Genomic DNA, 64,414 nt, shown 5'->3' with positions numbered 1-64,414 from the left:
AGAGTCAAACCCTTAACTTCCCACTATGCCTCCAGTAAATGATTCTCCTTTTGACCTCCCCATTTCTTCCTGCTTTCTTCCCACCACACATTATGTCATCCAAGGGCATCTTCTCATCCAGGCACTTCTCCAGCCAGCTCTTCTCCCACTCAGATTGCTGATGCAGTTCGTAATGGTTATTCCCTGAGTTCCTACAGTTGCTGTCTCCCTCTCCACTCTGCACCCTTTCCCTCTAAATGGTATGTCTGCTTTGTTATCCTGCAACACCCTTTCTTGTTCCTGGCAGTGTTCAATTCCATAAGTCCTGTCCACAAATCCACTTTCTTCATTTCTACCAGACTTCATCACCCTTATCTACCTCTACTGCTGTTTCTGTGCTGACTTTCACTACCTCCTTATAGGACTATCCCTCTGTGTGTGAGCTGCAGCAGCACCCAGGCAGAACATCGGTCTTTCCTGGACACCTCAGGGATTTCCACATTTAATGTGCTCTAGGCAGCATAATGTTCTGACTATACTCAAGTTACCAGATAAACAGATAGATAGATAGATAGATAGATAGATAGATAGATAGATAGTGATCTTCTGTGATACCTTTTTCAAATAAAGTTCAATAAATCCACCTGTTTCCTTCTCTGAGAGACAAAGAAGAATGGAAAAAGCTAAAGAATTTCCACAGTGCTTTTTTGTTGTTGTCATTGCTTTCCTTAGGTTCTTCTAGGTAGTGTTTTACACTGTCTTTGCTCAGCCTTGCTGTCTTCCTGAGGAAGGGACTGCAGCAGGGCACACTGCAACCCCAGAGCAGTACACTGAGCCAGACCTAAGCACTACCCTTTAAAGACAAAGGAGGAGAGGAAGCCAGGAGCATTCAATTGGCCTCATCATCACTGCTGTGGATGTGGCCCATGTGGTGTCTCTGGTTTAGGGTACTGTAGTGGTTTGGACCTTGTTTTCCCCCAGAGGCTAAGAAAAGTGGTAACCCCCAAGGGGTGGAAACCCCTGGAAGTTTTGAAGTCCTGTCCAATGGGCGCTCCTGCAGAAATGTAAACATACCACAAGCAAATGGAAGAGATGAGTTGTAGTTTGGTAGTAGAAGTGGTGGCCATGTTGTAGGAGCCACGAGGAGAGGGCAGGAGCCCTCTGGGGGGCGCCTCTGTCCCCCCCCCCAGCCCCAGTTGGGGGCTACAGAGACTTGGAACAGTGTTAAGCTGGACTATGTGTCTGTAGCTGTGAACTGGGAGATGTTTTTCCATCGTGAGTGAGCAGAGACAGAGCAGAAGCGACGACAGCATCCAGAGGTTATGGCTAAAAGCCAACTGATAAGACCTGAACCGGAGAAGCAGCATAAGCTAGCAGTAGAGTTACAGAGTTCTGGGGGTAAGAACTGATACCAGACCCCCCAAAACTCCTTTGATCCCCCTGAGAAAAAAGAGGGAGATGGACTCCTATTTTGGAGAGCAGTTTTGGACATGCAGCACCAGAGAGAGAGAGAGAGAGAGGAGCTGAGAAGCTCAGAGCATCCTGGGAAGCTGGACCAGGATGGAGAGGAATGTGGAGGAGGGCTTCGCCCCCCCCGCTGCCTTGAGACAGAGCACGGAGCTCTGCAAAGGGGAATTTGAATCCCCTGAGGAAGGGACTTTCACGAAGATGCCCCTGCATTTCGTGATATACCTGTGGTGACGTGAGTCTGGTCCCTGCTGGCAGTCCACAGGTGAGGCCTTCGCTTGGACCGAAGGAGAGCCGAGGGGCTTGGAGACCCCCTTGTGTGTATTGAACAGAGATCCAGCTACAACAATCCAGTTACTGCTACATGCATGAGATGAGGAGACCTGCTGCCTTAGAAGAGATTCCTGCTTTGAGACTGGAAGGGATCTGTCCTTCTTTCCCTCCTGGACTTTTATTTGGAGGGGAGAAGAGATCTGATCCATTGTAAATACTATATGTCATGGTAGAGACAGTTGTGATCGTGTGTATAAGGTATTATGATATTTATTTGTACAGTCATTGTAATATATTCCCTTTCCCCCATTCTGAGTCTGGTTGTGTTTTGTCTGGAAAAACCCATCTCACATTAGGTTGAGATGTGGGAGGGGGGGGGATGGAGCTAGGGAATCAGATTTTGGGGTATCTCAAACCATGACAGGTACACATCACATGGAGTCAGGTCTCCACATGGCAGTAAACCATACTCCCTCCAAATCCAACCATTTTCTGGAAATCATATGGTCCTCCAGGCAGGGAAACTAGGGCCCTGAGAGGAAAGGGCCCATGTGGAACAGGGTAAAATCATCAGGATTATCGCATATGGGACAGAGATGAAATACTGGGTGGACAGGGCTGTCAATGAGGGACTCAGATGCATGCAGGGAAGAGACCAGGCTCTGGGAGTGAGTGAGCAGCCCAAGAGCTCTACTGGGCACTGTCTACAGAGGTGATGCTGGGCTTAAAATCAGATCTGTCTCCAGAGAAGGCAAAGAAACAAGCTGAACAGCAAACAAGGAAAGTATTTAGCTGTGATGGGAGAAAATAATTATTACAATGTGATGAACACAATGCACAAGGGAACTGAGCCTTCGAGACTTTGAGGACTGGTTATGTGGCAGCTGAACTTTAATTTCCTGGAGCTAATTGCAATGACACAATTCACAAGCAGCTGCTTCTCACTGTAGTTCTGTGTGGCTCCAGGAATGACTGCAGAGATACCTAAACACAAGATGACATTTTAGCACAGCAGGGAGTTTGTGAGATTTTGAATGGCAGGTTGAAAAGAAATAGTTAAAAATCCAGAACCGTTGTTGCTATGAAAGCTGAAAAATGATGATGTCAGTAAAATATACTTGATTAAAAGAAAAAAAAAAAGTTACTAACATCAGGAAGAATTTTACAGATCATAGAATTTCCTTTACTGAGAGCTGAGACTCATTGGAAAAAGTGATAAAATTCCAGAAGTAAATGAAAAGAAGAAGCTGTGTCCTGAAAGGAAGGACCAGTATTATCGATTCCAAGGCAGAGCTGACAGAGTTCTCCAGATTGGAATGTTTGTGCTTTACTTTTGAACCTTTGAGGCACAGGCTCTGTCATGTAGAAACAATATATTTAACAAAGAATGTAAGTACTCATGAATAATTAGCATATAGTTGACATCTCTGGCTGTAGAAGGAGCCATTGTGTCTGGAAGGGTATGCTCTATGTGTACTAAAACATAAAGATTTATAGTATGTCTCATAGCAGATGACTGAGACTGAATAAACCTTATTTGTACCTATTGGATCATTATCACATTACATCTAATGGGAAAGCTCTGCTGAACCTCTTAAGCTATTATAGGCTTGAAATTCAATTTTGTTTGTTTGTTTGTTTTTGCTTTTTTTTGGTTTTTTGTCATGCAAGTTTTGATGGAAAGAAAAATCCTTGGCAAAGACAACTCCAAAGCTGTGGGAATCGGGTTTTGGAATGGGTTGTCTCTGATGACCTAAGCATTAATATGTCACCTTGTCTTACTTAATGGACTGACTCCGCAGAACCCAAACTTGACAGGACCGTGGGAGGATGGGCTCTCTCACCAAGAGGGAAGAACACAGACTCTCACCAGGCTTTCTCATAGGGCAGTGAAAATCTGGGAAACAATAAATTGATAAAGAGAAAAGGCCTCTTACTGGGTCCACACAAGCATTCCTGGGGGAATGTTGAAGTTTCCGTTGTCTGACAATTAGTCTATGTGCAAATTGGATAAGTAATTTACATAAAATGTCACTTGTAAACAAATACCAGTTTAGGTCAGTCTGTCTCCTCCACTTTTTTTGTCCAAGCAAGATCATATTTCTTGTTCTTTCTTCCAACTGTTTTTGTCTGTCCAGTTTGTGCACTTGTAGGATCCCTGGAGAGTCATCTGGCTTCTGTCACAGCCCAGGGACCCACTCCAGCTGGTTTTATCAGCTCCTTGGGCTGTACTATCCCTTCTGGGGCTCCATGAAGAATGGAAGGACGATCCCAGGAGGATACCTGGTTACAGACCTTCAGCTCCTCAGGAGGACAGTCAGCATTCCTATAGACTTTCCACAGATGTGACACTGACTGTACTAAACATATTTGATTTGTGGAGTTCCCTGCTGTCTTCTGGAAATGGTTTATTTAGAACTGAGGAGCTTGTAATAATTCTCTAAAAAGACCTCATGTGTGTGGCCATCTAGATTTAACAACTTCTATACTTTAATGGTATAATAAATAATGCTATAATCTTATGATGAAACTTACTGATTTATCTACTTAAAACATGCTTTCTGAAGGAATCCATGTGATGATTGTTTTTATCAGACCTCAGGCCTCCAGGGCCTGCTTATATAACAACAGTTGATTTTAATAAACTGAAAGAGGTAAAAAGCCCAAACACATAATAGAAAGGAAAAATCCAGATACAGGGACTGCTGTTGAGAGCACAGAAAACTGGTTTCTTGATCATCTGAAACACTTTACAATGCAATTAAAAAGTAAACTATTTCACTGAGGTGAAGTAAAACCTTATGGTTTTCACATATTTTTAAAACCCAAGTAAAACACATTCTAAACCAGTTCAAGCTCTTTAATATCTTAAACAACAGCTCTAGAAGAAATCCATCTATTTTAAATTGGGGAAGACATGACATATGTGTGGTGTCTGATGTTTCCAGTGGGTGCTGAAGAAATCCATTGCAGTAAAATGCTATATAAACAGAATGCACATTTAAATAAAAAGCGTTTTAAAACAGCAGATATATTTTTAAATGAATCAAATATTTACACTTTATTAATATATTACTGAAATATAAACTTTATATTGATTAACTAGATTGTTAAACACAGATAGAACAGTAAAAGAAATACTTTTTAAAGTGCCAGAAATGTGATAGCTCAAATATGTTCTTGACCTAGTGCTAGTCAATTAATTGGTCTGTTCTTTGCAACAAAACAGTGTATTGTAACTGCTAAAGTTTACGTGGCTAAACCTTTTTAGTCTGATAAATAATTTTAAAAGCGTTGGTAAGTTATATAAGCTGCATACAATCATACTACTCAAACAATACATTGAAGATATAAGCCCCCTGTCTTAAAAAAGTGTCCTTTGGGGTTGTGCAGCTAGAAGCAGGGATCAAAGCCTCCCCATAGAGAAGTGTAGGAGCAGGGAAAGCCAGAAGGGCAGGCACAGCATGGGCACCTGATGGGGACAAACCATGTGAATAGAACCCACAAGCAGCCCTTAAAAACGGTTATTTGATATATGGTGTTCTCACTGAAACACAGACTGGTTGAGGCGGGAAGGATCCTCTAGAGGTCTCTTGGTCGAACTTGGAGTCAGTTGCCAAGGTTATGGGTTTTTATACATTTGCAGGCATCTGTGTTGAAATAGAATGCTCGCCAGTAAAGTACAGGGAAAATGAATAACTGTGCTATGTAACTGGCTGCAGGCTAGAGAATGAACACGTGAGACCTAGGGCAGGCATTTATATTGCAGATAAATATTACCTGCTAACCTTTCTGCTGCCTTTTTTTTTTTCTTCTTTTCAGGATGCCAATTGGCTCATGTTCACCACTTTGGAAACTGGATCTTAACAAACAATTGAATTTCATAGGTCTCTGGATGAGTTGTATGTGAAAATTAAAATGCAAGCAGAAGTTTGGTTCAACTCAAGTTTGTTTTTTGGAATTTAATGTATATAAGTATCTCCTGTCATTTTGCTTAAACAAAATGTGTCTGGTTTGGTCTGAAATTGGGGTGGTTTTTTGAGATGGGGGATGATTTCAATCTGTAAAGAGTCTTCCACACACATATCTTTATTTATGAAACAATCCTATGAAAAAGAAAAATTAACGACTTCTTTATTATGTGAGTCAAAGGGCAGTCATGTATGGATGAAGCTGCTGGGACACAATGCGCATTCAGAGTCCACTTGTTTCCAGAGTACATCCTGCTTTCCTGTGATTATCATTCTCAGCATCAGTTACCTTCCAGACTGGTCAGCTCAGAGCATTTTTTGATTCAGACCTCTTCTACCCAGCCACACAGGTTAGCAACATGCAGATATGATTTTTCTCAGATTAAGAAAACTGGAACATCTGGGATATTAACTCCTTCCTCCTTGCATTGCACATCCCAGAATTCTGAACAATCTGGAGGTGAGAGAAGATCTTTCACAGCACTGGCTGTTGGCAGGTGCTGTCCAGTGGACAGCTTTCTAAATCTCACTTTCCTCAAAGACTTCCTCAGTTGTCTCTCCAGTGGTGACCTCTCCCTCGCTGCTTTCTGACATGCTTGTCCGTGGGTGGGATGGGAGTGCGGAGCAGGGCTCCAGGTTGAAGTCTGTCCTCTGCCTCACCAGCACCTGCTGCAGCTGCATGCCCCAGGGTTTGCTCCCCTCCAGGCACAAGCGGTGTTTGCTGCTGAAGTGCTGTTTTTTTCGCTTCTGTGAACATTTTCTGAGGTATTTTATGTTTTCCCCAAGAAAGCAGAGTTTGCAGCCAAAGGGATCTGCCAGTAGGAAACGGGACCACTGCTTCTGGAGCTCTGCTTTCACCTGGGTGGAGGAGAAAACAGTCTGGTCATAGTGATGGCTTGTGACCACCCTGTAGTTCACTAACACAAATACTAGATGTAAAATGAGAGGAACTGTGCAGTCCTGAGCTTCCTGACTCTTTGGGGCTTCACTTGCACCTGGTGGGGTCCTTGTAAGGTAGGAACAGACTTGTTGGCTAAGTCAACCTGAAAAGTCCAACCTCTGCACTCTAAGGAAAGTTTTTCCTCTGCAAATCTGATGCATGTGTGTGGGAGAGCTCAAGTGAGTTCCCAGTTTACAGCCTGATGGAGTGGAGGAAAGCCCAGGCACTGTGGAAATGAAGACCGTGCAATTTTGCCAGAATGTTGTGCTTGTGGAGCTGATTTGTTTTGTTAAAGCTGTTTATCTGGCAGCCTGACTGAAATCCTCAGCACTGGGTGTCCCACTGCCTGCACCCCCTGAGCCCATGCTGCAGCTGGAGGGCAGGTTCCAGCCCCATGTGGAGGACCAGGACTTCCCCTGGCTCTAACCAGCAGAACTTTGGCCTGAGAACTCAGCTGGACCAGATGGTAGAAGGCCAAAAGAGCAACTTTCAACTGCTGATGAGAGCTGATAGCAGTTCTGTGCCCTTCACAAGTGTCAGACAAGCACTCCTCTATTGCCGACAAGTGCCAGTTCTCTTTTTCATTTAAGTAGAAAGCCCATCCATTTGTTTCACTGATGCCTTTAGAAAGGTGTCCAATTCCTGTAGTCCTGTTTGTGTAGTGCGTCCCATGCCAACTGTCTGTGCCAGTGTTCTGACGCTGGATATGTGTCTGTTTATTCCAATAGTGGCGGTCTGCACCCAGGTCAAATACAAGGGAAGTACAGATAGCAAGATTCAACTTAGAAAACATTTAAAATTAAGTGAGATTAATTCCACAGCCTACACAGCATCATTTTCCAAGGTAGCTTGTAGCAAGTCAGGCTGAGAAAGCTGGGGTGTTCAGCCTGGAGAAGAGTAAGGCTCTGGGGAGACCTCAGAGCCCATTCCAGTGCCCAAACAGGACATAGAAAAAGAGGGAGAGCCACTTTTCACATGTGCAGATAGTGATTGGACGAGAGAGGAACAGTTTTAAACTACAAGAGGAGAGATTTAGATGAGATGTGGATGGAATGAGGTAAGCTTTAAAGTCCATTCCAACCCAAACCAGTCTGTGATTATATGATTCTGTGCAGTCAGAGTGATAAGGCAGAGGCAGCGTGCAGTTGTCACTGGACTGTATGGACAGGAGCAGAGCCAGTAGTAGTTCAAGAGAAGCAGTTGTTCTCCCTTACTCAGATCACCTTTGAATACTGTGACTAATTTTGGACCCCCAGTACAGGAACTGTGTTGATAAGCTTGAAGTTATCAGCAGAGATCAGCACTGGGGCACTTGCCCTATGAGGAGGTATATTTACACTTCAAAGCCCAGATACTTTCTATAAGGAGATCATGGAGGAGGTGGAGTCAGGCACTCTGCAGAGGGGTTTGGTAGGACACAAGAGACAGTGATTACAAACTGAAATATATACGGAAAGGAGCACCAGGAGCAGCTGAGGGAGCTGGGAGGGGTCATCCAGGAGAAAAGGAGGTTCAGGGGGGACCTTCTGCCTCTGCAACTCCCTGACAGGATGGGGGAACCAGGGGAAATCAGGGTCTGCTCCCAGTGAACAAGGGAGAGGACAAGAAAAAATGGCCTCCAGTTGCACCAGGGGAAGTTTATATTAGACATTAGCAAAATATTCTATATTGAACAGGCTGCCCAGGGGAGTGATTGAGTCACCATCCCTGGAGACATTTATGCGGTTGTGACACTTGGGGACATGGTCTAGTGTAGTGGTTTGAACCTTGTTTTCCCCCCAGAGGCTAAGAAAAGTGGTAACCCCCAGGGGTGGAAACCCCTGGAAGTTTTGAAGTTCTGTCCAATGAGCACTCCTGCAGAAATGTAAACATATCACAAGCACCGGAAGAGAAGAGTGGTAGTTTGGGTTGTTAGAAGAAGTAGCCATGTTGTAGGAGCCACGAGGAAAGGGGCCCGGAGCCCCTCAGGGCCTCTGGGGCCCCCCCAGCCCCAGCTGGGGGCTACAGAGACTTGGAACAGTGTTAAGTTGGACTATGTGTCTGTAGCTGTGAGCTACAGGGAGATGTTTTCCATCGTGAGTGAGCAGAGACAGAGCAGAAGCGGCGGCAGCGTCCAGAGGTTATGGCTAAAAGCCAACTGATAAGAGCTAAACCAGAGAAGCAGCAGGAACAACATGCAGCACCGCAGAGAAGACTCCTGGAAGGAGAGCCGAGGAAAGAGAGCCTGTGGCACAGTTACAGAGTTCTGGGGGTAAGAACTGATACCAGACCCCCCAAACTCCTTTGAGACCTCCTGGAAAGGAGGAAGATGATGGACTCTTACTTGAAAGAGCCTTGAAGTGCAACATGCACTGCAGAGAAGAGCTGAGAAGCTCAGAGCGTCCTGGGAAGCTGGACCGGGACGGAGAGGAATGCAGAGGGGGTGACCTTGGCTCCCCCCTTGCACTGCTGCCAAGGTGGCAGCCTGAGGCAGGGCACAGAGGCCCTGCAAGGAGCTTGAATCTCCTGGAGATACCAGACCGTCACGAAGACTCCCTGTGTCTTCGTGATATGACGTGGTGGAACGGCCTTGTCTGGGGTAACGAAATCCACGGAAGACCCCTCACTTGGTTGGCGACGGGGCCGAGGGAGCTTGGATACCTCCCTCGTGAGTGCTGGCAGAGATCCAGCAACAGCTGCATGCATGAGAGAGAGAGATAGACTGCTTTCTGCTACTCTGAAGAAGCTGCTGCCCTGAGAGACTGGAAGGGATCTGTCCTTCTTTCCCTCCTGGACTTTTATTTGGAGGGGAGAAGAGATCTGATCCATTGTAAATACTATATGTCATGGTAGAGATAGTTGTGATCGTGTATATAATGTGTTATAGTATTTATTTGTACAGTCATTGTAATATATTCCCTTTCCCCCATTCTGAGTCTGGTTGTGTTTTGTCTGGAAAAACCCATCTCACATTGGGTTGAGATGTGGGAGGGGGAATGGAGCTAGGGAATTGGATTTTGGGGCCATCTCAAACCATGACATCTAGTGACAGACTTGTAGTACTGGGTTAACAAGTGGACTCAATCTTTTTAAGGTGTTTTCCAACTTAAAAAAATTCCATGATTCTATGACAATATATGGAAAAAATATTCCCTCCTGAGTATGGAGAAGCACTGGAAGAGAGGACCAGAGAGGTGGTGGAACCTCTGTCCTTGGGCTAGGGGGTTCAGAGTTTAGCTGGACAAACTTCTGAGTAACCTGGTGTGATTTCAGTCTTCGCGCCATACTGGCAGGAGGTTAGCTTTCTCTGCTGTCATCCCTGCTCCGTCTAAATCCTGATGCAGAGCAAATTGAACCCCTAGCTGTCCCTTGAGGCACAGCAGGAGACAACTTCCAGAGAAGGAATCCCTTACAGCAAGTTTAGGGATGTGCACACATTAAAAAGTGTCTCTGACTATTGCAGGAGATTGGAAGATGATCTTTAAGGTCCCTTCCAACCCAAACCATTCTGTGATTCTATTAAACTATTTTTTCAGCATGTTACTGTCTAAGATATCACAGAACCCTAAATATGGTCACTTCACATGGAGTTCAGGGGTAAACTAAGGGGTTCAGCCTGGTCAACCATGAAGTCTGGGGTTTCAGCTGAATAAAGGAGTGGGGTTTAGGTGTGTGACTGACCATAAGCTTCTGGTGGTATCTCAGACACCACAGGCTAACCATACCTCCAGTATGGTTATCTCGTATCATGGTATCTCAGACACCACTCAGGCTTCAGTGGAAATACTTTGCATTTGAATCCTAAAGCTGTGAGAGTTCTTGCTGTCCTGTTCACAAAATTTTACCAGCTCGAAAGAATGCACACATGTTCTCAATAAGCAGAGCTGGTCAGTGCGTTCATCCTTTTGAGTGTCATTAATATACTTTACTAACAAACTAAAAACTTTTCTCATAAACTGTCTTACCTCTCCATTAGCAAAGCAATACAGAACTGCTACCAAAAAACCCTGTAAGAGAAAGAAAGTGAGAGGAAAAATGAGCGTGCAGGAAATATATGAAGCTTTAGTTTAAGGATGACATTATTATTAAAGCCATAAATATAAACAATGCTGCTTAATTTTCAAAAAGGCAACCAATTTACTTATTATTGTTATTGAAGTACCCAGTCAGTTGTTTTTGTGCAGTGCCTTGGCAAGTGCAGGGCACATTTTGTGCAGATACTGAGAAGAAGAGACTATATACAATCCAGTTTGAACTTCATTTCGCTAGCATATAATACTTTTTTCCCAAAACACTACTGTTATAACTGGTGCTATTTCTAAACATGCTAAGGCAAAAAAAGTGCTACTTGGTTTGTCATACTACCTATGTGTTTGTTGGGGTTTGCATATGAGACTACTGAGACAGATCTCATTTGGGTGCTTTTTACAAATTAGTTCTATATTAAGTGATTGGTGTTAATTCAAAGTACAGCTGTATTGAGTGTTACAGCTATTTTGAATTGCTATTGTTCCTTCAAAGTTGATATAAATAAACACCTTAAAAAAATCCTAGAGATTGAACTTGTTTTAAACCAATGCCAAAATTATTTTTTCCATTTGCCTTCTCTCTGTGTTTGACCTCAGACCAAAGCAGCTTCCAGGCTGCATCTCAACTCCACAGGCTGGCACAGACATGCAGATTTATTCCCAGTTCTTCAGGAAATGCCCTTCTTTTGGTATGTCTAAAGGCATCCGTGACACAAGTGCTGATTAAGAGAAAAATAATCTCAGTCTCAAGGCAATGTTTATATCACAACTACAAAAGTGCTATAACGGTATACAATGCAACTGACAGCATTCAATTGGTTTCACACTCATACTTTTCCAGAAATGTTTCTGCTTTTCTCAGACAAAAGCTTAAAAAGAAATTCACATACCCAGAATCTTCAATATTTTTCATTATACCTAGCGTTAACCAATAGCATTTTGAGGCCACTGTTAATTGTCTAGCAATCCTGAAAGGCTTGGAGTCATTAATTCCTTAAGCATATATACAGTAAGTATGAAAACAAACAGTTTATCTGCCACACCAGTGGAAACGGGGACAGGAGAAATACCAGTGACAATTGCTTTTTCCATGTATTTTATTTCTGTCATTTTTCGTGCTTCACCTGGGTTATGGTAGCAAGATATAGTTAATTTTGGCATGTCATTTATCAACGAAACTTTTAAATAATCTTTTGCATCTGAATTATTTCATGGAAATATGCAAAAAAAATCACAAAATACTGTGGTCATTGGAGTTAATAATAGATGATATTAAATACCAATTATAATACATTATAATAATTATATCTTATAACTATTATAATTACAATATATTCTCACATATGATATTAAGTACAGATTTAAGAGCTTAAAAAGCAACTTTTTTATGCAGAACTGCTCCTGCACCTGGAGATAGTTCTCTTTTTTTTAGGTAGAAAGTTCATGAAAATGTCTTTACCTGGTGGGTGGTTTGGGGTTTTTTTGTTTTATTTATGAGCTCTAAATTTAGCCTCACAGGCACTGCAAGCAGAAACAGGATTTGAACTACATGATGCTGTTGAGTTCTTTGACTGCTAAGCCTGGTGATAGCCACTGCCAGAAAAGCAGAGACTCACCAGATTAGGAGCTGCCTGTGTGAACACAAGTGACATCTCTGTGCTGGTTTCAGTTTGTAAATCCCTCTGTGAATCTAGTTCACTGCTCCTGCAGGACCAGAGCATGCAGTGACAAGCAGAAGCACTGCGAAATCATACCAGAAGGTGGAAAGTTCTGCTGATTACAGAGAACCCCTTGATGTTTTACAAACATCAAGTTTGATGTTCATTTTATATCCTGATTTCTTTAATTCTTACTCATTTTTTCCCAATAAATTGAATTTCACACATAGAAATCTTTCCAATATGCTGTGACTTCTCAAGTACACAATTTCAGAATTATCCTAGTATGAGTGAAAAAGAAGAATCAAAAATTCAGAAGAAATGTTCATTAGCATAAACACCCATAGAAAAGGATAGACGCACACGTAAGCCTCACAACTCTTTTTCGGTTCCATTGACAATGGTAACATGATAAATTACTCATTAAATAACGTGTTCTCTCCACCAGAAACAGTAGTTTTTCCTGTGGCTAGCAGTTTGCATGCATCAGGGAGCCAAGGTATTTGGATTGCTCCACTTTCTAAAGCAAAGCAGCATCATACCTACAGCAGAAGTCCTATTTAGAATTTAATTTTGTGCTCCTTTAAAATGTTTGAGTTAAACCTCCAGATAAGATCACAGGGGTAATTGTTTTTCTTTAACAAAACAGTTTAACAGTCTTTTAAAACTATTGAGGAGATTTACAGACTAAACAAATGTAACTGTGTACAGTTGATGCGCTTTTTGGCTAATCCCTTCACAAATAATGCCATAGCTAAAAGAGAGAGTCTGCAATAAACATTAGCTAAGATCTTTGGGTATTTTGTAAAGACATTTTGTTTCTAAAGCATGACATGCAGCCAAGCCATGAATGTTTCTCTAAAAGGAATGAAGTTTGTGTTCTCTAGCAAGGATGAGTAAGCTGGTTTATATATCAGATTTCTCTGTACAATCCAGTAAATGAAATTTTCACTTAAAATGATCCTGTGTTTTTAAAATAACATCTAGCCACTGCAACGTCCCCAAGTAAGGATACGTCTAACTGAGGAATGCATACTCCAACACTAAGGTCCCTTCCAACCTAAATCATTCTGTGATTCTGTGAACACCATGTCAGCGGGCCCCTCAGGGTTATGGCTCTGCAGGAACTCTCTGGTGCTGACTAGGACATTTTTCCCCTCAAGCTGTAGTGGAAATTTTTAACTGGAGCCTCAAAAACAGTGTCAAAACACTGATGCATACGTACACCACAGTGTGGGTGCATACATAAAGGTCAAAACCAAGGATCATCAAAAATTGTGGGAAAAGTGCAGCAATGCTGTGACGACTTCATGCCTCAGGCTGCAGAAGTGGGCAGCGTGTGTCAGAACACTGAGTTAGTGAGGAGCAAGGACTTGTAGCCAGAGAGATTGATGGGTTCCTCAGTAAAGAGAGGAGGCCTGGAAATTGCTGTCCTGTTGCCCTAAGAAGGTCAAGACAGGAAGATAAGGGTAAAGGACAACTTTTCTAAGCAGGTTCACTAGTACTACCTGGAAGAGTCGTTACTCAGCAGCTCTGCAGAACTCAGACTGAAGCAGACAGCAGTGCTTTGTGCCAGTGTCCAGTTCTTTGGCTTTGCAAACTGGAGAGCAAATAATTATAGGGAAGTACACCTATACCTGTACATAAATGGCCATCTGAGAGTTCCAGTGACAGCTCACTCTACGATTAGGACTACTTAGGATTGGCTATTTAACTGGAGTGTGAGTCCTTCACCCCCTCAGGCTTGCCACAGGGTTGCTACAGTCAAACTTTCTTCCTTTCCCACCTCAGGTTTCTGCCTACTTTCACAAGACTAAGGCAGGGTGACTGAAGAGGAGTCAAGTGTGTGAACATCTGTAAAACACTGCTGACTGTATAGGTAAGAAACTTCTTTTTGACCTGCAGACACTGGTCTGTGTGTCTGTTCCATCCTTGTAAGGGCTCTGACAATTTTTCTCCTAGCTCTAAAAATTTGTGAGTACAGTACTTTTGTGAGTGTACATCTAGGAGCCCATAGTGTCACTTTGCAGATAAGGTGAATGAACAGATCCTTTAGGGAAATGGAACCCAAACCTTGGATGAGGACAGACATTCTCATAGTTATGATTTAGCGGGGATTACTTTAAATAGATCACTTTAATCCTGTTTTCAGGTGTCTGTGATGAACTGTCACCTATTATCAAAGAACACAGGATACACTGTTTCTGAAGATGTCTGACTCCTTTTTTGGTGATTGGGACTAGTAAATTTTGAATATGCAGTTTGTGAATGTTTTATCTTGTCACTGCAATAGTGTATTTAGAGACATTTTAGGTTGGAGCATAATATTAAATAAGAATTCTCTATATTTGTGGTATATATAGGTGAGCAGCATATGCACATGGATCTATGACCCCTAAAAACAGTACTTGCAAAACAGTACTTACATGAAATGAGCTCATTGTCAGCTGAATGAAAAGTCTTATATGTCTTGGAAGTCCTTCCACCTGTTCATCAGTGATGAAGGTAAATACAAACTCATGGATCCCCAACAATGGAATCAACACGAGCGTAGATCTTGCCAATCTTAAAAAGATAATGTTTGATTATTATACTTTTAAGTATCTTTGGTACAAATATAAAAAAAAATCAGCTACAAAGAAATTATTCCAGAAACATTCCCCCAATATTCTGACTCCGGAATGGTATTAGCAGTTTTGTGATTTTGGGAATAAATCCTCAGATATGAGTTTTGAAACATACTACCATAAAGGTATGAACAGGAAGGAATCTTGGCTTTGAGTTTCAGGTGAAAAGTTAGGGACAAGAAATAGAACAGGAAGGCTGCTATCATCAAACTTATGTTGTTAGGTAACAGAAAAATATTTACATAGCTAAATATGAGTGGTCTAGTAACAGGGTCCTTAAACTTCCTGTCACTGCTGAAAGCTCTGTGTAGCTGCATTGAGAACATCCTGCGGTACTGTCAGCAGTCATCTGCTTCCTAAAAAATGCAACTAGAATAATTTGCTAGAAGAGAATCTTCTTTAACGAGTCTGGGGACATATTTATATGGATGAAAGAAGAGCTCTCAAAACAAAGTGAATTATGAGGATGATTTGCATTATGAAGAATAGCTTGACTCTTTAAAAGTTTAGCAAAATTATAAGCAGTAGAAAGTGGAATATAATATAAAACATTGGGCAATGTTAAATACAGGCATTGCTGTCTGTACATCACAACCACCTTCCTGAATCAATCTGCAGAATATAGCTGAGATCCTTTGGACATTGACTGTTGAAGGAAGATGGAAATATTCTTTTGTTAGGGATGTAATACTAGGTTTAAGAGGAAGTCAGTAGCAAAATTTCCATCCCCCCCCCTCCCCTTGCCTGGTTCTTTTTGACAATAAAGTAATTCATGTTAGTAAGGCAGGACTGTAGTAGCAACCAGGGGTTCACAATGATACTAAAAGATACTAAGAACAGGAAAGGACTGGGATATGGAAAGCAGTTAAATCCTGATGTTTCCACTGTTTCCAGGTTTTCACTGCAGCCTAAGCTTCTTGCAGAGCAGCCTGCCCTTGTAGTTCCCACAAAGTGAGAAGATATTTGTGAAAATGTCAACTCTGAGACTTTACCTTGATGTACCATTGAGACTCCTCCAAAAGAGCTCACACCAAGGTCTACAAGAGTGCAGGCTAAGGAAGAAGGTAGATCAGAAACACTAAGAGACATTTCAATGTCTCACAAATCTTCACACCCTTTTCTTTTCAGGACCTTTTGTCATATTCAAGGGAAAAATGCATCACAGCAGCAGAGGCCGCAGGCCGCAGGTGTGAGTGAAGATACCTGAGAGCAGGGATGTCATTGCGTTGCAAAGCCTTTGTGAAAATGCCCACAAAACTCAGCACATAGGTGCTGACCTGCCTTTACCTCTCAGATAAGGAAATGTCTGTGGAGCCTTTTTTCCCAGATGGCTTTCCTGTATCATACTCTAAGTATCTGTTACGCCTGGCGGTGGTAGGTAAATATTTAAGGACAAACAGGCAATCTTCTGATGTTATCAGAAAATAAAAAGAAAGGGCCTAGATTTCTGTGTTACTTATTACATACCTGTATTTGTAGTCATGAAAGCTCATTTGCTGAGCTTTTAGTTTGGAAATCAGCATCCTGAGAATTTTTAAGAAGATGCCAAAGTTAACCTTGAACAAAAATACATATGGGTTACTTAAAATAAATGTTATGACACTTATCATATAACTATTAAATAAATGCAAAATTGATATTAAACACTTGCAAAACCTGCCACCAAATAACTGGAATGCAGTTGTGATGAGGCTGGAATTCAAGCAGGTTTTTGCCACATCTGCAGCAGAGAGAACAGAGTAGCAGTGACAGACTCTGCTGGTATCATCTCTCTCCAAACAAAGCAGCTAACAGTTTATTTACCTTTAGGTCATGCAACTCTTCACCAAACCATGACAGGTAAGCAGGATGTGGTAAAAATCCACAGTGATTGCAATTCTTCAGATAAAGAGGATCTAGGCAGCCCAAAAAGCCCTGGGCATTTTTTTACAACTGATTCTCTCCTCTGTTAATTAAATTGTCCTGACTTGAGCCAGAAAAATTTACAAGTAATTCTTTCTAATGAGACCTGCAAATGCCTATGAGTCATGAACTATTTATCTTTCACAGACCAAAAGCCCTATGCAAAAAAGTTACTAAAGTTGCAAAATTGAGGAACTTTGCATTGCCTTATTCAGCCTGATTGGCGTATAATTTGTGATACACGATCTTCCAGTACAAAATTATATTTTAATTTTTTAACACAGAACTCTGCTTCCTCATTATTTGAACAATAGTTTATCCCTTATGTCACTTCATATCCCCCATGATGTTTCTGTAGTAGGAAACTGTATCTTATTTGTTCCAAAATATTGAAGGACGATACAGGTTCTAATTAAAAAGACCAAGGAGGGGAAAAAATATGAGTTATATAATTCTTACTGTAATGGAAAACAACATTGGTCCTCGGATGATCCACCAGATTCCCATGTGTTCATTTGTTCCCCAGCACCTGGAGAATAATTTGAAGTGTAATTAAAATTTAATATATCATTTTAATAATAATTTAATATAATATGTACTTTTATAAAAGAGACATTTAATATATTTATCTGTTTATATTTTATATAGGTATATATAATACATAATTTTAATAACAATTTAATATATAATTTTTCATAGAAAAATTAGGAAGCTTACACAACCTGTGTATATATTTCAAAAGGAAGTTGATGCAGTACAAGTTTTTCAGGTGGTCCTCAGAAGAAACAGAGTAAAACTGGGAAGAGTCTCATCAACAACTCTAGTTGTATTTATTCTGAAGATCTTTCCACATGAATGTTGAGAGATGTTTCCCTGGACCACAAACTTCAGAACTATCTGGCAAACTCAGTCTTTGAATCCACAAAATAACTGTATATGACACCAAACCTTCATAATGAAATTCATCCTACTTAAATTATCTATTGGAAACTATAAATGAGTAAACTAAGAATTGTGTAGTAAACAGGAATTGCTTCATGTCCTGCTAAAAAATATGCATACTGTTTCCTTGAATCTATGTCCTTTTATCCTACTCTAGCCTTCTAATTTGTCCTATGCACATGTTTCCTCTTTCCTGAGGTTCCGTACTGTCTTGGCTTGTCATTTACGATTTAGATAACATCTAACTCTATGAGCCTGTAATTATTATTTGGTTGCTGCTTATTATCTATATTGGCATTCCACATGAAATTCTCTAGAAGCCATGAATAATAAGAGGAGAACAAGAGAAATCATACAAAACTCACAAAGTTTATGTGATGCTACTAACAGCATCATTGAAGACCAGAAGACTGGAAAAGTGATGTTTACTAGTGCACATTACTGTCGCTAATTCCTCCACCAAATATGATCACATTCATTAGTATCAGCTTTCAGTGACTATAAGATTTTGCCATTCGCATTCATAACAATTGGTTTTTTTACAAAATGATGGGGAATAGTTAGTAATTAAATGCAAAGTGTAGATGGTCTCCAAGGAGAGCACTGGTTCCCTTTTCTTACTGAGAGGATGCTCTCCATAAAGATGGTGGTGCTTACAACTTGCTTCATGTAAGTGGATGATCACTGGATGTGATACGTTTCCTCTCAGGAACAGTGAAGGTTCATTCTACTTCTTGATTCATGCATAAGTGAATCTGAGAATTCCTAGAAGTAGTTTAATGTAAAAGTACTAAAAGGAACCTTGAAAATGTAACAAGTATCTATAGGTGCTGTATGTATTTTATAATCTAGTAATCAGTACTTGAGTCAAGTACTGTCAAGGGCTTTCAGAAAAGTTAAGTAAACAGAAAGACAGTGATCTAAGGTTCTTTTTATTTAGTAACCTACCCTGTGTTCTCCAGTTTGGATCTGCTTATTCCCCAAGGGCCCACAAACAGGATCGGAACAACTGAAAGGAAAAGACATCAATTACAATCAAGCTTGCAGAAGTGTGTGGTGCGGAGATAAGTGCTTTTCAGTCTTCTATTTAGAAATGTACAAAAATCAACCTAATCCTGGCTTTCCCCATGTCTAGTTCAAATACAAAATGAAACTTCATTGTGTAATTGAATCTTTCCTTTTCAGACTGACATATACATACACACACAAACACACACTGCTGACCTTTTGAAATTTTCTAAATTTCTGACCCTGAGAATTCAAAGTAACTGGCACATGAGGCCTCATAGACTACCTTAGGCAACAGCTGTTGAATCTTAAAAGGGTTTTCAGTGAAGGCATGAAACTCTGCCTATTCAAAAGAGCTGATAAAGGATTGTTGTCCTGGACCTCTTCAAGAGGATCTGTGGTCCCCCTTCCCCCATTGCTGCCCTCACCCCTTCCTGGAAGTCACAGGCTTCAGGCTGGGAAAAAAAAAAAAAACAAAAAACAAACCCTGAAATAAAGGATTAGTGCATTATTGCAATGGTCTACACATGTGTGGGCACAAGTCTCAATCAGAAGCAGAAGGCATGTGAGCTACAACAAGCAGGCATTCCACTGCATTCTCAGCCCAATAACACATGGGAGAGTCTGTGGTGGATGTGGCAGAAATGAAAGGAGATGTGGGTCACCGGGGCCAGAAGAGGGATTATTCAGTATTCTGGGACACTAGCTAAGGTCAGGGAGAAAGCTGGAGTGTGGCAATATGGGGAAAGGTTCAAAACCAAAATACTCTCTAAAAGAATAGATCTCTGAGCAGGTAAAAAGGGGGAAAGAAATGAAAGGGGTCTCACTTGGGTGGGAGATGGCATTGCTGCAACAAGTGGGTCTCAGAGAACAATCAGGGCATGGAGAACTTGCTAACAGAGCAATAGATCCAGGGGAGTATGACATGGTCTCATGAGGAAAGGTGATACCCAGGATGATGAGGGGATGTTATCAAAGGCAGTTCCTGTACAGTAGCTGAGGAAATGTCTCAGTCAGTGTGAGAGCAGTTCAGCCCTGCTGACGCATGTCTGTGAGACACTTGCCAGAGGGCCCATCTTAGTAGTGATGGTAATAAGTATAAATAAGAGATTAAGCTAATTAGTGAGGAAAGCCTTCAGCGAATATGGTGCAGATATGAGTGCAATAGAGGATGACCAACAGGCATAATAGTAAAAATAATAATGAGAAGGATCATTATTATTTATACTCTTACACTAGTGAGAAAATTTCTTAACAAACTTATCTATTGCAGTTTGAACAAGGAATAAAATAACTAGTCACCACTCGTCCAACAAGCTGGTGATCAAAGCAACTAAGTGATTTAGAGAGATACAGAAGTATGGTGAAACAACACTAAGCACCGTGAAAGACAGTGATCTTGGTGCATCAGCAACCTCTGTGCTCATACGGCCATACTGATAGAGCACAAGGGTCCTTTAAAGAAGAATCTGAAGGGGATCAGAGAAATCAAGGACCCTCAAAAGTGTAGGGCACAGCAGAGGACAAAGCCTAGAGCCTTGGCAATGGGCAATGGAGTGTAGTGTTAGGCTTTGACAGGAACTTTCAACAGATGAGGAAGGATGGGAATTAGTGTGAAAGGGAAGGAGAGTATTTTATATCTGATAAGGAAGAAGCAAAAGAAGAAAAGAAGAGATGCCAAAAATGGGGTAGCATGTTCAAAACTACAAGCCTGAGAAATAGTTGTCACAGTAGCATAATGGATGAATACAGGAAGGACAGAGAAAAAAGTGCTGTAGGAAATAAGACAAGTTCCAATGTGCCTATATATAGAGTTGCATAAAAGATTAAGGTAATATCCCACTTCACTGAAACATTGACATAATTCAGTCTACAAAGGTACTTTTCCTCTTACTTTGGTTCTAGAGAGAATCTCAGTATTAGTGACCTAAATTTAACCTTGTTAGATAAAATTAAATCCTTCCTCTGTAGGATCCGAAACCCAGCTGTCAGCAGAAAGGAGCTTGGTGGGCCTATGCAGCAAACTTTGGGCAACAGATGCTGAGAGAAATCCCTGCATCTGAAGGACTGGACCTTCCTCACAAGACCTGTTGATATACAATTATGTGGATTAATCTGGCTCCTGCAGCAGGATAAGGAAGGACTTTAAGATGAAATTATCAAACCATGTTGAAACCCCTTTGTTTTCTTCTCCCCCATGCAATCCTGGTTAAGGAAAATATTAATCAATTGTGTAACTGTAGCAGAAACCTGTGTAATCCCCTAGTTACCATAGTCAGTCCCCTAATTATCATAAACCATCCTCCTCATTAACATGTCCAGCCCCCAAGACCCTTAAATTGCACTCACGTGTTCAATAAAGTATTCCAGTTTCTACCTCCATATCTGGGATCATCTTAGCTTTCTGGACCCTTATACTCCTCCACAGGTAGACTAAACTAAAGATTTAAGCTCTTCCTGATTCTAAGAAGACACAGGAACTCTGTGATCTGAAAACACCCCTCACAGCACCTGATGAACACAGCAGAAATCATACTGGGGGAGCAGAGGAGAGATAGAGGGTGGGAGATGGAATGAGGATGAAAAAATTAAGAATTCTGCTTTAATCGTATGAAACTTGACTTCATAGTTAGATAATCAGAAAAGTTTGAGGGTTTTTTTAATATTAACTATTTGATTTCCCTGTAAACATAAGAAAGTTGGTCTGGGACACGGGACTCAGTACCGACTGTGCAGAAAAGGATACAGGAATGTATTTTATCTTCTTTTTTGTCAAGTACCTTTACTCTAAAAAACTACAGTTGTTTTGGGGCAAGACCAATTTTCTGAGGCAATTTTAACCATCAAATTTCTGTCCTTGCACCAAAATGCAATATTTGAATATTCCCGTTTATGCTTAGTATTTGTCCTGACAAAACATTGTCCTCCACAGAGATGTCTCAATAGGTACTTAGATTTAGTCCCCAAATCTGAGTTGTAATATAGTAGATGTAGATGTCCTTCTCAGCTTAAATACATGAGTATATTTGGTGAAAAAAGATTTCATGTATCAAATTTCTGCCTCGGAACCTGGAAAAACTTTAGTATTAACTTTGAGGAACTGCATTCCAAACGATTGATGATTGCTTTGCTTAGGCTTTCCTTATCTCTTCATCATAGGTATTAAATAACAATTTTCATCAAATTGTTTACTATGTTAACTTGATTAAGTTAAGCTTCAACTTAACTTGAAGAACAGTCATCATGTTTCAAATGTGAAAAAAAAACCAGTTTTTTTGCAATTATGCAGTAAACCTGCCTTTCCCCACTGTACATGATTCCTTAATAAAAAGTAATGATTTTTTTCCTGGAGCTCCTTTCTCATGTGACGTCAAAATGTCAGCTTATGATATACAATGAAATAATTTTGATTTAATCAATAGATCAACCTTTTTTTTAAGCCTTTCCCAAGGTTGCAGCATTTGCTCTGTATACATGGATTGACATTTCTGAAAAAGTGTATGCTCCCATTGCAAACACCTCTGTCTAATCCTCCTTCTGTCCTCTCAACTTTTCCACTTTATTCAATTGTGATGGTGCTCAGCAGTGAGGACTCTGTCATCGGAACCTCAGAACTCCTTCACTTCTCATCGGCCTCACTAAAACAACCTGAGTTTCTTAACTTCTGGTTAAGAAGCTAACTAAGCTAGTTTTTAGTTGGTCTTTGAAGAACTAAGAGGCATGAGGTGCTAACAGTCTGTTAGAGCTCTTCTATTGTTACAGGCAGCTAAATAAAATCTTTTTTTGGATTTAAAACTGCAAAACAAGGAGAAAAAAGCAGAAGTGTTCTAATTGTTAACAAAAGGAAAAATTGACACAATGCCAACTATAAGTTTTATGTTCACTTATAACTATATGTCATGATTTTGCAACTGTTTCGCTGAGGTTTCACCCTATGTGGTTATTTGGATGCTTGAAGTTCTGTTTCAAATCTTGCCTTAAGCACTGACATTTTTCTACAATGGTTCTTTATTAATAAAAGGTCATATTAGAAGAGCATAAAAATGACCTTATCTCAAATTTACTTAATTCTAGAAATTTCTGCAGCAGCTTGATTTAGATGCTATCCAATTTTCAATTTAAAATTCAAGGCATAAAGTAGACATCAAAGAGTAGTAAAATCACCTGTCTTCATTCCCTGTGATTTTTGCAAAGCAAGCTCAGTACAGCTTTTAGATAACTGAAACTAAATGGCGTGAATGACTGCCAAAGTGACAGAGAGACTGTCACAGCCTTGATAACAATAACCAAAAATTTCCTTCAAATATTTAAGTGTTGTAGCATTCCAACTTAATGATTAAAATTTCAATAATTTCAACTTCATCAATTTACATTTGAGTTTGAACACCTCTTTAAAATCAGACCTCAATTTATTAGATAATTTTAGCAAGAAGTACAGTACAGTAAATATGGAATAGTTTATTTACAACTGAAAAATTATCCACCATTCTTTTAAAAATCACTTTTCCTTTTTTTTAAGTGTGCTGTACACTACAGTCCCACAGTCCTGGACACACAGTTTTACTTTTTTCAGCACAGTTTAATAGACACAGATGTAGTGACAGTGATCATCATCATGGCCAGGCTTCGCGAACGAAGATTTGGGAAGGGGTTTACCCACGTTTGCTACAAGCGTGCTGGTGGCTAAAAAGGCCAGTATAAGACAGGCATGTCCGGCTGCAAAAGGCACAGCAGAAGGACTCCTTAGGCGGTAAATTCTGCAGGGCACAATTCTTTCTGCGTTGTCATTTCTCCTCAAGGGTGATCCTGCATGCGTTCTCAAAGGAAGCAGCAGCGTTACAGATGGTGTGTCTCCAGACCTCCCGACTGGAGGCCAGAGTAGATCAGTTATGTTGATCAATATGGCCAGGGCTGAGATGTTGTTTCAGGGAGTCCTTGTATCTTCTCTTTGGGGCTCCTCTCATGCGGCAGCCAGTGGTAAGTTCACCATAAAGCAAGATCTTAGGGAGGCAGCGGTTGGTCCTTCATCCTTGAGACATGCCCTGCCCAGCGCAGCTGTGTTCTCAGTAACATGGCTTCAATGCTTGTGACTGCTGCGTGTTCTAGAAAAGATGTATTGGTCACATAATCTGACCAGTGGATGTTTAGGATTGTACGGAGGTAGCGTTGATGGAAGCGTTCTAGGAGTCGCAGGTGGTGGCGGTAGATGACCCATGATTCGGAACCATATAAAAGAGTAGGCAGCACGATGGCTTTGTCAACACTGATCTTGGTACTTTTCTTCAAGTGTTTATTTCGCCAAACTCTTTTATGAAGCTGTCTGAAGGTACTGTATGCCTTTGCTAACCTGTTGTCTATCTCCCCGTCAGTCTTACCATTCAAGGAGATGAGGTTGCCTAAGTAATTAAACAGCTGAACTGATTTGAGCTCTGATTTACCAATGGTGATATGGGGATGATGGAAGACTTCCTGAGGTGCTGGTTGATAGAGAACTTCTGTCTTCTTTAAACTGACTTCCAGCCCAAAGAGCTCAGCAGTGTCTGCAAAGCAGGATGTTAAACGCTGCAGGGTTGTTTCTGTGTGAGTGACGAGGGCCGCGTCTTCAGCATAAAGCAGCTCCCGGACAGGATGGTTTAAGGTCTTGGTGTGGGCCTTCAGTCGCCTTAGGTTGAAAAGGCTTCCATCAGTACGGTATCGAATGTAGATACCGTCCTGATCATCGAGGTCTGCTGTGGCCCTTTGGAGCATCCTGCTGAAAAAGATTGTGAATAGGGTAGGAGCGAGAACGCAGCCTTGTTTCACACCATTGGTTATTAGAAAGGGCTCAGAAAGTACATTGCCATATCTGACTTGGCCATGTTGATCCTCATGGAGTGAGATGATCATTTTAAGGAACTTGGGGGGACATCCTAAGTGTTCCAAAATCTGCCATAGACCTTTCCTGCTCACAGTATCGAAAGCCTTGGTGAGATCAACAAAGGTTACATAGAGACCTTTGTTCTGTTCCCTACACTTCTCTTGCAGTTGTCTGAGAACAAACACCATGTCTGTGGTACTCCTGTTGGCTCTGAAACCACATTGGCTTTCAGGTAGAATTCCTTCTGCTATGGCGGGTATTAGTCTGTTCAAGAGTATTCTTGCCAGGATTTTGCCAGCAATGGAGAGCAGAGTAATACCACGGTAATTTGAACAGTCTGATTTAACTCCTTTCTTCTTATATAAGGTGATGATGACTGCATCACAAAGGTCTGATGGTAGTTCGCCTAGTTCCCAACAGCGCAGTACAAACTCGTGAAATTTAGCATGGAGTGCTTGGCCCCCATGTTTCCAGACTTCAGGTGGAATTCCACCAACCCCAGTTGCCTTGCCGATTTTCACCTGCTGTATGGCCTTAAGTGTTTCTCCTAACGTGGGGGCAGTATCCAATTCATACTTCACCGGTTGTTGTGTGATGGACTGAATAGCTGAGTCTTGGACTACACGGCTAGTACTGAAAAGAGTCTGAAAGTGTTCAGACCATCAATTCAGAATGGAGGTTTTATCTGTCAGAAGTGTTTGACCATCAGCGCTGAGTAGAGGACTTTGGGCTTGGTATGTAGGCCCGTATGCTGTTTTCAGGGCTTCATAGAATCCTCTGTGATCACCCGTGTCTGCGCATAATTGTGTTTTTTCAGCAAGATTGATCCACCACTTGTTCTGGATGTCACGGAGTTTCTGTTGGAGCTTGCTGCATGCAAGGCGAAAGGCTGCTTTTCTTACGTACCACGATGGCAGTGCAAGGTGTGCTTGTGGGCGGTTCTATTCTTCCTCAACAAATCTTGGATCTCTTGATTGTTTTCATTGAACCATTCCTTGTTCTTCTTGAGGGAGAACCCTAAGGTTTCTACAGAGGACTGTTATTAAAAACAGCACGATGCTGTTTTTAATATGGTGCCAAAGTGTTTTAGGAGACGTGTCTGTAGAATCCATGGAATGGTTTTTGAGCCTAGTTTGAAGATTAACCTGGAATTTGTTTCTCACTGTGGCTGACTGGACATTGTTAACTTGCCCCTTTTAGGTTTGAATTTAAGATTGAGGTTAAGTTTATAGTGCACCAGCCGATGGTCTGTTTGGCATTCAGCGCTGGGCATCACACGGGTGTGGTGGACTTCGCGGACATCCCTCCGACACACCAAGACATAATTGATGAGGTGCCAATGTTTGGATCTGGTATGCATCCAGGTTGTCTTCAGACTATTTTTCTGCTGAAAGATAGTATTAGTGATGGTGAGCTGTTGCTCCACACAGAATTCTAGCAGAAGGCGACCATTACTGTTGCAGCTTCCAACACCATGCTTGCCTAATATTCCTTTCCAGGCTTCAAGGTTCTTACCTACTCTGGCGTTGAAATCACCAAGGATAATGATCTTATCATCTGCAGGAACCTTCTGGGTAAGGCGGCGCAGGTCAGTGTAAAATTTATCTTTTTCAGCAGGGTCAGCTTGGAGAGTTGGGGTATATATACTAAAGAGGACAACGTGTTGCTTGTTGTGTAGTGGAAGATGTAGGGAGATAATTTGGTCAGAATGACCTGTTGGCAGATTTTTGAGTTTAGGAACAATAGAGGTTTTGATCATGAAGCCGACTCCTGAGAGATGCCTTTTGGTTCTGGGCTTACCTGACCAAAAGAGTGTGTAACTGGCATCACATTCTCTAAGGCTGTCTTCCTCGTGAAGGCGAACTTCGCTGAAAGCAGCAATGTCGATATTGAGACGTGACAGTTCATGGGCAGTTAGGGCAGAGCGACACTCAGGACATCCGCTATCTGCTGAATCGAGCATGGTTCTGATGTTCCAGCATGCTAGAGTTAATTCGGGTGCACCTTTGGAGGCAGGTGTATGCCTTTGTCTTTTGATCTTTGTGTGACTGCATTTGTAGAAGATGTCGCTACAGGGCTTTGCAAATGCGAGTAAGGCCTTCAAGCCTGCGCAATGGATTTTTTAGGTGAGACGCAGCATGCATTGAACTGAACCCACTCTTTAATCCTAAGGTTCATCTGCCAGGGCCAAGCAAGCTTGGGCGGTGGCAGTGAGGTCCTCAGGACATAGGTTTAATTAGAGTGACCTTCTCTTAGATGGATGGCCTTACAGGGCTAAGCGAGCTCCATCTGCCCGGGTTTAGAGTTGTCCTTCTCCTCTGTGTGCTCCGAGGCTCCCCATCTCATGTCCCACGATGGCACTGTCCGCACCAGCGAAGCTCCCACTCTCTTGCTCCTTTCCGTGCCCAGGGTCGGGCCTTGCGCACACGCACGGGGCCAGGCCGGGGCCGCAGCGCTGCGAAGCATGCACTCCAGGAGTGACAGTGAACCATCTTATAAAATCATACATTGATAAAAGTTTTATAGTCAGAACTTCTTACGGCAAATCCTTCTATCCTACTTCTTAGCTCAGGCCCCCAGATTTGAAACAATAGCTCTTGCAACAAACTTAGATACTGTTTAAAAGGACATTTTTAATCATAATTTTAAACTTTCAAAGGCCAGCAAGTTGTACATGTAGCTTTTAGATGATTATCTGTAATTGGGAAACCTTGATTTTCTCCTTTGTCCAGGCAAGATACAGAATTACACTCACTGAGTAAGCAAAAAAAAAAAATAAAAAATTGTCAGACTACAGGACATAGTATATACAAAATACTTTAAATGCTTGTAACTAACATTACATTGTCTTTATTTCATTAAAAATGCCTGAAATGTAATACCTGACTCATGCAGTGTTTCAGATTGTCCTCTATCTTAAAGCACACTGTAGAACTTTCAGGTGAGGTGGGAAGGGGAACATTTAAAAGAAAATTGCTTATGTTTTGACATTTTTTGTTATGTAGATGCTCTAATACAAAAAAAGGAAATGAAGTTGCTGGTGGTACCATAATATTCAGTGACGACAGAATATACAGTCAAATATAGTAAAATTTCTTCTTGTTCTGCCCACCAGGCTCCTGTTTTCTTATGAACCAATTTTGCTAAGCCCTCTACGCGCAGGTCCAGCTGAGCTGCCATGAATGTACCACTACTGGCATTTACAATTGCTGGCTTCAAAACTAACAGAGTTCAGATTTTACTTTCTTCTTTATGAAATATCCTCCACTGACTCAACAAAGCATCACATAATCAAGTACTTAGAAACAGTTAAGGACTTACCCCATCCTATCACAATGTATGTCTGCAGAAGTCGTCTTTCAGAGAGTACCACAGTTATCAATAATGTGTGCAGATAAATTCCTTCTACTAATAGCCAAAAGTAATTTGCCCCAACAAAGTAATGCATGAAAAACTGGGCAGTCCTGCAAATTATTACAATCTGTAGGAATGAGAGATCAGGAATCATTGTAAATATAGGTGTCATAATCCGCATATCAGAATTTTTACTGATGAGTTATTAAAATAATAGTCACCATTAACATCTTGCAGTTAATTTTGCTTGTTGATGTGGGCAAGCTTTATTCTTACAACATCCTACAAGTATAATTTATTCACAGTGGTCACAAATGAGGTGTTGTTATTCCATTTTCTAGACAAATGTAAGAAAATTAATACATTTTCCTAGTACAGAAAAACCTTTATACTGTTTTTCTCTCTCTTAGTGCTGTTTCATAGAAAATCACAGAACCACAGAATGGTTTGGGTTGGAAGGGACATTAAAGATCATCCAGTTCCACCCCCCGACCACGGACAGGGACACCTTCCAATAGACCAGGTTGCTCCAAGCCCCATCCAACCTGGCCTTGGACACTTCCAGGGATGGGGCAGCCACAGCTTCTCTGAGCACCCTGTGCCAGGACCTCACCACCCTCACAGGGAAGAAATACACTGTGTGATACTGTCCTGGTTCCAGCCAGACAGGTGTAACTTTTGCAGCAGTCAGGAGATGTACGGCAGGACCTCAGGGTTTTCAATCCCACCCCAGTCCTGCGCAGGGCAGTTGCATTTTTCCAGTTTGCTGGGTGAGCAGTCAGGTGGCATCAGTTCCACATGGTGAGTGATTGGTGTGAATCATTTGCCTACCTCTGTCATTGGTATTGTGGATGTTACTGTTCATTTTATTATCTCATTGCTTCTTCCAGTAAATTGTTCTTTTCTCAACCTGCGATCTCTGCCTTTTGTGTCTCTAATTCTCCTGTCCTTCCCACCGTAGGGGGATGGGGAGAGTGAGCGAGCGGCACGTGGTGTTTTAGTGAACACCAAGTTGGGGAATACCATTCCTAAACCACTACAATTACTATTGTCAGAAAAGCAAGATTTGTGTGCACTGCTTTATGCTATGTATAAGAGGAGTGAATAAATGTGGTGTTAAATAGGTGCCAAATAAATACTGAGATTTCTTCCTGAAAGTTGCAGGTGTGAGTTGTTTTACTTAGGTGTCTCTTTCTAAATATAGCACTCCATTAATATGTTATTTCTATAAGAGCCTTCCTATAAAATCAATCTATTACAATTTGTCAAATCAGAATTTTATCTTGATTACGCCAAATTTTATCAGCAAAATTTCAACATCCTAAGTTCGATCAACAAATACCTCAAAACCTGATGATGGCAAATTTCCAAAACTGTAACTGTTATGGCCACTAGCAACACATATTTATTATTAACTATGAAATAACTCATTACCTCTGGACTGAGGTATAGTATCCATCCAGTTTCATCATTTGGTCTCTTTGAGTAAATATTGTAGTATACAGTGTCTTTTATAAGAACTGCTGTGGCACGCAAGATAAAAGATGCAAATAAATTCATATGGATGTAGTTTCTTGTGCAGTGAAGTTTTCTGTGGGAGAAAAAATAATGTATGAATCCTGTGGAATATATTTAATTTGCAGAAATAAAATTTTAAAAAATCAACAAAAAAAGTAGCAAAACAGCTGTTGTATTCATATTGTTGTCATGAATGGATTTTGCTTAGGAATTGCTTTTGTATTGCTTATAAGGAAAACACAAGTTATTTACATAGAATCACAGAATAGTTTGGGTTGGAAGGCACCATAATCTCCTTCTCATTCCACCCCCTGCCATGGTCAGGTACACTTTCCACTAGAACAGTTTGCTCCAAGGCCTGTCCGACCTGACCTTGAACACTTCCAGGGATGGGGAGACCACAGTTTCTGTGGATGACCTGTGCCACGGCCTCACAGAAATTTCTTCCTAATATCTGGTCTAAATATACCCTCTTCATCTTAAAGCCTTTTCCTGTCACTCCATGCCCTTGTCCGAAGTCCCTTCCCAGCATTTTTTGTAACCCCTTTAGGTACTGGAAGGCTGGAATGTACCCAAGCATTGCAATCTAAGTCATACATTTGACTACATAAAAAGGAGAACGTGTGTACAGGAGTCTGTACTTCTAAAATACATGTAAATTTGTACTAACCTGAGTAAAGAAAGTATAAGCAGAGCTAATAAAAGTGAGATCAGAGAAAAGTAATATCCTATAGTGTATAACAGCTGTAATGTGGTAAGTAGTTTATGTTCTTCTTCCTAGAAACAAAGAAGAAAAATATGTTATCTAGGCAGGTGGGCAGATCACAAACACAGCTCAGAAACTTTCATGTTCACCTTCGAGTTGCAAGGAGCCAGGGTAGAGTTCTTGTGCCTGCCCTCTGCACTGCCTTGTGAAACCAGTGTATGACAGAGACATCTGCAGCCAGCCTTAGTTTCTTTTTAAATTCAAAAGCACTCTCAGACTCATTTCAAATTTCTCCTGCACAAACACCATTCATAGTCTGAATCACAGCTACTCATTGCCATGATTCCATGCACCAAACAGATCCTGGTGGGTTGACAGTTGCAGAGATCAACACACTCAACCTGCACACACAAGTACGCTTACTCTGTGTGTGGCCTGGAGACACAGTTATAGATCAGTTGTGCTGTACAATTTTGAGAGTTAGCTCTGTCTAGAGATATTGAAATAGTCTGACTTCAGCCTTGAGTTCAAAGAAAAAAATAAAAATTATTAAATTGGAGTTGTATAGAACGTCTTCAAGTGACAAATAAGACCCCAGAGGAGGAAGGAAAGCACTTGCATTTTCGTAGATTATCATAGAACATCCTGAGCTGAAAGGTACCCACAAGGATTCCAAGTTCAGCTCCTGGCCCTGCACCACAAATTTCCTTCCAATTTGCTTCATTTAACTTTTTTTTTGCTCGGTTTTTCCATTTTAGCTGCTTATGTCTACCTCTCAACTATTCATACTCCTTTTCTAGCTCAATGAAAGTTTCTCTGCAGAGGGAATGTAAGATATATGTGATTTTCATAATCCATATCTGGCCTGCAGAGATTTTCTTGGAACCTGTGTCTTTTCCTCAGTGAGTTTGCTGTTTTTCTTGTTTTCCTTCTCAGCACCAGGGATTTTAGCACTGTCTTTCTGCTAGTAGTTGGCCTTAATAATTTTATGCTTGTGAGCTGGGCCTCTCGAAGAGGGTGAAAATGACCTGGGAGAGCAGTGTGGCTGCAGGAGATTTCCAGCCATTAGTCACTAAATAAACTGAAAGTTTATAAATTCATGTACTCACTATATAAAGAGCTTATGAAAAACTTAGTAGTGGTAGTGCCTGGAGATACTGAACTAATAGTGTTTCATTACTAATCAATAAAGCAATGTTACTCGATAAAGTAATAAACAGCACTCATCCAATAAAGTAAAAAATAACAGTGCTCACCTAAAAGACTAATTTTTACATCAGCTAAGCTGAATTCCATGGGAAAAGAAGTTTCCCCTCTGTTGACAAAGTCCAGCTCTCAGGTTGATGCAATACGGAAAATACAGGATGGAAGGCGTCAGCACTAGAGAGAATCCTCCAGTCTCTGACCAGTTAAACTTGAAATGACCAATTAATGGCTCATTAAGTGTTAAAAGGCTTATTAAATGTTGAAGGGCTCAGGAGGGAAGTTGTCTGAACTTGATAGACTACTATGATTTGTGGAGATGATGGGATGTTTGCATTTAAGTTATTTGCTTGACAGGTTGTAGTCTTTTTCTATTTTATTAGGAAAAAACAGCATATGTGAACACTAGACTCTGAACAGAAAATAATTTGTGGCATCTAAAGCAGGAATCCCCTTCCTTAATATTTCCTCTTCTGCTGCTTCTAAATAAAATAACAGCTTTCCATTTGGTAATTTAAATGAAATTTGAACATTCATTGCAGGTATTCAGTGGAAATGTTTTGTCAGTTACTCAAGAAGGGATTAAGAAGATTAAAGTATTCAACCATAATATAAAACATACTTACTTTTTTTTTGAAATGATTTTTCTCAGAACATTCTGAACTATCCCGCCAAATGTCTGTGGAATTTTCCCTTGTTTGCCAAATCCCTTCATCCAAGCAGACTCTGTATACATGTCCTATGCTTCCTGAAAGTAAACAGAGGTTTAGTCAGAAATATCAAAATAAAGATTTCATTTTTCATACACGTTGGAAAGATTTCTTCCTTGTACCACCACCCCCACTCAAAAAAGCCTTTTGTCTTTGACAATATATTTTCCATATTTACATAGGACAAAGTAGGAATGTAATCTAGTAGAAATAAATTCCCAGAATGTACCTGATTTTTACAAACAACCCCACACAGTTACTACATCCAAAAAAAAAAAAAAGCCTAAATCTCACTTTATTCTTTTTCCTCATTAAGCTCCTAAGCTCCATCAAATATGGGTAATTCATTGCCCAGGTTATGCAGTCAAAACTGTAGGAGAATTTGATTAGGGAATGATCTTTCCCAGTAACACCTGGTATGGCAAGTGTTGCAGGGTGGTGTTTCAGTTCTGTGCTATGGGGCCCCTTCAGCACCTGCAGTGAACTGGTGAATCTTTCTTGGCTTTCACTGCATTGTCCTAGTTTTTATGGAAATTCAGACAAAAAAAGAGAAAAAAGAGTCTCTGTTACATGGAGGGAAGATGTTTTCGTGTTTATTGTGAAGAGCTGGATCTGTTCTAAATTGTTGGCAGAAGCAGTTGTTTGGAAGATTAGATAGAAGCTTGGTCTCTTTCTGCTTATCAGCATAAAAAGGAACAAATGATATTAAAGAACAAACTATGTGTGGTGTGAGCTCGAGAAAGCTGAGATAAGCAGCCTATAGTAGTCTCCCAAGTGTTAAAAAACTCAGGCGGAATTGGTCCCTCCAAGTGGTATTAGAAATGCAGCTAAGAAAGGCTGTGTGGCAGGATTCACAAATGCTGGTCTGTGGTAGTAGGAATGCCCTTTCATTTCTTTAGGAGAAACGTAATGTTGTTTGTTCTTCAACAATTTCGCTTCTGAAGATGTTTTTATTTTTCCCTTCCCTTTTCCACTCCTGCCAGGAAAACGCTACTTGGAAGGCTTGTTTGTTCACCACACCACTTGCTGTTGGTGTGCTATATACTACTGGAGGGCTGACTGCTTGGTCTGCTGCTTGGTTTGGCTCTTACAGTTTTCTGGGAGAGAACTTCATGTCTGGGGGTCAGTGGGGACCCCAGAAGTTGAACTTCAGAAGCTGAGTCCCTGATCTGTTACTGTCAATAAAGTCCTGACAATATCTTTACGTGACCTTGCAAATGTTGCTTTAGAGCAGACAATATGGAGATGTGGCAAGCACAAATGGAAAAAAAGAGCAAATAAACATCAGCAATGATTTTGTGCCTCAATTCAGAAAAGGGGTAGAAAGAGCCAAGAGAGCACTCAGACAATTCAGAGGACACTGGGACAAGGTAGACAAGCATCACCTGTCCTTTAGCTGGATTCCCAGCACAAACTTGAAGACAAGTTACCACTTTCACATTACCATTTTCCAACCATGGCAAATATGAAGGACAAGGAACAGAGACATTTCCTGGGGGTGAGTAAGGCCAGCAAACAAACTGATCAAATGTCCCATTGCAATGTATTCCTGGGGAGAGAAGCAAATACAAGTTTTACAAAAAGCTGTCCAGACAACGGACAAACCATTGTGTGCTGTTCCAGGTAACCTGCAAGCTACTCCAGAGTAACAAGATGTAGCAGATAAACATCGTGCATTCACTGCGCAGTGCTCCATGCCCAGGGCAGAAACAGCTGCTGCCTTTCTTTCTTGGATCCACACAACAGCTGCAGGTTTTACACACTTTACTAGGAGATAAGGGTATTGCACTTCACAGATACTGAGGTCAGACCTCACTGTGGTCTGTAACTTCCTCGAAAGAGGCAGTGGAGGGGCAGGCACTTATCTCTGATCTCTGTGACCAGTGACAGCACCTGAGGGAATGGCTGGAGCTGTGTCAGGGTAGGGTCAGGTGGGATCTCTGCAAAAGGTTCTTCCCCCAGAGGGTGGTGGGGCACTGACCAGGCTCCCCAGGGCAGTGGGCACAGCCCCAAGGCTGTCAGAGTTCAAGGAGCATTTGGACAATGCTCTCAGGAAGATCGTGGGATTGTTGGGGTGTCATGGGCAGGGCCAGGGGTTGGATGGGATGATCCTTGTGGGTCCCTTCCAACTCAGGAAGTTCTATGTGTCTGTGATTTTACAAGACTATGATCCTGAGGCCTCTGTGGTCCAAATATAACAGTCAGATTCCAGGCATGCTATCACTCATTGGTTTTGGCACATGCAGCAGACTGGTAAATGGAAGATATTTCACCTTTCCTGAACCCTGTGACAACTGTTCTTAACTCAGACCTCTGCCAGCTTCTCACAGTGACTTCTCTTAGTCTTTGGGTAATATCTCTTATTTGGTAATATCTCAGACTAACTCAGTTTTAAGATTCATAGGTATCATATCACTCACAGGACTTAAGGTAAATATAAAACATTTGATAATGCAGAATTGAAACAGTGCAATCAGGTGACAGTAACAAAAAATAAAATGCATTAATGGTTTCCTTAGTGTCTTTCTTTTTGGGATACACTGAAATTCTTCTCTCTTAGCTTTAATGGGTTTGCCCATCCTAAGCTAGAAGAGTATATCCTGCTTTGCTTAGCAATACTTTGAGAAACTTATGTGGGAAGAAGAATACAGGGAGCAACACTGTAGTGAGATAGCTAGTGAGATAGTGCTATCTCACTAGCATCTTTTGGGGGTGTTTCTGCTCAAACACAGAGCACAGTATGTGCATTCTTACAAATTCCATTCTATCTTTGAGGTTCAACATGTGTGGCACCATCTGTGTTATGACCTGTGTAGCTGTTAACATTTACAGCTGCCTTTTCGTTATTCCTTTCCCCAATTTCTGATCAAGGTTTGTTCAAGTGTAGATTGGGTAGGCTGCCAGAAAAATACCTTTTTTTTTTTGATTTCATGAAAACTGAAGTTCTGAGTCCCCATAGTTCTCTTCATCACCTACTACAAACTACTTCCCTCTAATATCTTGCCAGGGTCATCTGGTTTAGTTCTAATTGCCACCAAAGACACCATTCTCTGCCTTCGCGGGAGAACATACTCTTCTTTTGCATCATGTTGAGGGTTTCTGCACACTAATGTCACCACTGGTCATTGATCTCTAGCTGCTCACTATTCTTTCTCTTTCTTTCCTGTCAGCGTTAGTTGTAAGCCATACTGCATGTGTACTGGCTGAGCTGATCTGTGCTTTGCTTCCCTTGCTTTTCAGAAAAACACTTGTCGTCTCTGCAGTCCTCACCACTTTCTTGCCTCTTTGACTGTAGTCACATAGTGTGTAACTTATGCAAGCTTCTTTCTCTGACCTTTCTGTGTTTTCTGTCCTATTTTCCGCAGATGACTGACTTCTGACACATCCACCTCACCTCCTCGTTTGGAGTCCCCATCAAATTTGGTGAGGGTGCTTTCAATACCTGCCTATAGCCAGATTCACTTTTAATCTTTCCTTGGTGAACTGCAATCACCTCTCTCCCAGTTGCTTCTTGGACTTCTCCAACTACTGTAACCAAACCCTTGCTATCTTTTCTTTAAGACAAAACATCTAGCTGAGCCAAGTTTATACTCTACTGAGCAGAGTTTACACATGAGCAGAGTGAAATAATGACAGATTATAAAATCCCCTTTTGCCAAACAGCATAAAACTTTGAGCACCTAACCAAAGTTGGGAGATGTGGACTCAGGACAAGACGCTGTCCTCTGAAGCTTACTGCTCTTTATCCAAGAATCCAAGAGCCATAGACACAAGAGAATAAACAAGGGACATAAAGCTAATGTTTGTGTCAAGCAAACATGGGGAAACCTGGTTCTGTATCTCAGCTTATCATCCTAATGGCTGTGTCCCAAAATGCACAGGCAGTCCTGTGAGAAGGCAGCAGCTCCTCAACTGCCTTGACCAGGCAGAAAACAGACTCTGTCCTCTGTCATGTCCCAAGTGTTTTGAGTCCTTTTTTGCCATGGCTCAGGTTTCAAAGTATAGAAATGGGAGACATATTCTTTTCCCTGGGTGCTCTGTTCTCCTGTGGTTGGCATAGTTTCCAGGAATCGGGTTTGACTTTCTCTCAGGTTGAAACAGGAAGTGAAAACTGGTCTTACCAGGTTCTTACAAAAAATGGCTAACAGATACCTCTGGATCAGGCACTCAATGACACACCACAGTGGCATCATCTGCTCAGTGTTTCCTTTCTTTATATGACCTGATTTTATGTGTAGGAACCTAATATGTTTGTCATGGTTTGAGAGCTCCAAAATCCAGTTCCTTAGTCCTAGCCCCCTCCCACATCTCAACCCAGTGAGAGATGATTTTTCCAGACATCACATGAGACTCAAATGGGGGAAAGGGAATATATTGAAATGACTGTACAAATAAATACTACAATACATTATATACAATCTTAATTATCTCCACCATGACATAAGTATTTACAATGGATCAAATCTCTTCTCCCCTCCAAATAAAAGTCCAGGAGGGAAGAAGGAAAGATCCCTTTTCCACTTTCAGAGCAGTAGTCCGTAAGGCAGCAGGCTTTCTTCTTCTCATGCATGCAGCAGCTGCGACTGGGTCTCTGCCAGTACTCACGAGGGGTATCCAAGCCCCTCAGCCCGTCATCTTCAAACAAGGGTCTTCTCTTCTGTGAGCTCCATAGCAGGGACAAAACGCGCTTCACCACGGTCACATCATGGGGTGTAAGACCCCCATGAAGGTCCCTTCCTCAGGGGATTCACCCCTGAGTCAGAACATCTCGGGTAGCTTTCAGTTGGAAGCCTTTGCCTCAAGAGTTCTACCAGAGCTGCTGTGCTCTGTCTCAGGCTGCCAGTTTAGCTTGGCAGCAGCAGTGAGGGGGGGGGGCCAAGGTCAACCCCCTCTGCATTCCTTCTCCATCCCGGTCCAGCCTTCCAGGACACTTTGAGCTTCTCAGCTCCTCTCTCTCCGGTGCTGCAGGTTGCATTTTAGGACTTCCATCCAGTAGGAGTCCACCACCCCAACTTAAGAGGGGTCTCGAAAGGGTTTTGGGGGGTCTGGTTCAGTTCTTACCCCCAAAAACTCTGTGTAGAGCTTAGTCTTCCTCTCTCTCTCTCTGACAGTTCTGTGTCTTCCATGGCAGCATGCTGTTTGCTGCTTGGTGTTATCTCTCTTGGCTCTTTGCCACCGCTCTGTCCACTGCTGTTTTGCCACCGCTTTTCAGTATCTTTTGCTGCGGTTCACAGTGGAGAAACATCTCCCGGCTCAGCTACAGAGACTTAATCCAGTCTAACACTGTTCTGAGTCTCTGCAGCCCCCAACCGGGGCTGGGGCCAGAGCCCCCCCGGGGGGGCTCTTACCCTTTTCTCCTCGTGGTCTCAGAACATGGCTACCCTTCTACAACTACCTTCTCTTCCATTCTGGTTGTGATATGTTTATATTTCGCAGAAGCGCTCATTGGTTAAAACTTCAAAACTTCTAGGGTCACCACCCCCTGGGGTTTTACCATTTTATAACTGCAGGGGGAAAACTGTTTCCCCCCACCACAATGTTTCAGGAATAAGAGAGCCATTTCATGATTTGCATATTCATTAATGTTACTTAACACAGTTCTTTATTGTGCGGTTTAATTCCTTACCAGTATCTATAGTTGATTCCTGTAGCATTTTCAAGCATTCCTGTTTATATTTATTCCATTCAGCAGTGGTTTTTTCCAGCAGAGATCCTTTGGCCTGGGAGTGAAAATACTGTACATGAGGAAAATCAGTTAGAATCTTGTGGTCTTTAATGGTAGGATTCTTTCCATTATAAGAAATGTCAGAGAAGAGGAAAGAAGAGGACAGAGAGGACAGTGGAGGGTAGATAAAAAGGGAGATAAAGACAGACATTCCTTCTCTGGAAATTATAGAATCGCAGAAACACAGAAAGCTTGGGGTTAGAAGGGAGATTAAAGATCATGTAGTTCCAGCCCCCCATCATGAGCAGGGGCACCTTCCACTATCCCAGATTGCTCCAAGCCCCATCCAACCTGACCTTGAACCCTTCCAGGGATGGGGCAGCCACAGTTTCTCTGGTCAACCTGTACCAGGGCCTCACCACACTATTACTGAAATTTCTTCATTTACTGTCTCTGCCCAAACAAGTAATGTGTTGCCATAGTGCTATATTACCACAATTTTTTTTTTCAACTTCTGTAAAGTCCCTTTTGAAAGATCTACATAGACATTTAATTGCCAGGAACTGTGAGGGTGCACTAAAAATATTGTCATTTCATTCCTCTACTGTAGAAAATATGTGTTGATCTTCACTAACTTCACAGTCTTTCTAGTCTTTTTATAGTTAACTTATGCCAAGGTCAGCCATGGATTTATGTTTCTGCTAGTTTAATGTAGGAATCTGATTGACGATAATTTTGAGGGCTGTTTATTTTTACAGTTTTTTAAAGAAAATCAAGCACACCTGGTTGAGTAGTACAGAAAAAAAAAAAGAAAAAAAAAGAATATAAGAGTAATGAATAAGCTTTGTTATTTAACTACTACCACCTTTCCTCTGGTGTGTTCTGTACTCCTGTCCAGCATTTCAAAGACCACTTATTTCACTAGCAGCTGCACAATTGTACCCTAGACATATTTCTTTTCCTCTTTTTTTTTTTTAAGAAACACTTTTGTAAATCTTAGTTTTACTCTCTCATCTGCACCATGCTGCCCTTTTTTACCTGGACAGGACACTAATTTGCTTTCCTCTTGTGTCCATAGGTGAGAAGAGTCTTTGCCCTCAAGATTACCCATGTAATAAAATGGAGAATTGTTTTTCCCCTTTTCAAAATTTTCTCCATATAAAACATCTCACACAAATGGATTTTCTTATGCTCTGAACTTTTATAAGTACATTTATTTTCCTTTTTATTTGTTTGGGGTTTTTTTCTTTTTTAGGATGAGATGTTTTTGCGTGATTGGGGGGCTTTGCTGGGGTTGGGTTTTTTTTTGTTTTAGATGTTTTCAATATCTAATGTTATATCTAATACCTTATATCAATATATAATGTCTAGTATTACTATGTAATATCTATGTTTTAGATATTTTCAAAACTGGTTTTTTCTACACCTTCCGGTCTGGTCTTCCTCTTCCAGAGGAGATCAAGAATTTTTAAATTCTGAAAAGCTACATTTCTGAAGACAGTTTAATCTGGAATATGACGTTGATGTGATCTGTTTAGAAAGAATAGAAATAAAAGCACCTCAAGAAAAATCTCCCTTTTAGTAGTGAAGCTTCGAAGACAGTCTTAACTTCAGATTTAGTCAGCCTAATGATAGCAGACTCTACTGAGTCCCTTCTGGAAAGCCACCATCCTGTGATTACAAGAGCAGTCTCCACTGCTTGGCTGCTCCTATGCTGGCAGGCTCCTGGCTCCAGGCTGTCATGGTTTAGGAATGGTATTCTCCAGTTTAATACTCCCAATAAAACCATGAGCCACTTCCCCTCTCCTCTCCAATTGGAGGCACAAACGCAAAGATCACAAGCTGAGATAAGAACAATTTACTGGAAATAGCAATGAGATAAGAAAGAGAACAGCAACACCATCAGTACTAAGAATAGAGGGTACAAGAAAAGAAATTACTCACATGGAAATCAACCCCTGAAAACAGGCAGTACCAAACCGGTCCTTCCTCCACATTTGCTTGACTCTCTTCCCCCTGGAAGAGAGTCCCTTCCCCCTCCCCCAGCAATGATGTGAGGTGTCATGGAATAACCTCTGGGTCCCTACCATGGCTGGAACCAGAACACTTGCTCTGGCTCTTTCTCTTTGCCTGCTCACCCTGTACTGTGCTCTGGAATATTCTGTGTCCAAACATGCTTAGCTGCTCCTAAAAGCAAGAGCAATCCACCCTCAACCCACAAGGTCATACTGGGCCTATCACCCACCCTTTTCTTTTCTGGGTGAAGATGGGCTGAGACCGCAAGTAAAGCAAAAAAGGACATCGATGTCTGAACAGGCACTTGCTTTGACAGACAAATTCTTGCATGTTGCATGGGAGAGAGTTGCAGCATTTATAAGATGTGGATAGCTCTGTGACCACAGAGTGCTGATTGATAAAGGGACTGAGAGTAGAGTCTTAGGAGCCCTGCTTGGATGTGCTGGCTTGAGTTACCCCTTTAGCACTGGGAAGCCTGTAGGCAGAAAGGAAAGAGACCTAGACATTAGCATGAAAAGGTGAAGTCAGGGATGTAAATCAACAGTTGCTAGCAGAGAGGAAAAAAATTAAATTTATCTCCAATGATAAAATTAGTTCTAATATCAAATCTACTATACTCTTAAAAAAAAAATTAAAATTTCCCAGCTATAGACAAATTTTAGGAATGATTTTATATACAATGATTGAAGTGTTTAGGATGGTGTTGACATCTGTGGCATACACCTTTAGCAATGTAAGGGTTGCAGTTTTCCCAAGGGGACTCTCTCTACTTTAACATGCTCTCCCTAAATATATGGATATTCATATTTTCTGGAACATCTTTATCATACAACACTGACTGTAGAGGTTTTTAAGAGGGCCATAGCTGATAATTACTGTTTAGAAAAGCAATAGCTAAAAATAGAAGAATTAAATGCAAAATTGATAATTTTGGTAATTTGGGTTGATGAAGAAATGCCCAATTAGGATCCAAGCAGCAGAGAAAGGATAATCTTAGATGCTGCTTACAGTCCAATATTAGCACAATGACTTGATCATTTTTTATCCAGGGAAAAGAACACCAGCCTAAGAAGTCTCTGTGCAATAAGCACCCTGGTCTCCTGAAACCGGGGCTTTGAGAGGCCAGAGGCAGGCCAGCAGTCAAAAAACACTGTCACTGTAAGTTACCGAAAATGAAAATTGAAATGAAAATTTAAAATGTTACCAATTGTAATCGGTAAATTTTGGTGACCAAACCAAATGTAAGTTTTCTAAAACAATCCTTCTACCAAAAGAATGCTTTTCTGTTCTCCAGAAGAAGTGAATTTCCTTTTGTCAGGACTAGACCCTTTTTTTTGAAACTGCCTTTCCCACATGCATCGTTGTCCTGAACTTGTCTGAGCTTTGTGATGTGCTAAGGGCTGAGATTTATAACCAGAACAATGTATGGCTGTGAACTTCACCTGTGTTTGTTCCTTTGAACCTATGGAGTGTTTTTTTTTAAAGAAAGAAAAGAAAACCATATTTATTTACTTTCAAAACAAGAACAATGGAAACTGTGAGCTAGGTCTTCCTTAGGATCACTGTTTCATGCATGTTTTTACTGTGTAAAATGTTACCCACTCAGTGCTCTGCTTTTAGTCTCTCAGCTAATTTCCAGATATTCTACCTTAAGTTACAGGGAGTAGGAAGATTATAATTATTCTTCCTCTGATGGGCTCGTAAGATAAGGAGACAATATTTACAACAGCCATGAGAAAGGAATGCATGTTTCCAAAATAAAAAGCATCTTGACATTTCCGTCATCCAGGCCTCAAAATGCTGGGAACCATGGGAGATTTTTCAGACACTCATAGGTCGGTGAACCTCATTTGAAGAGGCAGAGACATGGAGATGACGCATTTGGAGACAGGACTCTAAGACAGTGTTTAAGGGAGAACACTTCAATTTCTGATAAACAAATGCATTAAGCAGACAAGGAAATACAAAGAAAGCCTCACTGCTACATGACTGCTTGTTTGGTTCCATTCCTGGAGACAAGGTTGACAGACAGTCATGAAGAAGTTCACTCAACCACAGTGAGGAGCAGTTTAAGCCTAAATGAACCACATCACTTCCTTATGGAATTGTCCATTTCTTCTAAGCTGCAGGCATGGTCAGATAACCAATACCTGGTCACTACTGATGTAAGTACCTGTGAGTTGCTTGGTTTTCTACCATGAAACTTTCTCATGAAAAAACATCAAGTCTATGTAAAACCAGAGCTGCAGCTGAAAAAAAAGTTGAGCTGTCAGCTGATCTGAAAAATCAATTTTAAATATACTTAGAAGAACATATAAAAGATTTAAATTACTAATCAGAATGGAACAGGTTTCCAATAGCAGCTGTGAATGCCCCATCTCTGGAAGCGTTTAAGGCCATGTTGGACGGGGTTTAGAGTGACTTGGTCTGGTGGAAGGTGTCCCTGGACACGGCAGGGGAAAATAAGGGTCATTTAGATCACAGAGAAACATGAATCCTTTGGCAGAGCATGCACCATGATAAACCTAATGCAATGTTTTGCTTGTAGGAGCCACAGCTGGAGGATATATGTCAGGACTTTTTGAAAATTTGTATTTAGCTGTAGAAATGAAGTTACATGAACCATCTGTTGAAAATCAATGAACCAGAGAATCAATTATGCTGGAAAAGACCTCTGAGGTGATCAAGTCTAACCTATGACCAAACAACACCACGTTAACTAGACCATGGCACTGAGTGCCACATTCAATCTTTCCTTAAACACCTCTGCGGACAGTGACTCCACCACTCCCTGGGCAACCCATTCCAAAATCAAATCACCCTTTCTGTGAAGAAATTCTTCCTACTGTCCTAAATGTTGCAGTACAGGGAAATATTGACATTTCTGGAGTTGTACATGCAAGAGAGGATGTTGAGAAGGAGTACAGGACAACATTAATGAGTAGTACTTGCCCCTAGTGCAACTCTGTCTGGATAATATGACTAAGTCTGATGGTCATACCTCAAAAGAAATCAGCAATTTATTTAGTTTGCTCAGAGTCCACAAACTGCACCAAGATGACACCTCTGTTTAAAAATATTTTTGATGCAGCAGAAAGTGCTGCCTGAAACTTTCATTTAGGAAATGGATTATATATGATTTGCAGACTGGTTTAAATTTAAATTTTTCATAAGTGACCACAGTATAATCAGGATTTCATGCTTTTAATTTTTTGTACTAAGCTACTGGAGAAATGAAATGTTTCTGTTTATTGAGACTATGCTATAATGGACAGAAAAAAATCCTTCAATGTATGTGTAAACCAGAAATAAAAGGTTAAATATTTTCTTATTCTTTCAGCCATGGTCCTGGTTTATTATTTTTCATATTTATAGAAGTCTTTGCTAGAAAATACAGATATAGTGATGTATGACTCTCATTCCTTTAAATTTTTCTTTCTTATGAAATAAAATATAAAGAAATATAGCACATATTTCTTTAAACAAGTTCCAAGAACCACTATGACAAAATAATTCACTATGATTTATAGTCTTGTGAAGTTTTGATCTCACACAAGTACTTGGGAGATTTTCTGTTAACACTGATGGAACCAGTGCTTTGGCCGAGGTGTTTCACAAGCCTAAGAGTTGTTTCAGTTCTATAAAAAGAAGCTCCAAACAGAGAAGCCCCAGATTTGAATTATAGAAAAGCAATAGGAATATTTTCTTTTTTAAAAAATAAGTTGTGTTTCCTGGTAGTTTTTTCTTCACAAAACAGCTAGAAACACAGTTATCAGCTCTATATCTATATATGAATTTTATTCTGTTGAATTGAAATTTACCACATATTATTAATTATTTTGAAAATTTATTCAAATCAAGATTTATATTAATAAATAATGATTATTAAAAACCTACTTGAAAATTTCCTTGAAGTTAATTACACTGAGATATTTTATCATTAAATACCTAAAATTCTTCAAATTATAAGACAATATAGAAGAAAGAAGTAAAAATTCAGATTTTTTTTATAGATTTAGCAAAAAAAAACAAAAACAAGGAAATTAATAGTTTAGTGGACCTCTACAAGAAATAAAGGTAGAACTCCTATACAGATTTACTAGCCTTCTGTAGGAGGGGGAGGTGCTGAATGAAACCAGTAACGCCACATTTCACAAATGGGAGATTCAATACTCACCCCTCATACAAGAGAAAAGCTAAAAGGTAGTGCCAGAAACAAAGCAAAGCTGGTTTTAGAACAGAGTAAAAACAGTAGAAAATAAACATGATTCACAATAGTAATGATATCTGGTAGGAAAACTGAAAAACAAATACAGTTCGATACTGATCAATCTTGGTAGGAAAAGAGATTATATAAATGGTTGTAAACACAATTTATTCACAGTGTGAATGAGTATTAATAGAAGCAAATTGTAGTAAACGACCTAGTAGAATTGAGTTCTAATATAAAACTCTACAGCTTTGCAGCCAACATTTCTCATGACTAATTTGTAATAAAAATAAGTTCTTATGTCAGAAGGATTTTTGAAACAAACATGCTGTTTGTGAAGGTTAAAATGCTATGAGGTAGAAATCTGCTTTCATACTCTCCATTATTAATTATTGAATTAGCTTACCTGTTTCACGAGAAAGAATATCATGACAGAGCTGGCAGATGTGGGAGATATTCTGGTCCAGAGTCCCACGCTGGAATCAAGACCAAAAAGTGTCACCACGCCCATTCTATTAAATTTGTCCCAATATTTCACTCTACTGTAGATCAATTTTTTCACTCTGTCTTGTACAAAAAAATAAAAATTAAAAAAAAGGTCTTCTTTTATGAGTGCCACTGTTCCGTGAATCTTCTCTACAAATAAGTGAGGAAGTGTCCTAAACTGTCTAGGTTTGCCAGACTCCAACTATGTTTTCGTTTTTTCTGATTAGAGGCAAAGAGAGCTTACTTTAAACTTCACAGCAATTTTGCTTACTGTAGCTTGTCCATTAGCCAATAAGAAGTCAGAAAACTATTAAAACATTAAGGGGCTGATGCTGTTCCCTTGAAGCTCCATGGGAATTTTGCCAGTGGTTTTGCCAGAATGAAATCCAGCTCCATAAATTCACATGTATACTTACACACATCTCACGAAATCATTAAAAGATGTCTTGGAACACAAGAAAAACTTTTTGTAGGAAGCTTGCTGACTCTAGTTGGCTGTTAGAAAGCAGCTAAATAATAGCTGGGTTTATGCTTTCTGATCATGTTTTGTCAAATATGTTTTGCAAATGTGCAAATGTGCAAACTGTCATGTTTTGTAAATATGCCAGTGCAGGATCAGGGAGAATCTAAATGTGCAAAAAAATTTGTGACCAGCAGTTAAAATTTTGCTAGAATTATTGTGACATTTAGTGTTTTCTTCACAGCTTCAGTCGCCAGGTTGGAGAAACTGACAATGAATTTCAGCTTAAATTTTCAAAAAATTTTTCCAGTTGTAGAGAAATCCTGAATACATTAATAAATCTATACATTATGTAGGTTTAGAGAATAAAATAATTTATAATACAATAATTTTAGTGTCTTGTTTATAATTGTCATGTTTTGAGTTGGGAATATGGAGAGTCAAGAGGATGTTGCGTCATTTGTTTCGAAGAGAAATGAAACTTGTGGCTATTGAAGGATAGTTCGTGTCCTTTTCAGAATTAGAGAATCATAGAAGTGTTGTCCAAATGCTTCTGGAGCTCTGGCAGGGTTGGAACCATGATCATTTCCTGTTCCAGTGCTCAACCACCCTCTGGGGGAAGAACCTTTTCCTAATATCCTACCTAAACCTCCCCTGACACAGCTCCAGACATTTCCTCCAGTTCTGTCACTGGCACAGAGAGCAGAGATGAAGCTGCCTCTCTGCTACCCCTCAGGAGGAAGCTGCAGACCCCAGTGAGGTTTGACCTCAGTCTCCTTCAGGCTGAACAACCCAAGCTCCCTCAGCAGCTCCTGATAAGGTTCCTCTGGGCTCTTCATGTGGCACTACCTTCAGGGCACTGCTGACTCATATTCAACTTGCTGTTGGCCAAGACCTCGAGGTGCGAGCAACATAGCTGGAGAACAGGCAGAGGTGTCACCCTGGGGCTGTGGAGGCCAGCAGGAGCTCAGTTTTCAAAGACAGACCTAGGCTAAACCCAAACGGTGTGGCAGATACACCCTACAGCACACCCCATCAACCTGACTGTCAGGGTGACCCCACTCCCTCCTCTACACATGTAAAAAAACTCTCTTCTGGAGGAATCCAGGAGTGGTGAAGGGTGTGATGTACACCCATGTCTCATCTTTACATAAAGTCTGAATGTGGTAAAAAAAAAGAGTACCTAGACATGGGATGTGGAAGTGCTCTTCACAGTGGAAATGCATCCAGCCAACTCCAGCGGCCTGGCAATTATGGGTCCCTTCCAACTCAGGACGTTCTATGATTCTGTGATTCAGTGAGGGCATGAACTGCACTGCATCGCTTGCATACAAGCATGCAAGTCCCCTCATTTTCTCCACTGACAGCTATCACTCAGCAGCTGAGTCTGTTCTTTAGTCATTGACATCTACGAGTTGTTGGTTTTTGCATGCTCACTTCTTAAAATCATCAGAAGTTTAACCATGAAGGAATTCTGTGGTCCCTGTCTAGAATTAATGCTCCTCAGGACTAGGTCAGAGCAGGAGACCCACAGTATATTGTAAGGACACTAATACCACCTAGAACATGGAAAAGACAGAAGGCAGAGCTGAAGTTTGAATTTCTGAGCTACTGTTTACAATTTTTACTAGAACACTGTAAGCAAGGAAAGTCATACTGCTGAATGCTCACCACAGCTGCCCACCCTTGTTTCCTCTCAACTTTGGCAAAAATTACTGCATATAACACTTTGAAGGAGGGTCCAGGTAATGAATTTGCTCCTCTCTTATTTTCTTTCTTTTTTCGCAGTTTGACAGAACTAACCAATACATGCTTGTGCAATATATTTCTCCTATTATAGAGAGCATTCTTATATGAAGAATTGATTTGAAAGTTGTGGTACCAGCATTGCTAGGGTATGAGCAGAAAATAGTCTCCGTGAAACATCTTAGACTGCAGTTGTCAACCAGAAGGTATCAGTGGTTTCACAGGTCTCAAAATATGTTTGAATACAGCCATATGCAGATTATTCACAGGAATAGAAAAATAGATAAATATGTAATACTTTTAGAAGGACTTCCCTCCTTCATTCCCCTCATACTTGCTGTGCAGTTGATAAAGCTGTCCAGAAGCAGTGTCAATGCTCAGTGGATTCAGTGGTTCACAAATGTTACATCCTTGTGAAAATCCAGTAAGACAAATATGTAGAAAATAAGAACTCCTGGCTCAGTCTACATCTAGCTTCAGGGTTGTGAGATTTGCTCTGCCTTTTTAGTCCAGACCTGCTTGGTCTTTCACTCTGTTGCTGGTCAGCCCTATAAACTGAGCTCTTTGTAACAACCTAAAGCAGGAATTTATCCCGTTCCTTTGAGTTTCATGAGGGGACTTATCTAGCCACATGCTTCTCCAACTCTGACATCTTTGGGTAGAGTTGTCTTAAAAATACAAAAGATTTTCATTAAAAGATATACATGTAATTTCACTGTCCTGTGGTATCATTCTCCCCTATGGTGTGTGTTTTGACTTTACAGCTGTAAAATGAAAGTCACTTACCAACACTCCGGCTCCTTTTGGTTCTTTGCATCACTTATTTGCATCATCAAACAGTCAGAAAAAAATATATATATAACATGTCAAGGTGGGACATGTTTCCTAGATGAAGAGAAAAGAAATGCTGTTTCAGAGAGAGCAGATGCACAGAAAAAATGAGAATAATTCAGCATTTTCTCTACTGTTTCACCGAACTTGGGCAAAACTTGTATTATATGTTCATGGAGGCAGACTGGACAGTGCCCAGGAACCTGTCAATAACAAAGTCAGGTAACTTACAACTTTCATTTGTCACTGGTGGAACTTTTGACATTATGCATTTGCCTTTCCAGTGTTCTTGAGCAGTGCTGCAATGACTGTGAAATCCTTAACAACTGGCTTTAGCTCCTTAATAATTTCTTTACAGTAAGAGTCACAACTGTATTCAATTTAAACACTGTGTAACAGGAGCTTTTATTTGTTTTATTTATTTCTTAGCTATGAAATATAAAGGTTCCATCAGTCTGACTCCATCTGCCAATCAAGGTAAATAGGCATAATTTTTTATATAAATAAAACTTTTCTGATTGCATCCTGGGGTACTTCCAATGCTTCTGTGTTCTGTGTATTTTTACTCCTGTGATTCGTGGGGCAACTGTAATTTATTGCCCCTATTCCTCATATTTCTTTCACAACAAATTACTGCCAAACAACACTGTCCTACATCCTTAATCTTTCCTGCCACATGATTTCTGGTCATGCCCATATCTCTGCTCTCTGTCTTAACTCCTAAGCTGGTACAATTTTCTGAGAGGAATGAAGTATATGATGGTAAAGACAGGCAGGTGTTTCACCAGGCAGATAGATGCATAAATTTCTAAAAGGTTTTTTTCTAAAATAATTGCTAGTGCAGTCCTGGAGGATGCCAACCTCACTCCCAGAGACAGACAGACGGCACAGAGCTTCAGCAGCATTTTCTCTCAGTTTTCTCTCTTTAGTTTTCTCTGTTACAGCATTCAGTAGCAGTTACTGGTGTGAAGGGACAAGAAAAGTTGCCAAACCTTTCTGTACAGGAGAGAGCAAGGGGGATCTTTGCATCCGCTTCAACAGCCCTGATGCCAACAACAGCCAAGCTGTGCAGTATATTTGGGAAACAGGAGATGACAAATTCGTTGAGCGAAAGTTTCATGCTGGGATTTGGTATTCCTGTGAAGAAATGATAAATGAAGAAGGTGAGTAAAACCATGTAAATTTACTCAAGAAAGCAATCAGAGTTCTTCCTACTTATTTGGTGTCCTCTTCTGATCTGCAGCATTATCATGTATGTATTTTGTTGTGCTCGTATCCTTAAAAAGTTGCTCTTCTCTGGCAAAGGGGACCGTAGAGGGTACTATCTAGTCAAGATTTCATAACGAGTTCTGCAAAGAACATTAGAGTGACAGGCTGTCTTTCTGGTTTAGTGATAGGTTGTGGTACAGATGAAGATTTATTTACTTTTTATTCTTCTAACCATAACAGTAAGTTAAATTACTTTAACAGGGAAGTGTTCCATTTTCCCTTAGTCAAAATGAACATACTTTTCTTAAACAATTGCTTCTGATCCTCTATGGCAACATAAAAAGCACAAATTGACTTTTTTTGTTTTAGAAATCATTTGCACTATTAAATCTGTGGGATCTTAGTTAGTTCCTGGATTTCCTCTTGACCACAAGTATTTCTACTTTCTTACTGTCATCTCACCTTTCATAAATCAAAGCAGAAGGTGATTCTTTTCACCTTGATAAAACATGATTCAAGCATGTAATTGTGTCTCACTCTGCATATGTAAATATCTGTAGAATGAAATTAGCTTACAATTACAGAAACTTTCCAGTTAATTTTGGATTTTTGTATAAGGGGATTGTTGACTCAAGAATTCAAACATTTATTGTAAATCCAGATCAACACTAAGTTTTTCCCTTGTTGTCCTGATCACTGTACAAATGCAAACTAGAACAGAACTTCAGAGAAATCAAATCAGCTGTCACCTGTGCTATAAAATGCAAATATTTTCACAGTCACCTGTCCTGAAGATCCAGTTCTACCAGAAGGTCTTGTAAATTATGCAGTTTTAATGGGGTAAATTTCAAAGATCATGTCCAAAAGATACCTTTCAAGTGGTGATTGCTATGAATACCAGGTTGCGTAATTTGCTATGACCAGTTCATATTTTCCAACTTGGTGCAGTTAGGAGCTAGAAAAAAACACCCAGCATTTCCAGAGCAGAGAGGAATTAATTCAAAGAGCTTTGTTCACAGCATCTGTGTGGGGCTCAGGGGGTCACGTGGGTTTGAAAATCAAAGCTTACAGAAAGAAATTGGAATGAAGCTTAGAAGTAATTTGAGTGAGCAGCAGCCTTGTTGCTGTAAGGAGAGCAGCTCTCCTTTTCACAGGGAAGATTGCACCCAGGTTGACAATCTTCCAAAGGAATTGATAATTTTCCTATTCTGGCTTTCACAGGTACCACCTTTTGGAACTCATTTCATAGCCTTTCTCTGTCTTCTAGGCTCTGGTTCCACCTTGAAAAAGTCCATAAGGATTCTCTAGCTAAGCCCCAGGAGTAGGTTGATGTCCCAGGCACTCTGTGTACAAATATACATCAAAAATAGCTTTTCCTGATCATCCCAGTTTCTGCTTTTCTGATAGATTTTGCATTTTCCTCTTTCTATTAATCTATTTCTTTAGATCATTACAGAATACAAAGTAATCCTGATTTTTTTTTAGGTGAGAAATGTAGAAGCTTTATCAGTCTGACTCCAGCTTCTGATCGAGGTAGGTATGCATATTTTTTTGCATAATCAAAACTTTCTTGATCACATTTACCAATATAAGTATTCTGCATTTTACTTTCAAAAATATTAGCTTTGATCCTACACAGATTTTTTTTCCTTTATTTAGTTTTTGAACTTCAAAATGAGGTCCATATGACTTAAAATATCAATCTATGTCTTTTTGAAGACACATCATTTGAATATGAGTGGCTTTTGAAATTACTTTGAATAAATTTGTAAATTTTGCACGCTTTTTTGTCATAACTCCATGTTCCCAGGCAAGAATTCTGTGGCCTGCACCACACAATTGAGAGGGCAGAGGGACAGGCAGTGTGTGAACATTCACTCTTGTATGCTGAGGGGACTTGAGGGAGTTATGCTCTCTGATGACAGTCAGAATCTCCTCTCTGTGCCTTGCAAAGAGCTGTGAGGAGACATTTCTATTCTCTTCCTCCAAAGAAGGACTCATATTCCTATAAAACACTCCTGCAGATGCTGTGAAGTGCCCCCTCCCTTGCCCAATCCCCAACGTAAAAACAGTGTAAAAACTTGTCTGATTAGACCAATCATTTTGCAAGTGGCTGATCCAGGAAAAAAAAAAAAAAAGGCTTTCTTTCCAGGATACTGGGAGTGGAGTATTTTCCTGGATATGCAACTTCAGCCCCTTGGACAAGAAGAAATATTCAGTCTCTGAAGGCTAGTCTTCCTTCCACCTATTGCAGGTTGTCATTGAGTATTAATAATTCAAGATTTTCATAGCATGTAAAAAAATATAAATGAGATATGGGTGTAGTCACACAGACATGGTCCTCAGAAATGATGGGTGTATTCTAGGCTCTGCCCTGAGAGATCCTCACAAGGAAAACTACTGTTGGACATAGTGCTGAAACTAACTCTGTGAACAGCACCAGCAAGCATCACAGGCACTGGCAGGTTAGATTGAGACAGCCAAATGTACCTAAACACCAAACTTAAAAGCTCTTCCTGGGCAGTGAAATCCTGTGTGGAAATAGGCTCCTGCCCTGCACAGGAGAAGAGCCATGTTGTGTTCTGCAAATGCCTATGGTCGCTGTGTGCACAAAACTCAGCAGGTTCAGCTTTCCTGAATTTATCACCTGTGGGTCTCATACACAGGGATGATCACCATTGGTCAGTGCATATGGAATGATGGCTCACTCACTAAAAGTGCTAAGATGCAAGTTCTCACAGTTGGAGCAGCCAAAACTGTTGGGAAATGTAACATCTGGAGTTTCTAAAGAAAATCACGATTTTTTAATGAGACAAAGACTTTCTGGAGAAACAAACCTTGCCCAAGAATGCCCACACATAGCCTGGCCCAAGAATTTGATGCCTAAATGGCCAGTGAATCAAAGAAGTCCCACAGACATTGTCAAAGCCAGCAGTAGAGGTTATTCACCACACATTGTCTGTTATCCTAAGTGGTATCTAGTAGTCAAGGACATATCTTAGCAATGTTTTGGTTTTTAAGTTATGATAGTTTGTATATATCTTCATATGAAATGAATGTACTTGAATGTACAACCTGTTGTGTCAGGACACATTTATTTGTTTTTTAAAAAGTTTAGGTAAGGTCATTTACCAGTTCTTGCTACTGTGAATCTGGACACAAGAAGGTCTCCTGCTCCTGACTGTGGGACATTGGCATGCTGAAGGTCAAACAGCAGGCTGAGAGACTTTAATGACAGGATTAACTTCTTGCATAAGATGTAATTACCAGCTATCCAAAAAGAGATGAATTAGCAGACAACAAGAGAAATGAATTCCCGTGAAACCTGGAGAGTGCCTGGGCTCATGAAGGCTTCTCTGTCCGAAAATCAAAATCCTGTTTGGTAGAAAGTTAAGCCCATGGGGCAGATTTTATTTAATGACTAGACCCACAGGCAGTGTCCCTATGTGCATGACCTCAGAGTTTGTTAGCTGGGTGACATGGTCTGCTGTTCCTGCACACTTCTCTTTGGACCATGACAGCTAGACAATTGGATAGTAATTCTTTTTATATTAACTTTGGTTCATTGTGATTTTAGGGTAGCTGCTGAGTGTTAAACCATACTGCCCCATTTTATATTGTAAACTTCATAGAATCATAGAATCATAGAATCGATTGGGTTGGAAAAGACCTCTGAGATCATCGAGTCCAACCCTTGGTCCAAATCCAGTCCGTTTACTAGATCATGGCACTCAGTGCCACGTCCAATCTGCGTTTAAAAATCTCCAGGGATGGTGAATCCACCACCTCTCTGGGCAGCCCATTCCAATGCCTGATTACTCTCTCTGTAAAGAATTTTCTCCTGATATCCAACTTAAATTTCCCCTGGCGGAGGTTAAGCCTGTGCCCCCTTGTCCTATTGCTGAGTGCCTGAGAGAAGAGACCAACCCCCACCTGGCTAGAGTTTCCCTTCAGGTAGTTGTAGACGGTGATGAGGTCACCTCTGAGCCTCCTCTTCTCCAGGCTAAACAACCCCAGCTCCCTCAGCCTCTCCCCATAGGACTTATGCTCCAGTCCCTTCACCAGCCTTGTTGCTCTTCTCTGGACCCGCTCCAGCACCTCAATATCCTTTTTGAACTGAGGGGCCCAGAACTGAACACAATACTCAAGGTATGGCCTCACCAGTGCTGAGTACAGGGGAAGGATCACTTCCCTGCTCCTGCTGGCCACGTTATTTTTGATACAGGACAAGATCCCATCGGCCTTCTTGGCCACCTGGGCACACTGTTGGCTCATGTTGAGCTTCCTGTCAATTAGTACCCCCAGGTCCCTTTCTGCCTGGCTGCTTTCCAGTCACTCTGTGCCCAGCCTGTAGCGCTGCAGGGGGTTGTTGTGGCCAAAGTGCAGGACCCAGCACTTGACTTTATTGAACTTCATCCCATTGGAATCAGCCCATCTCTCAAGTCTATCCAGATCCCTCTGCAGAGCCCTCCTGCCTTCCAGCAGGTCGACACTCCCTCCCAATTTGGTGTCATCAGCAAATTTGCTGATGATGGACTCAATCCCCTCATCTAAATCATCAATAAAGATGTTAAACAGGACTAGACCCAACACAGACCCCTGGGGAACACTACTAGTGACTGGTCGCCAGCTGGGTGCAGCTCCATTTACCAGTACTCTCTGGGCCCGACCCTCCAGCCAGCTCCTAATCCAGGAGAGGATGCACTTGTCCAAACCATGGGCTACCAGCTTTTCCAGGAGTATATTATGGGAGACAGTGTCAAAGGCCTTGCTGAAGTCTAGATAGACCACGTCCACAGCCTTCCCCTCATCCACCAGGTGAGTCACCTGATCGTAAAAAGAGATCAGGTTGGTCAGACAGGACCTGCCCCTCCTAAACCTTCTAAGTGTATAACAGGAACATGCAACTGCTCTTCCACTAAATGACCAAGTCAGTAGAAGAAATTATAATTTAGGGTGTCCATTGACATTGAAGTCTTCCCATAGATTTTATCGTGGCATCCTCACAGCCTTTGAACTTCTGTTTAATGTTGTATGAACTATATAAATGAAGAAGAAGGAAGTGGTGAAAACATTAAATGACTACTTATAATATTAGTGCTATTGGTTTGGTTTCCAGGGGTTTTATGGCTGTCTATTGTAGCAGAGCTTCTCTACGTCATTTTGCTTCTGACAGGAAACATTCTTATGTCAGTAGAAATGTGCTACTACAGTTCTGTCATTGACGGGCTAAAGATCAACGCCTTCTCTGCAGTAGTCACCGTATTAGCAGGTACGGTTAAGTATCTCAATTAATTTCATCCAGAATAGTCTTCCATTTGAAAATTAATAACAGTGTCCAAGTTTCAAAACTCTTACAATGCCTATGGAGCCACTAACAATACAAGATGAAGCAAAATATTATGGGAAAATATTATTTTCAATTAATTATTTTTTAATATTATTTATTTTGTATTTTATATATATTGCTTTTGCAATTTTTAATTCAATTATTTAAACTTTATAATTTTTATTTTCATTTCAGACTATGCAAATTAAACTTCTGCTACTGGAAACATTAGTTATATTGAAAACATACAATTAAAAAATCCTGTTACAATATTTAACTGTTGAAAAAAAACACATTAAAGCTACTATTTGATTTCTCAGTTCCCTCAGTCTTTAGCTCAGACTAAATTAAATTCTAAAATGTATGTTCTAACTGAAGAAGAAGTCAGTTAAAGAAGAATCTCTCTGTGACATTTTCTGACCATAGGTGTGTAGATTTATGATGTCCCATATGCGGCTCTTGGCTATACAGAAATTACTATTCTAATTTGTGAGTGTTTTCTCTTAAATACATAAGCACTGCTAGTTAACTACCCTGCTATGAAATACAGATTATTGATAACACTGTCCTTTATCCCTCAGTGACCTTTGATGAAAATGGAGTTTGACAGGCACTATGACTAAGCAAGCATATAACTATGCTTGCCTTTTATTAGTAACATTTTCACCATTTCTCTGGCACTAAACTGCCCTGAAGTCACAGCTGAGATGCTAGCTTAACTCAGGATTGTACAAGAGCTAACTAACAGGAGAGCTCCAGCGCAGGAGCTCATGTTCACACTCCAGTTATATGCATTTCTAGGTGGTCAGACTGGAGGAATCAGGACAGAAATTTGTGTAATTCAGCAATAGCTATAACACAGCACCTCTCTGGTGAGAGATGGGCAACTGGTCTCCATTCCCACACATCGAAAAAAAATCACATTAAAGAATATCCCACATGTTGATAGCCTCATCAACAGTCAAACCACTTTTCCAAACAGTTCAGTAAGGAGTCTGCCATATGGTGCCAGATGCAGAGATTGAAAACATGAAGCCTCTTGGCTCGGTGTTACACCAAGGGCTCTCCTAACTGCCTGTGGGTGGTGCTTCAGTCAACACCAGTATTTCAGGGAAGGCCCTTTCCCAGCAATTACTGAAGCCAGACCACCATCAGCACGGATTTGTTATGCCCGGGAGCCTCAGGGATACTGTGTGCTAGAGTGCGAGCTGTGCAATTCATGAAAGAGACCTACTTTAAGAACACCTAACAAATTGGGTCTTGCGAGCTTGGTATGGGACTGTCTGCTTGGAGAAGCTCATACGTTTTAGACAGTAGGATAGTTGATAATTCAAGGGTATTTATCGATTTGTAAATGAAACTGGAAACAAAAAACATCAATGTTTACAGGGAAGTTCACTACCGGAAGACAAAATGTTTAGGGAAAACAGATACTCCTAGAAACAGTCAGTAGCCTAGTAGTAATTTTGAAAATTAAATTATTCAATATAAGCCTCTTTCACAACCTAGACTTTCAGGACTTTTTAGTAAGTGTTGTCCACTTTTTTATTCACCTTCATAATTGATAAATCTGACTGAATTTACAGCAGTGGGAATGGCACACAGCTTTGACAAATCTTTCCACTGAATGACAGAAAACTGTGGGAAATGTGTCCAGCACAATGCAATTGACCAATACTTTTCTGTAATAGCTGAACCTTGCTCAGTATTATATAATGAAGAAGTTTTCAGAGGATGAGAGCCAACCAGTCTGTGGCTTTTTAAAATCTATGAGTTGCATGTCCCACTGTGCCCCTAGATTCCTCTGCCATAGAGAATATGTGTTAAGGGAGTGTATGGATGAATGTAGTGGCAATACATGACACATTAAATACACCTAAATGATAGTGTTAGTGTCCAGTATTTGTGAGTGCTTTATGGAATTCAGATAGTTCATAAAATATTCTGTAGGAGTTCAATGGATAACTGGAAACAGTTGTCATAGAAGAATGCTCTCAATATAAATTTTCTAATGTTATTATAATATTATACTTTTCAGGTCTTCTGGGTATGGTTGCTCACATGATGTACACAACTGTATTTCAAATGACGGTAAATCTTGGTCCTGAAGACTGGAGACCTCACACATGGGATTATGGCTGGTCTTATTGGTACTTACTGGTTTATATTTGGTTCTTCCACTACATTTCAGTTGTTTTACCCTACATTCAAGGAATGTATACCTAATTTATAAGCAATGGATTTCCCTCATTGCACTCCTGAGGACGCAGTTCAGTAATCAGTTGTTGTTCTCAAAATTCAGTTGTCTTAGATTATTACACAGAATATTTAAACTTATGAGTTTTGCATATGACTTCCTACAGGTAGTACAGAGATGTCCAACTGCCCTGCACAAAGCAGAGGTTCTTCTCCATACACATCAGACCCAGATTTAGTATCCTCATCTCCCAGGACAACTGCCTTACATAAATTGCTTAAAACTCTTTCAGCTTTAGCCACTTGGGCTGGCATTTGCCTATCACATATGTGCTTGAGATTGTTGTATCTGGAACATTACAGACAAGTAATGATTCAAAGTTCAAAATAGGCTTAGGTAAAATACACATTATTTTGGTCTAATTTCTGAGGAGATCTAGTATTCAGAAAGAGAGCTGTCCAGATTAATTTTGCTATAGAAGTGTGTCTTTGAGAATCCATAGAATCTGATCAATAGCAAGCATCTGAATATTCAGGTGCTGGAAACTGCTGCTATTTTCCCAACCGTGACTGAGAAAAAGAATAGGATCAACTGTATTGGGTTAAATCAAAAGTCAATCAGGATCAATATTTTAGGTCAGAAGACCAGAGCTCAGGTTGATTGTCTCATTTATATACACTCTGATAGGTGAGATCACAGCTCACATTTTCAGTTGTTCTTGTTGCTCTTTCTACTTTTATTATATCTTTATCAAACAGGCGCTTGTAGCTGCACGTGGTCCCTATGATGCAGACTCACTAGGGATTTCTGCAGTGAAATTGGGGTTTCTTTTGTCTTTTGTTCTGTTACTTTTCAACTTCTTATTAACTCGAGTCTCATTTGAAGGTCAGTGTACATTGTTCTGTTACTTTCCAGGAGTCTGTTTCCCAAGCAGTTTGTTTGAAGTTTTTGCTACATGTGTATAGATAGAGATGTTTCTCTAGTGCTCTCACAGCACAGAAGGATGGACCTGGTCAGTCCTCCCAAGCTGGAGATCAGCCAGTTCATGACAAAGGGTGTATTTTACCATGTTTGTCCAGCAGATAAGGTGGCACAGCACCTATATGTCACCCACTTGCTCAAAGTCGAAAGTGTGATCATGTTTCTGTCAGGAAGAATGTACCTGAGAAGGTCCAACACCAAGCATCGAGACAACACCTAGGACAATGTCCAGGGGCTACTTGGATAACCTCAACAGGTATTACAAAAGGTGTGCAGGATCCTTCTTCCATCCTTTCAGGCTTACATTTTGCTTCCATTCATTCATATGTTTGTTCTTGAAATAATTTGGCTTTCCGTTTTTTGGGACCTCTTTTCTGGAAAGTCTCTCAATTTCTTTCATGAATGGAACTGGGTCTGTTTTTACCCTAAAACCAGTAAGAAGAACAGTCAGTGAAAAAAGGAGGAGTGTTCCTTCATTATCTGCTCCTTCCTATGGGAGTGGAAACAGAAAACTGCAGACTGGTACTGAGGACCCTGTTCCCTCCTTTCCATCCCACTGGGAGAAGAAGAAAAACACCCAAATCACTGTCACTAGTACTGTAACGGACACAACTCCGTCAATGCCACTATCACCATCATTATCATGTTAGTCACTGATGTCAGCACTGCTGCCACTACAGGCAATATTCTCCTGAGCCCTTGAACAAATGACTTTTACCATGTAGCACACACATGGAATTAAGGATTTCACAGCTGCCCTCTAATGATTCAGGACAGCTTGGGCCACCGAATGCCCAAAGAAATGCTTCTACCAACACAAGACTTTCCAAGTCATCAGTATCATACAGGAAGACATTGAGGAGGATGATCTATGTGGTGCATTTTTTCTAATGAATTTTATGCTCCATTTTTCTATCAAGATTTATTTTCTTCTTTCCTTTTCCTAGGCCTAAATTGCAACTGCACCACCTCGTTTGACAGTAATCTAAAAGTAAAGCAAGCCAAGTAAAGAAACATGAAGACCTTTCTTTTTCCTTTACTGTGCTGGAATTGCTAACAATGGATAGACTAACTCTGTGATATCCCTGAACTTCTCTTCAAAAATTCCTTCTGTATTCCTCTTTTCTTCAGCAGCTTTCCTGCAGGTTGAAAGATGTTTCTGTTATTGGTGAATCTCTCATGCTCATTGTGTTTCTCATATTGAGACATCCTCACATCAAAAGATGATATTTTCGCTCTAAAGAGATGCCCTCTGTACTAAATTCCCATAACTCACCTCGTATGGAATGCTCCATATAGGAAAACGGAAAATCCATAATCCAGTTGAGCTTCTATTGGCATCTCTTATGCAAATGAAGGACTGGTAGCTTTAGTTTTTTTCCTTATCCAGTCAACCTACTTGATTTCCCCTTGTCTCCTTTGCCTCTGGGCAGAACTGAAGTTGAATGCTCTCCTTACCGATGCTGAATTTCCTCTGCAGCCAAAATGCCCTTTAGTCTCTGGCTCCCTTGATAACAAGACTCACTTCCTCTCTAGTCAGATTGGGCACTCCCCATTATTTCCAAGTTGTTTATGGAAAAGTAAAATTTCTGGCAAAAACTTTGACAAATCACACCAGTATACTTATGTTGTCAAAAGAAAACCATTTATTTCTGTCTTTTGGGTTTTTTTCTCTTTTAACACAATATTGGTCTACAAGAGAATCTGTTCATAAGAGATTAATTTCTTTCAGTTTTTATAGAGGCTCTCTTGAAGTCAGTTTCTTACCCTTATGTCACCGAGTCCTTCAAAGAGATTCAATGGATGAATTAGGAAAAGCACCTTAAAAAAAAATTTGTGCTTCATGATATCAGTTCTATCAATTTGTTTACTAATGTGACTATGCTTCAGTTATTCAACCAAAAATGCCAACTACACGACTCAGAACTACTAAGCCCCCTTTATGTCATTCCAGAGCCTGAATCTTCAGTTCTTATCTACCATGATTGGCTGAACCCACAGGTTACACATGATCATGGGTAGACCTGCTGTCCCATTCTTGCTTTGTTAGCATGGGGAGAAAATCTGATGATTTTTCCCCTATTCTTGCTCTCTCTTTGTTATAAGAGTTCTTACTCAGGGTGTACTTTGATGTTAGGAGCAAAGACTGCTTAAGCTGTGCCCCTTCTTGCTTCTGGGATCCTTACACATCCCTGTGCCATACTCCACTATCCTCAAATTCTGTCAACACATCTGATTTCTGATCACCCTAGAAATCAATCCTGGCCGAAAATACTGAGGGGGGGAAATGGGGGAAAAAGGCAGGCAGGGAGAAGGATTTATTTAAAAACAGAAATTAATTTGTTGAACCACATCAAGGATCGGGTAACAAACAGCTCTGAGGGAGAGACGAGATTGACTTCTCCACCAAAGCACAATTCATTTGATAATTGTGACCTTGCCATGTTAAAAAAGCCAGTGATGAGCAAGTTCCTGCACTGTGAACGCCAATCCATGCCACTGTGAACATATTTTTACATGCTGCTTTTACACCTCCAGCATGCATTGCCCTCTTGGTAGCCTGGAATTTCACCTATTTTTGGCAAATTGTACCTCAATATCATTTTTTTTTAGTTCTGTCTTCTTAGGGTTTTACTTTTACCATTTCAGACTCCATGTCCTTTTTTCTCTATTAATCGTGACCTGTATTTTCCCAGGAATGCATTTAAGTGCTCTGAACCTGCTTTAGTCAACTATTTAACTGTACTTTCTCTGTTCTTTTAAACACTTTTGGATAATTCACACACATTTTTCTCAGTGTCCCCTGTGAGATTAGTTCTCTGAGTAATCACATCTTTTATTTTTTAATGCATACGCATTTTTCGCAATTCCTTTTTCTGACATTAAGCTCTAAGCAGAGTAAACAGCGAAACTAGAGGAAAGGTTTCATTAAACAGGAATGTCAAATGCGAATATTGTAACAAATATGTAGAGGTCAACTATGTAAATCAGATCTGTAGATGGCCATTAACCGAGAATCTTTCTTCCTCACCAAATGTGCTCATCTTTCCCTAATACACACCAATACAAGCACATGTGTGCAGTGTTTTCAAAAATAAAATTGAAGGACTTGGATATGAAAATGCCCTGCTAATTTCTGATAAACCTTTTTGTTTATAGCCTCGCATGGGCTTCCTTCGCTTGCTGTATGGCTGCAGCTGTCACCACTATTAACAAATACACAAAAACTATTTTGGAATTCAAGCACAAAAGAAAAAAGCTGGAAAGGAGTTTAAAGATTAAATACAAGTTTCCTGACCATACAGCTCCAGAGAAAGCTTGCAATGTGTATGTGAACTCTTTTCAAATCACCACGGAGGACCCCACGCATGCAATAAGAGGCTTGCGTCACCTGGCCACTATTTCAGTTCTGTAAAGCTGAACCGCATCTATAGGCATCCTGTAAATTATAATGCTAGACCCAAATGAAACAGTATTAATGAATAAAACGTATCAATGTGTAGTATTATTTATTTTTCTTAATGAATAAATGATATTTCCATGGATGTTTCAAGGAAATCTTGATATTGGAAAAGCAGATTCAGGTTTCTCTTTTCAGAAAACAGCAGTGATGCAGGTCCCCTACTGCTCTGGTTTTTAAACAGTGTCTAATGCTAACAGAGAGCGTGTGAGTTTGTTAGAATTTCAGAGCACTATGGATTCCACCCTATTCTTTACTGAAAAGACTGTAAAAAATCCCATCCTATCCCCAAACCAAAACCAATACTCACAAAGAACAAGGCAGCAAATAAGACATATGGTGCATGGCTTGATTAATTTTTTTGTTATTAAAGGTACAATCTCTGTGGAGGAAGGAAAAGGAAAATCTGTGAATTGCAGGTTATGATTCAAGTGTTTCACTATATGCATAGTAGATTTTGCTGTGAAAGGAAGGTTAATAGAGGGAAGAGACTTTCAAAGTAAACACTGCTTATTCAAAACAATCAGGAAGGCAAACTGAAATCTGAAAGATACATTGTTGTAGACAGCACACAACTCACCTATAGAATTCTCTAGGAATCATTCCGGCAACAGTGACAGAAAGAACCAAAATTTGATTTGTGATTATTACACGTGAAGAATCCATAATCACACTAAAAACGATAAAGTAGAAATTATTACAACCCTCAGAGATCAGGAACACACAGCTGTTCCACTGTGAGGATCAGTGTGGAACTTCCCCACGGAACTGAGCCATGTGTGCCTACTTTGCTGGACAGCAGCTTGTCTTCATTTTTGGGTAAATGTTCCTGTTAATGAGCCCATTAAGAAAACACAATTGTGAACTCTGGCTGGCAGAGGTCTTAGTATACTGAGCAGCTCTGGGCTTTGGAAAAATCACTTCACATTTTTATTCAGGCAATAAATATAGTTTGAGCTTGTTATGCCAGCAGGATCCATAGCAGGTCAGTTTATGGCCAGTGATAAGGTGGAGCTGATAACAGAGAAGCACAATCAGCTCAAAAGTAAACCATTAGAGCTAAGAGAAGAAAATTGTTAGATAATAGCAGTCTCTCAAGGTGAGATCACAGAGCAACACATGAGCCCATCTCTTCAGAAGGAATGTGGTGGAAAGCCCATAAAGGGGTGGTGGCACTTTGTGCCCAACCTCCCTCCACTGTGTACTTGACCCTGACTGTCCCTTGGGAGTGCAGTGACCTCAGGACTGGAAGTATGTGGGCAGGATGCCGGTAGGGGCCTCAGACACTGCTTGGATTGTTGCTTGCTACTGGTGCTTGCAATTTGTGCAAGTCCTGGTCTCTGCTTCAGTTCTTCTGGGAGCAAGTTCAAGGCTCTTCAGATCCAGGTTGCAGGTGGGAAAAACTGGCTCCCCGTCAGGGAGTTTCATACATTCATGCCACTAGTACTAGGGAGAGAGCTATATGGGTGCTGAATTGCAAAGTTAGGGCCCAGAATATTGCTCTGCCAAGGACAGGAACTTTGCTAAAGGCAGTGTGTGAATGCTCAGCATTGGAGGTGACACCTCAGTGGACATTGTCCCTGACCCAGGAGCAACAGGCACTGCACAGGTCCTAGCACAGACTCATCTCCTGAGAAAGAATGCAAACCTCTGGGTCTAGGGTTGCCAGGAGCGCCTGGGGCCACTTGTTGATTCCTGGGGACAGGAATGCTGGATGTTGTGGCTTCTGGCAAGAGAGGCATGACTGTTTCTCTAATGGCAGATCTGCAACTGCAGAATACTTTCCATCTCCAGCAGCAAGCAAGAGGCTGTGAGCTCTGCCTGGGGAGCACTTGGAGCCAGCTGAGCCTGACACATGCAGCAGAACCAGGAAGCATGGCAAGTACCAGCAGTGGGAAACTGTGTCTTTCAGGGCTTGGTACCTTGACTTGATATCCAGGCGTGTTTGCTGTTTGTTCAGGGCTTAGATCTGAGGAATTTCAGGTGGACTGCTGAAGCCAGTCCAGCCCTTAGACTGCAATTCCATGCTGATTATCCATGTGAACACCAATGACAATGTCCAGGAGACACTGACCAAGGGAAGAGTACCTATATGATTCTGAGGGTGAAGGTGTAGGACATTAGGGCCAAGGTGGTGTTCTCATTGATCCTGAGAGGACAAGGCTTGGAAGTAGGGCATGGATCATGTGGGTCAACACTTGATTTTGCACAGCAGTTTTTGTGACAGGGCTTTGACTTTGACAACTGTAGGTCTCTCTTAGAGGATGAGGAACAGCTAGGGAGAAAGAGGGTCCACTTGGCAAAGCTGGCCATCATGTTGAGAAGTACTTTAAGAATGCTTTAGGAATAATAGAGAAGTGAGATTTTTGTCATGAAATAGAAGTCTACAGTGGTGGAAAGAAAAAGGTGTAAGGTGACATGAAAAAATGAGATCTCATGTGTGATAAAACAGGGCAAAGAAAGCCCAACCCCCTAAGCATATGTATACAAATGCAAACAGACTGGGAAACAAGTGAGAAGAACTAAATCTCCACATGCAGCCAATGAGCTGCAGTACCTTTAGAACAAGAGATGTGGTTGCACAGTTGGGCTGCTGCAGATCAACTCAGTGGAGATTGACTTGGGGATTTTATTGAACTGAGATCACAGCAAGCTGAAAATACAACTGGTAGAAAGAACGCCAACAGCATCTTCGGCTATATTAACAGGAACACACCCAGTAGATCCAGAGAAGTGATTTGTTAAATGACATACAGAATCCAGTTTTGGGTTCCACAAAATGGGAATAACAGGAACAAAGTGCATCAAGTTCAGCAGATGGTCATAAAGATGGGGGAGAGAACTGGAGCATATGTGGTATGAGAAGAGGTTAAGGCTTTTTTTTGCCTGCAGAGGAGACTTCAGAGGGACCTGAAGCTCTAAATGTCAGGCAGGCTTCCAGTTTCTACAAGAAAGTTGTTTATTACACAGAGCCAGGCTTTTCACATGGGTGCACTGTAGGAGAATGAGAGACACTGGGCATAGATTCAGCTGAGAGAAACTTGGTCTGACCTCATAGATGACAGGAGGGTGAACCAAAAACTTCCTGAAGTACTATCCTACTTGAGTTATCCCACAGTCCTGCCCCTGCTGCCTCCCAAAACTCAAATCCAATATTTGGAAATGTTTGGAGCCTTTGTTTGTTTGTTTGTTTGTTTGCGTGTTTGTTCGTTCTTTTTAGTACTAGTTGCTTCTTTCAGTATATTTCATATACAAATGAACCTTTATTTTTAAGATTCAAGTTTTGGCCTGGTACTCAGTAGCAGAAATTCCTTTTCATTAGCCTATATTGTCCTACAATCAACAGTTGTAGCCTACTGTCCTATAATAGCATCTCAGTGTGTACAATTTAAAATCAACATCATAATTTCTTCATGCTTGTCACATCCTGTGAAAATAAGAAAAGTTATATGGAAGCTGCTGGCTTTATTATTAATTTATGGTCACTGTACACCATCGCATCAGTCACACGAACTTTAGAAAGAATATTTGCTACAGTATTCTTATTAGTTTAGCGTTTAACCTATTCCCAGCTTCTAAACACTCATGAACACCCTTCTGAGGGACTGAAAAATTCAAGGTTAATGACTCAAACAATCGGCCTTTTGCAAAAGCAGCAGATGCTTTGCTGAGACCAGGTTTATGCCCCCCCCAGCAAAGGGG

At 40.7% G+C, this 64,414-nt stretch overlaps 2 protein-coding genes across 5 annotated transcripts; one reads left to right on the top strand and one right to left on the bottom strand.

The window, feature by feature from the left end:
• Positions 1-5,828: 5,828 nt before the first annotated feature.
• On the bottom strand, positions 5,829-47,592 carry GLP2R (glucagon like peptide 2 receptor). 4 transcript variants are annotated; one of them, XM_027668438.1, is made up of 14 exons: positions 47,492-47,592; positions 44,420-44,576; positions 37,749-37,857; positions 33,567-33,671; positions 32,039-32,160; positions 30,174-30,280; positions 29,420-29,576; positions 27,953-28,112; positions 18,715-18,775; positions 17,284-17,353; positions 16,390-16,478; positions 14,722-14,860; positions 10,575-10,616; positions 5,829-6,548 (listed from the first exon to the last, which is right to left on the bottom strand). In XM_027668438.1, exons 2-14 carry the CDS (start codon positions 44,522-44,524, stop codon positions 6,210-6,212), a joined length of 1,605 nt encoding a protein of 534 aa, XP_027524239.1. In that variant the 5' UTR covers positions 44,525-44,576; positions 47,492-47,592; the 3' UTR covers positions 5,829-6,209. The 4 variants fall into 4 exon arrangements, with proteins under 4 accessions (XP_027524239.1, XP_027524236.1, XP_027524237.1 ...); XM_027668435.1 differs by having other exon boundaries at positions 44,420-44,580; positions 47,492-47,586; XM_027668436.1 differs by having other exon boundaries at positions 37,749-37,842; positions 44,420-44,580; positions 47,492-47,586.
• A 117-nt stretch (positions 47,593-47,709) lies between these two features.
• On the top strand, positions 47,710-60,667 carry GSG1L2 (GSG1 like 2). Its single transcript, XM_027668433.1, has 6 exons — positions 47,710-47,758; positions 48,376-48,699; positions 50,231-50,278; positions 53,865-54,017; positions 56,113-56,224; positions 60,412-60,667. Exons 1-6 carry the CDS (start codon positions 47,710-47,712, stop codon positions 60,665-60,667), a joined length of 942 nt encoding a protein of 313 aa, XP_027524234.1.
• Positions 60,668-64,414: the final 3,747 nt, after the last annotated feature.

Source organism: Corapipo altera, unplaced genomic scaffold, assembly GCF_003945725.1.
Source record: "Corapipo altera isolate COAL_440 unplaced genomic scaffold, ASM394572v1 109, whole genome shotgun sequence".
Classification (NCBI taxonomy): Eukaryota; Metazoa; Chordata; class Aves; order Passeriformes; family Pipridae; genus Corapipo; species Corapipo altera.
The sequence above is the reverse complement of the archived record's forward strand: the minus strand, read 5'-3'. Positions and strand labels throughout refer to the sequence as shown.

What these genes read in the sequence shown, in the direction of transcription:
- GLP2R (XM_027668435.1), bottom strand. Translation starts at nt 47,522, where the DNA reads ATGCAAAGAACCAAAAGGAGCCGGAGTGTTG. An exon ending in TTTGCCATGGTTGGAAAATG is followed by an intron (nt 32,161 to 33,566) that starts GTAATGTGAAAG and finishes GTTTACTTTCAG; the next exon opens with GAAGCATAGGACATGTATAC. An exon ending in CTTATACTTTCTTTACTCAG is followed by an intron (nt 29,577 to 30,173) that starts GTTAGTACAAAT and finishes TTTCTCCCACAG; the next exon opens with AAAACTTCACTGCACAAGAA.
- GSG1L2 (XM_027668433.1), top strand. Translation starts at nt 47,710, where the DNA reads ATGGAGGCAGACTGGACAGTGCCCAGGAACCTGTCAATAACAAAGTCA. An exon ending in CCTGTCAATAACAAAGTCAG is followed by an intron (nt 47,759 to 48,375) that starts GTAACTTACAAC and finishes AATAATTGCTAG; the next exon opens with TGCAGTCCTGGAGGATGCCA. An exon ending in AGTAGTCACCGTATTAGCAG is followed by an intron (nt 54,018 to 56,112) that starts GTACGGTTAAGT and finishes TATACTTTTCAG; the next exon opens with GTCTTCTGGGTATGGTTGCT.